The following is a 66,923-nucleotide window of genomic DNA, read 5'->3' as shown; positions in this document are numbered from 1 at the left end:
GGTGAGGGTGAGGTTGAGGGTTAGGGTTAGGATTAGGGTTAGGGTGAGTTTTAGGGTTAGGGCTAGGGTTCCAGTTATTGTTAGGGTTAAGGTTAGGATGAGGTTGAGGGTTATTGTTAGGGTTAGGGTTAGGGTGAGGGTGAGGGTGGGGTTGAGGGTTAGGGTTAGGCTTAGGGTTATGGTTAGGGTAAGGCTGATGGGGAAGAGGAGGTTGAGGGTGCGTTTTAGGGTTAAGTTTAGGGTTAAGGTGAGGGCTTGGGTGAGGGTGAGGGTTAGGCTGAGGGTGAGGGTGAGGGTTTTGGTTAGGTAAAGGTTAGGGTTAGGGTGAGGATTTGGGTGAGGATGAGGATTAAGCTGAGGTTAGGTTCAGGGTGAGGGTTAGTCTTAGGGTTAGGGTGAGGGTTGGGGTTAGGGAGATGTTTAGGCTGAGGTTGAGGGTTAGGGTGTGGGTTAGGGTGAGGGTGAGGGTTAGGGTTAGCATTAGGGTTAGGTTTAGGATTAGGTTGAGTGTTAAGGTTAGGGTTAGGGTTAGGGCTAGGGTGTAGGTTAGGGTTACGGTTAGAGTGAGGGTGAGGATCAGGGTTAGGGTTAGGATTAGGTTTAGGGTTAGGGTGAGGCTGAGGCTGAGGCTGAGGGTGAAGGTGAGGATGAGGGTGAGGATTAAGGTTAGGGTTAGGTTTAGGGTGAGGACTAATGTGAGGGTGATGTTTTTGTTTAGGAAAAGTTTAGGGTTAAGTTTAGGGTGAGGATTAGGGTGAGGGTGAGGTTTAAGGTGAGGGTTAGGGTTAGGGTCAGTGTTAGGGTTAGGGTTAGGTTGAGGGTGAGGGTTAGGTTGATGTTTAGGGTGACAGTGAACGTGAGACTGAGGGTTCGAATGAGGGTTAGGGTTAGGGTGAGGGTTAGGTTTAGGATTAGGTTTAGGTTTAGGGTGAGGGTAAGGCTTATGATGACAGTTAGAGTGAGGGTGAGGGTTAGGGTTAGGGTGAGGGTTAGGGTGAGGGATAGGGTTATGGTGAGGGTAAGGGTTAATCTAAAGGTTAGGTTGAGAGTGAGCATTTGTGTTAGCATCAGGGTTGGGTTGAGGGTTAGGGTTAGGGTTAGGCTGAGGGGTAGTTTTAGGGTTATGGTGAGGGTTAGGGTTAGGGTTAGGGTGAGGGTAAGAGTTAGGGTGACAGCTAGGGTGAGGGGCAGGGTTAGGGTTAGGTTTAGGGTGAGGGTGAGGGTTAGGGTGAGGGTTAGGGTTAGGGTTAGAGTGAGGGTTAGGGTGAAGTTTAGGGTTAGGGTTAGGGTTTGGGGTAGGATGAGGTTTAGGGGGAGGGGAAGGGGTAGGGTGAGGGTTAAGGAGAGGGTGAGGGATAGGGTTATGTTGAGGGTAAAGTTTAATCTAAGGGTTAGTTTGAGAATGAGCATTTGTGTTAGCATCATGGGTGGGTTGAGGGTTAGGGTTAGGGTTAGTTTGAGGTGTAGTTTTAGGGTTAGGGTGAGGGTTTTGGTTAGCGTTATGGTGAGGTAAAGGGTTTGGCTGAGGGTGAGGGTGAGGGATAGGGTTAGCCTTAGGGTGAGGGTGAATGTTAGGGTTAGGGATAGGGTGAGTGTGAGTGTGAGGATTAGGTTTAGGATTAGGGTTAGTGTTAGGGTTAGGGTTAGGCTGAGGTTTAGGCTGATGGGTAGGGTTACAGTTAGGGTGAAGGTTAGGTTTAGTGGGAGTGTTAGGGTTAGGTTTATGGTTAGGGTTAGGGTGAGGGTTCGGGTGAAGGTTTGGGTTAAAGTGTGGGTGAGGGTTAGGGTTCGTGTGAGGACTAGCTTTAGGGTTAGGGTTACTGTTAGGGTTAGGATTAGGGTTCGGGTAAGGGTTCGGGTTAGTTTTATGGTTAGGGTGAGGGTTCGGGTTAGTGTGCGGGTTAGGGTTAGGGTTAGGTGAAGGATCGGGTAAGGGTTAGTGTGAGGGTTGGATAAGGGTGAGTATTATGATTAGGTTAAGGACTAGGGTTAGGCTGAGGGTGAGGGTGAGTTTGAGGTTTATGATTAGGGTTAGGGTGAGGGTTAGGTTTAGGGTGATGTTTAGGGTGAGGGTGAGGGTTAGTGTGAGGGTGAGGGTTCGGGTGAGGGTGAGGATTAGGGTGTGGATGAGGGTTAGCATCAGGGTGAGGGTTACAGTTAGGTTTAGGGTGTTGGTTAGGGTTAGGGTTTGGATTAGGGTGAGGTTTAGGGTGAGGGGTAGGGTCAGGGTTGGGGTGAGGTTTAGGGTTAGTGTGAGGTTTAGGGTTAGGTTTAGGGTAAGTGTGAGGATAAGGGTTAGTGTGAGGGATAGGGTTATTGTTAGGGTTTGGGTGAGTGTTATGGTTAGGGTTAGGGTGAGGGTTAGGGTTAGGCTAAGGTTTAGGGTTGGGGATAGGGTAAGGGTGAGTGTGACGGTGATGTTTAGAGGTAGATTTAGGGTGAAGTTGAGGGTTCGGTTTAGGATTAGGGTTAGGTTTAGGGTTAGGGTGAGGGTGAGGGTTAGGTTTAGGATTAGGGTTAGGGTTAGGCTTAAGGTGAGGGTGAGGTTGAGTGTTAGGGAGAGGATTAGGGTTAGGTTTAAGTTTAGGGTAAGGGTGAGGGTTAGGTTGAGGTGAGGGTTCGTGTTTGGGTTAGGGTTAGGTTGATGGTGAGGGTTAGGGTGAGGGTGAGGTTTAGGTTTAGTGTTAGCTTTAGGGTGAGGGTTAGGATCAGGGTTAGGATTAGGGTGAGGGTTAAGGTGAGGGTTAGGGTTAGGGTGAGGGTGAGGGTGAGTGTGAGGGGTAAGGTTAGTTTTAGAGTTAGGGTGATGGTGAGGGTGAGGGTGAGGGTTAGGTTTTGGGTGAGGGTTAGTGTTAATGTTAGGGTTAGGGTTAGAGTGAGGGATAGGGTTAGGGTTAGGGTTACGATGAGGGTTAGGCTGTGGGGTAGGGTTAGGGTTAGGGTGAGGGTTAGGGTTAGTGTGAGTTTTAGGGTTAAGTTTAGGGTCAGGGTTAGGATTAGGTTAGGGGTGAGGGCTAGGTTGAGGGTGAGGGGTAGGGTGAGGGGTAGGGTTAATGTTAGGGTGAGGGTGAGGGTTAGGTTTAGTGTGAGGGTTAGGGTTAGTGTGAGTTTGAGGGTTAGGGTTAGGGTGAGGGTTAGGGTTAGGGTTAGGGATAGGGTGAGGGTGAGCGTTACGTTTAGGTTGAGGGTTAGGGTGAGAGTAGGGTTAGGGTAAGGGTGAGGGTGAGGCTTAGGTTTAGTGTGAGGGTTAGGGTTAGTGTAAGGTTAAGGGTTAGGGTGAGGTTTAGGGTAACAGTGAGGCTTAGGGTTAGGGTGAGTTTGAGGGTGAGGGTGAGGTTTAGGGTTAGGTTTAGGGTTAAGGTGAGGGTGAGCCGTAGGGTGAGTGTGAGGGTTCGGGTGAGGGTTTGGGTGAAGGGGGAGGTTTATGGTTAGGGTTCGGGTTAGAGTTAGGGTGAGGCTGTGGGTGAGAGTTAGGTTTAGGATTAGGGCTAGTGTTAGGATTAGGCTGAGGCTGAGTGTGAGGGTGAGGGTGAGGGTTAGGTTTTGGGTGAGGGTTCAGGTTAACGTTAGGGTTAGGCTTAGGTTGAGGGATAGGATTAGGGTTAGGGTTAGGATGAGGGATACGCTGTGGGGTAGGGTTAGGATTAGGGTGAGGGTTAGGGTTAGTGTGAGTTTTAGGGTTAAGGTTAGGGTCAGTGATAGGATTAGGTTAGGGGTAAGGGTTAGGGTGAGGGTTAGGATGAGGGTGAGGTTTAAGTTTAGGGATAGGGTTAGGATGAGGTTAGGGTGAGGGCTAGGGTGAGTGTGTGGGTTAGGGTTAGGGTTAGGGATAGGGTGAGGATTAGGTTTATGTTTAGGGTTAGGGTTAGGGTGAGTCTTAGGCTGAGGGGAAGGTTTAGTGATAGGGTGAAGGTTAGGTTTAGTGTGAGGGTTAGGGTTTGGGGTAGGGTTAGGGTGAGGGCTAGGATGAGTGTGAGGGTTAGGGTTTTATTTAGGGATAGGGTATGGATTAGCGTTAGGGTTAGTGTTAGGTTGAGGTTTAGGCTGATGTGTAGGGTTACAGTTAGGGTGAGGGTTAGGTTTAGTGGGAGTGTTAGGGTTAGGTTTAGGGTTAGGGTTAGGGTGAGGGTTCGGGTGAGCGTTCGGGTTAATGTGTGGGTGAGGGTTAGGGTTTGTGTGAGGACTAAGTTTAGGTTTAGGGTTACTGTTAGGGTTATGTTTAGGGTGAGGGTAAGGGTTAGGTTTAGTGGTATGGTTAGGGTGAGGGTTCGGGTTAGTATGAGGGTTAGGATTAGGTTTAGGAGAAGTTGAGGGTAAGAGTTAGGGTGAGGTTTAGGGTGAGGGTGAGGGTTAGGATTAGAGTTAGGGTTAGGATTAGGGTTAGGGTGAGGGTGAGGTTGAGGTTCAGTGTTAGGGTGAGGGTTAGGGTTATTGTTAGGGTTAGGTTGCGGGTGAGGGTGAGGGTGAGGGTGAGGGTCAGGTTTAGGGTAGGGTTAGGTTTGTCTGAGGGTGAGGGTGAGAGTGAGGGTGAGGGTTAAGTTTAGGGTTAGGTTTAGGGTGAGGGCTAGGGTGAGGGTGATATTTTTGGTTAGGAAAGGTTTATTGTTAGGTTTAGGGTGAGGATTTGGGTGAGGGTGACGTTTAAGGTGAGGGTTAGTGTTAGGGTGAGGGTTAGGGTTAGGGTTAGCGTGAGGTTTAGGGTTAGGGTGATGTTTACGGTGAGGGTGAAGGTGAGAGTGAGGGTTCAGGTGAGGGTTAGGGTTAGGGTGAGGGTTAGGTTTAGGGTTAAGGTTAGGTTTAGGGTGAGGATAAGGGTTAGGATGACAGGGTGAGGGTGAGGGGTAGGTTTAGGTTTGGGTTGGGGTGATGTTAATGGTGAGGGTGAGGGTAAGAGTGAGGATTCGTTTGAGGGTGTAGCTTAGGGTGTTGGTGAGGGTTAGGGTGAGAGTTAGGGTTCGATTGAGGGTGAGAGTTAGTGTGTTGGTGAGGGTTAGGGTGAGTGTGAGTGTTAGGGTTAAGTTTAGGATTAGGATGAGGGTTAGGGTTAGGGTTAGGGTGAGGGTTAGGGTGAGGGTTATGGTTAGGGATAGGGTCAGGATTAGGGTTAGTGTGAGGGTTAGGGTTAGGGTTGGTGTAAGGATAAGGGTTAGGTTGAGGATTAGGGTGAGAGTGAGGGTAAGGGTTAGATTAAGGGTTAGGGTGAGGGTTAGGCTAAGGGTTAGGTTTAGGGTTAGGGTGAGTGTGAGGGTTAAAGTTAGGGTTAGTGTGAGGGTTAGGGTTGGGGTGAGGGTTAGGGTTAGGGTTAGGGTGAGGGTTTAGGTGAGTGTGAGTTTTAGGGTGTGGGTGACGGTTAGGGTTAGGTTGAGGGATAAGGTGACGGTGAGGGTTAGGGTGAGGGTGAGGGTTAGGGTTAGGGTGAGTGATAGGGTAAGGGTTAGGGTTAGAGTGAGTGTGAGGATAAGGATTAGGGTTACCCTTAGAGTTATGGTCAGGGCATGGGTTAGGGTGAGGTTTAGGTTGAGGTTGAGGGTTAGGGTTAGCGTTAGGGTTAAGGTGAGAGTTAGGGTGAGGGTTAGGGTTAGGGTGAGGGTGAGGGTTAGGTTTAGGGTTAGGGTGATATTTATGGTTAGAGTGTGGGTTAGGGATAGGTTTATGATTAGGGGGAGGTTTAGGTTTATGGTTAGGGTTCCAGTTAGGGTGAGTGTGAGGCTGAGTATTAGGGTTAGGAGTAGGGTTAGGGTTAGTGTTAGGCTGAGGGTGAGGGTGAGGGTGAGGGTTAGGGTTAGGGTTAGGGTAATGTTTAGGGTTAGGTTTAGGTTGAGGGTTAGGGTTAGGGTTAGGATTAGGAGTAGGGTGAGGATTATGGTTAGGGTTAGGGTGTGGGTTAGGGAAAGGTTTATGGTTAGGGTTAGCATTAGGTTTACCATTAGGGTTAGAGTTAGGGTGAGGTTGAGGATTAGGGTTAGGATTAGGTTTAGGGTTAGGGTGAGGATGAGGTTGAGGATATGTTTGAGGGTGAGGGTGAGGGTTAGCTTTAGGCTTAGGGTGAGGGCTAGGGTGAGGGCGAGGGTTAGGTTGAGGGTTAGTGTGAGGGTGCAGCTTTCGGTTAGGAAAGGGTTAGGGTTAGGTTTAGGGTGAGGATTAGGCTGAGGGTGAGGTTGAAGGTGAGGTTTAGGGTTAAGGTGAGGGTTAGGGTTAGGGTTAGGGTTAGGGTGATGTTTAGGGTGAGGGTGAGGGTGAGGGTGAGGGTTGTGGTTAGGGTAATGTTTAGGGTTAGGGTTAGGTTGGGGGTTAGGTTTAGGGTTAGGATGAGGGTTAGGGTGAGGATTATGGCTAGGGTTAGTGTGTGGGTTAGGTTTAGTGTGACCGTTAGTGTTAGGGTGAGGGTAAGCGTTAGGGTGAGGGTTAGGATGAGGGTGCGGGATAGGGTTAGTATTAGGGTTAGGGTGAGCGTTTGGATGAGGGTTAGGTGTAGGGTAAAGGTGTGGGTTAGTGTTAGGGTTCAGTTCAGTGTTAGCGTTAGGGTGAGGTGTAGGGTTAGGGTTAGGGTTAGTGTGAGGTTAAGGGAATGTTGAGGGTTAGGGTGAGGGATAGGGTTAGTGTAAGGTTTAGGGTGAGTGTTTGTGTGAGGGTTAGGTTTAGTTTTAGGGTTACGTGAGGGTTAGGATGAGGGTAAGGTTTAGGGTGAGGTTTAGTGTGAGGTTGAGTATTAGGGTTAGCATTAGTGTTAGGGTGAGGGTTAGGGTTAGGTATAGCATTAGGGTTAGGGTGAGGTTTAGGATTACGGTAAAAGTGAGGGAGAGGTTTAGGGTTAGCATTAGGTTTACGGTTAGGTTTACAGTGAGGGTGAGGGTGAGGAATAGGGTTAGGATTAGGTTTAGTTTTAGGGTGAGGCTGAGGTTTAGGGTGAGGGTGAGTGTTAGGGTTAGGCTTAGGGTGAGGGCTACGGTGAGGGCTAGGGTGAGGGCGAGGGTTAGGGTGAGAGTTAGGGTTGGGGTGAATATTAGGATTACGGTTAGGGTGAGGGTGAGGGTGATGGTGAAGGTGAGGGTTAGGGTGTGGGTTAGGGTTAAGGTTATGGTGAGGGTAAGGGTTAGGGTGAGGTTTAGTTTGAGGGTTAGGGTTAGGGTGAGGATTATGGTGAAGTTGAGTGTTAAGGTGACAGTGAGGGTTAGGGTGAGGGTGAGTTTTAGGTTTAGTGTTAGCATTAGGGTGAGGGTTAGGGTCAGGGTTAGGATTAGGGTGAGGGTTAAAGTGAGGGTTAGTGTTCGGGTTAGGTTTAGGGTTAGTATGAGGATTAGGGTTAGTGTTAGGTTTATAGTGAAGGTAAGGGTTAATGTGAGGGTTAGGCTGAAAGGGTAGTTTTAAGGTAAGGGTGAGGGAGAGGGTGAGGGTAAGGGTTAGGGTGAGGGTTAGGGTGTGGGTGAGGCTTAGGGTTAGCATTAGTGTTAGGGTTAGGTTTAGAGTGAGTGTGAGGTTTAGGGTTAGGGTTAGGGTGAGGGTGAGGTTTAGGGTGAGGGTGAGGTTTAGGTTTAGGTTTAGGGTTATGGTTAGGATTAGTGTAAGGGTGTGGGCTAGTGTGAGGGTGAGGGTTAGGGTTTGGGTTAGGGTGAGGGTAAGGGTTAGGGTGAGGGGTAGGGTGAGGTGTAGTTTTAGGGTTAAGGTGAGGGTTAGGGTTAGCCTGAGGTTTATGGTGAGGGTTAGGGCTAGGGTTAGGGTGTGGGTTAAGGTTAGGGTGATGTTTAGGCTGAGGCTGAGGGTTAGGGTGATAGCTAGGGTGAGGTTTAGGGTTAGTGTTAGGATTAGGGTTAGGGTGAGGGTGAGAGTTAGGGTTAGAATTAGGGTTAGGAGAGTGTTAAATTGAGGGTCAGGTTTAGGGTTAACGTTAAGGTTAGGGTTAGAATGAGTGTTAGGTTGAGGTTTAGGGTTAGGGTTAGGGTTAGGTTTAGGATGAGCGTTAGGCTGAGGGTTAGGGTTAGGCTCAGGGTTAGGGTTAGGGTTAGTGTGAGGGTTAGGTTTAGGGTTAGGTTTAGGTTGTGGACTGTGGTGAGGGTGAGGGTTAGGGTGATGTTTAGGATTACGGTTAGGGTTAGGGTCAGGTATAGGTTGAGGGTTAGGATTAGAGTAAGGACTTGGGTTGGGCTGAGGGTGAGGGTGATGTTGAGGGTGAGGGTTAGGGTTAGAGTGAAGGTTAGAGTGAGTGTGAGGGGGAGGGGGAGAGCTTGGTTTGGGGTTAGAATTAGGTTGAGGGTGAGGGTTAGGGTTAGGGTTAGCAATAGCTTTAGGCTGAGGGTGAGGGTGAGTTTAGGGTTAGGGTGAAGGTTAGGGTTAGGATTAGGTTTAGGTTGAGGGTTAGGGTTAGGGTTAGGGTTAGGATGAGCATTAGGCTCAGGGTTAAGTTTAAGGTTAGTGTGAGGGTTAGGGTTAGGGTTAGGGTCAGGGTTTAGTTAGGGTGAAGGTTAGTTTTAGGTTTACTGTTAGGATAAGGTTTAGGCTGAGTGTTAGGTTTAGGGTTAGTGTGAGTGTTAGGTTTAGGGTTAGGGTTAGGGTGTGGGCTAGGGTGAGGGTGAGGGTTAGGGTGAGGGTGAGGGTGAGGGTTTAGCTTAGGTAAGGGTTAAGGCTAGGTTAGGGTGAGGATTAGGATGAGGTTGAGGGTTAACGTGAGGGTTAGGATGAGGGTTAGGGTTACTGTGAGGGTTAGGGTTAGGGTTAGGGTGAGAGTCAGGGTAAGGGTTAGGGTGAGGGTGAGGGTTAGAATTAGCGTTAGGGTTAGGATTAAGGTGAGGGTGAGGATGAGGGTTAGTGTTAGGGTGAGGGTTAGGGTTGGGGTTGGGGTGAGGGTTAGGGTTAGGGTTTGGGTTAGGGTGAGGGTGAGCGTTAGGGTTAGAGTTAGGTTTAGGCTGAGGGTGAGGGTGAGGGTGACATTGATGGTTAGGGTTATGGTTAGGGGGATGGTGAGGGTTAGGGTGAGGGTGAGGGTTAGAGTGAGGGTGAGGGTGAGGGTTTCCTTTACGTCAGGGTTAGGGTTACGCTGAGGTTAGGGTTAGGGTTAGGGTTAGGGTTAGGTTTAGTGTTAGGGCAAAGGTTAATTTGCGGGTTAGGGTTTGGGTGATGTTTAGTGTGAGCGAGATGTTGAGAGTTCAAGTGTGGGTGAGATGTAGGGTGTGGGTGAAGATTAGTGTTAGGTTGAGTGTTAGCCTTAGGTTTAGGTTTAGTGTGAGGGTGAGGGTTAGGGCTAGGTTTAGGGTTAGGTTGAAGGTTAGTATTAGGGTTAGGGTTAGTATGAGTGTTATGGTGAAGGGTAGGGTTAGGGTTAGGGTTAGGGTGAAGATTAGGGTGAGGTTGTAGGTGAGGGTTAGGGTTAGGTGCAGGGTTAGGGTGACTTTGAGGGTTAGGCTTAGGTTTAGGATTAGGGTTAGGGTTAGGAAGAGTGTTAGGGTGTCGGTGAGGGTTCGGGTCAGGTTCAGGTTTAGAATGTAGTTGAGGGTTATGTTTAGGGTGAGTATTAGGTTTAGATTTAGGTTTATGGTGAGGGTAAGGGTTAGGGTGAGGTTTAGTGTGAGGGATAGGCTTAGGGTTAGGTTTAGGTGAGGGTTAGAGATAGGTTTAGGGTTAGGTTGAGGGTAAGTGTGAGATTTCGGTTTGTTTAGGGTTAGAGTTAGGGTTAGAGTGAGGGTTAGTATTAGGGTTAGTATTAAAGTTAGCCTGATGGTGAGGGTGAGGGTTAGGTTTAGGGTGAGTGTTAGAGTTAGGGGTACGGTTAGGGTGAGTGTTAGAGTTAGGGTTAGGTTTAGGATGAGCGTTAGGCTTAGGGTTAGGGTTGGGTTAGTGTGAAGGTTAGGGTTAGGGTTAGTGTTAGTGTGAGGGTTAATTTTAGGTTTAGGATAACGGTTAGGTTGAGGGTTAGGTTTAGGGTTAGTGCGAGGGTTAGGTTTAGGGTTAGAGTTAGGGTTAGAGGCAGGGTAAAGGTTAGGGTGAAAGTTAGGGTGAGGGTGAGGGTAAAGGTTAGGGTGAGGGTTAGGGTTAGGGTGAGGGTTAGGGTGAGGGTGAGGGTGAGTGTGAGGGTTTGGTTTAGGGTTAGAGTTAGGGTGAGGGTTAGGATTAGGGTTAGCACTAGGTTTAGGCTGTTAGTGAGGTTGAGGATGAGGGTGAGGTTTACAGTTAGGTTGAGGGTTTGGGTTAGGATTAGGTTTAGGGTGAGGGTTAGGGTTAGGGTTAGGCTGAGGGTTAGTGTTAGGGTTAGTGTTAGGTTTAGTTTGCGGTTAGGTTTAGGGTTAGGGTTAGGTTTAGGGTTTGGTTAGGGTGAAGTTTTGTTTTATGTTTAGGGTTAGGATAAGGTTTTACTGAGGGTTATGGTAAGGGTTAGTGTGAAGATTAGGTTTAGGGTTAAGGTTAGGGTGTGGGCTAGTGTGAGGGTGAGTGTTAGGGTGAGAGTGAGGGTAAGGGTTTAGTTTAGGTAAGGGTTAAGTTAAGGTTAGTTTGAGGAGTAGGGTGAGGTTGAGGTTTAAAGTGAGGGTTAGGGTTAGGTTTAGGGTTAGAGTTAGGGTGAGGGTGAGGGTTAGGTTTAGTATTAGAGTTAGCCTGAGGGTGAGTGTGAGGGTTAGGATTAGCTCGAATTTTATGGGTAGGGTTACGGTTAGGGTGAGGGTTAGGGTTAGTGTTAGGGTTGGGATGAGCGTTAGGCTGAGGGTTAAGGTTAGGGTTAGTGTGAGGGTTAGGGTTAGGGTTAGGGTGAGGGTGAGGGTTAGGTTTAGGTTTAGGATAAGAGTTAGTTTGAGGGTTAGGTTTAGGGTTAGTGTTAGGGTTAGGGTCAGGGTAAAGGTTAGGGTGAGGGTTAGGGTGAGGGTGAGGGTAAAGGTTAGGGTGAGCGTTAGGGCGAGGGTGAGGGTGAGGGTTAGTGTGAGGGTTGGGTGAGGATTAGGGTGAGAGTTAGGGTGAGGGTAAGGGTTAGGGTGATGGTATGGTTGAGGGTGTGCGATAGGATTATGTTGTGGGTAAGGGTTAGGGTAAGGGTTAGGGTAAAGATTAGGGTTAGGATGGGGGTTAATGTTAGGGTTAGGTTGAGGGTTAGGGGTAGGGTGATGATTGTTGTGAGAGTATGGTTTAGGGTGAGGGTGAGTGTTCAGGTGAGCTTGAGGGTTAGGATGAGGGTGAGGGTTAGGGTTACATTTAGGGTTAGGGAGAGGGGTAGGGTGAGCATTAGGGTTAGGATTAGGGTTAGAGTGAGGATGAGGATGAGGGTTAGGTTGTCGGTAAGTGTTATGGTTAGGGTTAGGGTTAGGGCTAGGATGAAGGTGAGGGTTAGTGTGAGGGTGAGGGTTTCGTTTACCTTAGGATTAGGGTTAGGGTGAGGATTAGGTTGAGGGTGAGGGTTAAGCTGAGGTTAGGGTTAGGGTGAGGGTTAGGGTTAGGGTGATGACTGTTGTGAAAGTATGGTTTAGGGTGAGGGTAAGTGTTCAGGTGAGCTTGAGGGTTAGGATGAGGATGAGGGTTAGGGTTACATTTAGGGTTAGGGAGAGGTGTAGGGTGAGCATTATGGTTAGGATTAGGGTTAGAGTGAGGATGAGGATGAGGGTTAGGGTTAGGGTTAGGGTTTGGTTAGGGTGAAGTTTTGTTTTAGGTTTAGGGTTAGGATAAGTTTTATCCTGAGGGTTATGGTTAGGTTAGTGTGAAGGTTAGGTTTAGGGTTTGGGTTAGGTTGTGGGCTAGGGTGAGGGTGAGGGTTAGGGTGAGGGTGTGGGTAAGGGTTTAGTTTAGGTAAGGGTTAAGGTAAGGTTAGGTTGAGGATTTGGGTGAGGTTGAGGGTTAAGTTGAGGGTTAGGGTTAGGTTTAGGGTTAGAGTTAGGGTGAGGGTGAGGGTTAGGTTTAGTATTAGAGTTAGCCTGAGGGTGAGGGTGAGGAATAGGAATAGGGTTAGTGTGATGGTTAGGGTTAAGGTTAGGGTGAATGTTAGGGTCAGGTTTAGGGATAGGATAAGGTTTAGGTTGAGGGTTAGGTTTAGGGTTAGGGTGAGGGTTAGGTTTAGGGTTAGGGTTAGGTTTAGGGTCAGGGTAAAGGTTAGGGTGAAGGTTAGGGTGAGGGTGAGGGTAAAGTTTAGGGTGAGCGTTAGGGCGAGGGTGAGGGTTAGGGTTAGTGTGAGGGTTAGGTTGAGGGTTAGGGTGAGGGTTAGGGTGAGGGTAAAAGGGTTAGGGTGATGGTAAGGTTGAGGGTGAGTGTTAGGATTATGTTGTGGGTAAGGGTTAGGGTGAGCGTTAGGGTACTGGTTAGGGTTAGGATGGGGGTTAGGGTTAGGTTTAGGTTGAGGGTTAGAGTTAGGGTGATGACTGTTGTGAGAATATGGTTTAGGGTGAGGGTGAGTGTTCCGGTGAGCTTGAGGGTTAGGATGAGGTTGAGGGTTAGGGTTACATTTAGGGTTAGGGAGAGGGGTAGGGTGAACATTAGGGTTAGGATTAGGGTTAGAGTGAGGATGAGGGTGAGGGTTAGGGTGTGGGTAAGTGTTATGGTTAGGGTTAGGGTTAGGGCTAGGGTGAGGGTGAGGGTTAGTGTGAGGGTGAGGGTTTCGTTTATTTTAGGATTAGGGTTAGGGTGAGGATTAGGTTGAGGGTGAGGGTTAAGCTGAGGTTAGGGTTAGGGTGAGGGTTAGGGTTATGGTGGTGTTTAGGGTGAGGGTGACTGTTCGGTGAGGGTGAGGGTGAGGGTGAAGATTCAGGTTAGGTTTAGGTTTAGGTTGAGGGTGATTGTGAGGGTTAGGATTAGGAATAGGGTTAGGGTTAGGGTGAGGGTGAGGGTCAGTGTGAGGGTGATAGTTAGGGATAGGGTTAGGGTTAGGGTTAGGGTGAGGGTAAGGGATAGTGTGAAGGTTATGATTAGGGTTAGGGTTAGGTTGCGGGAAAGGGTTATGTTGAGGGTTAGGGTGAAGTTGAGGGTTAGGGTTCGGCTTAGGGTTAGGGTGAGGGCTAGGGTGAGGGTGAGGGTTAGTGTGAGGGTTAGGGTGAGGGTTTCATTTAGGTCAGGGTTAGGTTTATGGTGAGGATTAGCGTGAGAGTGAGGGTTAACGTTAGGGTGAGTGTTAGGGTTAGGGTCAGGGTTAGGGTTTGTGTGATGTTTAGGGTGAGGGAGAGGGTTAGGGTGAGGATGAGGATGAGGGTGAGGGTGACGGTTGGGGTGAGGGTGATGGTTAGGGTGTGGTTGAGGAGTAGGGTTAGGGTTAGGGTTAGGGTTATGTTGAGGGTAAGGTATAGGGTGAGGTTTATTGTGAGGATGAATGTTAGGGTTAGTGTTAGGGTTACGGTGAGGTTTAGGGTGAGGGTTAGGGTTTGGTTTAGGGTTAGTTTGAGTGTGAGGTATAGGATGAGTTTTAGTGTTAGGGTGAGGGTTAGGGATATGGTTTGGCTGAGGATCAGGGTGACTGTAAGTGTGAGGGTTAGGGTGAGGGTTAGGGTTAGGGTGAGGGTGAGGGTGAGGATTAGGGTGAGAGTATGGGTTAGGTTGAGGATTAGTGTGAGGGTGAGGGTTACGGTTAGCCTTAGGGTTAGGGTGAGGGTTAGGGTTAAGGTTAGGGATAGGATGAGGATTAGGGTTAGGGTTAGGTTTAGGGTGAGGGTTAGGCTGAGGGATAGGGTTAGGGATAGAGTGACTGTTATGTTTACTGTGAGGATTAGGGTTAGGGTGAGGTATAGGTTTAGTGTGAGGTTTAGGTTTAGGGTTAGGGTTAGGATGAGTGTTAGGGTTAGGTTGAGGGGGAGGGGGAGGGGGAGGGCTAGGGTTAGGGTTAGTGTGAGGGTTAGTGTTAGGATGAGGGTTAGGTTTAGGGTACAGGTTAGTGTTAACTAAGGGTTAGGGTGAGGGCTAGCGTTAGGGTTAAGGTGAGGGTCAGGGTGAGGATTAGGTTTAGGTTGAGGTTTAGGTTTAGGGTGAGGGTTAGGTTTAGGGTGAGCGTTAGGGTGATGGTGAGGATCAGGGTGAGGGTGAGGGTTAGGTTAGATTTAGGGTTAGGGTGAGTGTTAGGGTTAGGGTTAGGTTTAGGATGAGAGTTAGGATCAGGTGTCGTGATACGGTTAGAGTGAGGTTTAGGGTTAGTGTGAAGTTTAGGGTTAGGGTTAGTGTGAGGGTAATGTTTAGGGTGAGGGTTAGTTTGAGGGTGAGGGTTAGGGTGAGCGTTAGGGTTAGGTTCAGTGTAAGGGTTAGGGTTAAGGTGATGTTTAGGGTGAGGTTGAGGGTTAGTGTGACGGTGAGGGTGAGGTTGAGGGTGAGGGGTAGGATGAGGGTGAGGGTGAGGTTAGTTTAGGATTAAGGTTAGAGTTAGGATTAGGCTGAGGGTGAGGGGGAAAGTGAGGGTGAGGGTTAGGGTTAGGGCTAGGGTGAGGGTTAGGGTTTTTGTGAGGGTTAGTGTGATGGTGAGGGTCAGCGTGAGGGTGAGGGTTAGAAGGAGGGTGAGGGTATGGTTGAGGGTAAGTTTTAGGATTAGGGTTAGGGCGAGTTTTAGGGTTAGGGTTAGAGTTATTGTTAGGGTTAGGATTAGAATTAGGATGAGGGTGAGGGTTATTGTTAGAGTTAGGGTTAGTGTTAGGGTGAGGGTGGGGTTGATGGTTAGGGTTAGGATTAGGGTTATGGTTAGGTTAAGGCTGAGGAAGGGGAGGTTGAGGGTGAAGTTTAGAGTTAAAGTTAGGATTAGGTTGAGGGCTTGTGTGAGGGTGAGGGTTACGCTGAGGGTGAGGGTGAGGGTTTTGGTTAAGTAAAGTTAAGGGTTAGGGTGAGGATTAGGGTGAGGATGAGGATTAAGCTGAGGTTAGGTGCAGGGTCAGGGTTAGGGTTAGAGTGAGGCTTAGGGTTAGGGTGATGTTTAGGGTGAGGGTGAGGGTGACGGTTAGGGTGAGGGTGAGGGTGAGGGGGAGGGTTAGTGTTAGAGTTAGGTTTAGGGTGAGTGTGAAGTTTAGGATTAGGGTTAAGCTGAGGGTGAGGGTCAGATTGAGGTTGAAGGTTAGGTTCAGAGTTAGGGTTAGGATTAGAGTGAGGGTTACGGTTAGTGTGAGGGTTTTGGTTAGGGTTAGGTTGAGGGTTAGTGTTAGGGTGAGAATAAGGGTTTGGGTGTGGGTTAGGGTGAGTGTGAGTGTATGGATAGGGTTTGTGTTAGGGTTAGGGTGAGGGTTAGGGTTTGGGTGATGTTTAGAGTGAGGGTGAGGGTTAGGGTGAGGATGACGGTTCAGTTGAGGGTGAGAGTTCCTTTGAGAGTGAGGGTTAGGGTGTGGGTGAGGATTAGGGTTAGCGTGAGGTTTAGCATTAGGGGTAGGATTAGGGTTAGGTTGAGGGTTAGGGTTAGCGTTAGGGTTAGGATGAGGGGTAGGGAGAGGGTAGGGTTAGATTTAGGGTAGTTTTAGAGTGAGTGTGAGGGTTAGGTTGAGGCTGAGGGTGAGGGTTAGGGTTAGGTTTAGGATGAGGGTTAGGCTGACGGTTAGGTTTAGGCTTAGGGTTAGGGTAAGGTTTAGGGTGACGGTGAGGGTTAGCTTTAGGATTAGGGTTAGGGTTAGTGTGATCGTTAGGGTTAGGGTTAGGGTGAGGGTTAAGGTGAGGATTAGGGTTAGGGTTGGGGTGAGGGTTAGGGTGAGGGTTAGGTTTAGAGTTACGGTTAGTGTGAGGATAAGGGTTAGGCAGAGGGTAAGGGTGAGGGGGAGGATGATGGTGAGGGTTAGGGTGAGGGTGATGGTTACGGTTAGGTTTAGATTTAGGGTGAGAGTGAGGTTAAGGGTTAGGTTTTGGATTAGGGTTAGGCTTAGGCTGAGGGTGAGGCTGAGGGTCAGGGTGAGGGTTAAGGCTAGGGTGAGTGTTAGGGTTAGGGTTAGGGTTAAGGTTAGGGTGAGGGTTAGGGTTAGGGTTAGGATTAGGATGAGGGTTAAGCTGAGGGTTAGGTTTAGGTTTAGGGTGAGGGTAAGGTTTAGGGTGAGGTTTATGGTGAGGGTGAGGGTTAGGATTAGTCTTAGGTTTAGGTTTAGGGCTGAGTGAGGGTTAGGGTGAGGGAAAGGGTTAGGGTGAGAGTTAGGGTAAGGGTGCGGATAGGGTTATGGTGAGGGTAAGGTTTAGGGCAAGTTTTCGGGTGAGGTTGAGGGTTAATGTTAGCATTAGGGTTACGGTGAGCATGAGGGTTATGGTTAGGTTGAGGGCTAGTGTGAGGTGAGCGTTAGGGTGAGGCTGAGGGTTCTGTTGAGAATTAGAGTTAGGGTGAGGGTTAGGGATAGGGTTAGTGTGAGCGTAAGTGTTAGGGGCAGGGTTATGGTGAGGGTGAAGGTTAGGGTTAGGGTGAGGGTTAAGGTTAGGGTTTTGGTTTGGGGGAGGCTAGGGTGAGCCGTAGGTTTAGGGTTAGGTTTAGTTTGCAGGTTAGGGTGAGGGTAAGGGTTAGGGTGAGGTTTAGGGTGAGGGTGAGGTTTAGGGTTAGGGTGAGGTTAGGCTGAGGGTTAGGGTTAGGGTTAGGGATAGGGTGATGATAAGGGTTAGTGTGATGGTTAAGGTAAGGTTGAGGATTAGGGTTAGTGTGAGGATAAAGGTTAGGTTGAGGGTTAGGGTGAGAGTGAGGGTTAGGTTTAGGTTGAGGTTATGGGTTAGGGTTATTGTTAGGGTGAGGTTTACAGTGCGCCGTAGGTTTAGGGTTAGGGTTAGTTGGCAGGTTTGCGTGAGGGTAAGGTTTAGGGTGAGGTTTAGCGTGAGGGTAAAAGTTAAGGTTGGAGTGAGGTTAAGGATTAGGGTGAGGGTTAGGGTTAGGGTTAGTGATATGGTGAGGATTAGGGTTAGTGTGAGGGTTAGGGTGAGGTTTAGGATTAAGTTCATTGTGAGGAGAAGTGTTAGGGTGAGGGTTAGGGTGAGGGTGAGGTGTTGGGTTAGCATTAGGGATAGGGTGAGCGTTAGGGTGAGGGTTAGGTTTAGGGTGAGGGTAGGGTTAGGTTAAGGCTGAGGGTTAGTGTTAGGTTGATATTTATGGTGAAGGTGAATGTTAGGGTGAGGGTGGGGGTGAAGTTTAGGTTAAGGTTTAGGGTTAGGGTGAGGGTGAGGGTGAGGATGAGGGTTAGGTTTAGGATTAGGGTTAGGGTTTTGCTTAGTGTTAATGTTAGTGTGAGGATGTGGGTTCAGGTGATGGTGAGGGTTAGGGTGTGTGCGAGGGTTAGGGTTAGGCTGAGGATTAGGGTTAGGGTTAGGATTATGGTGAGGTTAAGAGTTAGGGTGAGGTTTACGGTGAAGGTGATGGTTAGGGTTAGCATTAGAGTTAGGATGATGGTTAGGGTGAGGGTGAGGTTTAGGGTTAGGGTTAGGGTGAGTTTGAAGGTGAGGGTGAGATTTAGTTTTAGCATTAGTGTTACGGTTATGGTTAGAGTGAGGTTGAGAGTTTTGGTTAGGGTGAGTGTTAGGGTGAGGGTTATGGTTAGGGTGAGGTTTAGGGTTATGTTGAGGGTTAGGGTTAGGGTGAAGTTTAGCGTTAGGTTGATGTTTATTGTGAGGATGACTGTTAGGGTGAGGGTGAGTTTCAGGGTCAGGGTGAGGGCTTGGTTGATCGTGAGGGTTAAGCTGTGGTTGAGAGTTAGGGTTAGAGTGAGGTAGGGTGACGGTGAGTGTTAGGGTACAGGTTAGATTTAGTGTTAGGGTTAATGTGATGTGAGGGTGAGCGTGAGGTTGAAGGTTAGGGTGAAGGTGATTGTGAGGGTTAAGTTTAGGATTAGGGTTAGGGTGAGTTTTAGGGTTAGGGTTAGGTTTAGTGTGAGGATAAGGGTTAGGGTGAGACTGAAGGTTAGGGTTAGCGTTACGGTTAAGGTGAGATTTAGGGTGAGGGTTAGGGTCAGGGTTAGGGTTAGGGTTCGGGTGAGGGTTCGGGTGAGGGTGTGTGTTACAGCGTGGGTGAAGTTTAGGGTTAGGGTGATCGTTAAGGTGATGTTGAGTGTTAGGGTGAGAGTGAGTGTTAGGGTTATGGAGAGCGTTAGGGTTAGGGTTAGGGTTAGGCGAAATGTGAGGATTAGGGTTAGAGTTAGGGTTATGGTGAGGGTACGGGTTAGGGTGAGGTTTGTGGTGAGGGTGAGGGTTAGGGTTAGCGTTAGGGTTAGGGTGAGGTTTAGGGTGGGGGTTAGGGTTAGGGTGAGGGTGCCTGTTAGGGTTAAGGTTAGGGTGAGGTTTAAGGTTAGGGTGAGGGCTAGGGATATGGTTAGGGTTTGGGTGAGGGTCAGAGTTAACGGTAGGGTTAGAGTTAGGGAGAGGGTGAGGGTTAGAGTTAGGGTTAGGATTAGGTATATGGTTAGGCTGAGGGTGAGGCTTAGGTTTAACGTGAGGGTTAGGGTTAGGTTTAGGGTTAGGGTTAGGTTGAGGTTTAGGGTTAGGTTTAGGATGAGGGTTTGGCTGAGGGTTAGGTTTAGGGTTAGGGTGAGGGTTAGTGTTAGTGTGATGGTTAGGGTTAGGGTTTTGTTTTCGGTGAGAGTGAGGGTTAGGGTTAGGTTTAGGGTGAGGTGAGCGATAGGTTGAGGGTTTGGGTTAGGTTTAGTATTAGGGTGATAGTTAGGTTGACGGTTAATGTTGGGTTTAGGGTTTGGGTGAGGGTTAGGGTTAGGGTTAGAGTTCGGATGAGGGTGAGGTTGAGGGTTAGCGTTTGAATTAGGGTTAGGTTTAGGGTTATGCTGAAGGTGAGGTTGAAGGTGAGGGTGAGTTTTAGGGTTTGGGTGAGGGTTAGGGTTATGGTTAGGGTTAATGTGAGGGTGCGGGTTAGGTTTAGGGTTAAGCTTAGGATGAGGTGTAGGCTGAGTGTTAGGATTAGGTTTAGGGTGAGGGTGAGGGTAAGGGTTAGGGTGATGGTGAGGGATAGGTTTAAGATTCAGGTTAGGGTTTGGGTGATGGTTAGGGTTAGGGTTAGGCTTAGGGTGAAGGTTAAGGTGAGGGGTAGGGTTAGGGTTAGTGTTAGGGTGAGGATTAGGGTTAGGGTGAGGGTAAGGGTGAGGGGTAGGTTTAGGTTTAGGGTTACTGGGAGGGTAAGGGTTAGGGAGAAGGTTAAGGTGAGGGTGAGGATGAGGGTGAGGGTTAGTGTGAGGGTGAAGATAGGGTTAGGATTAGAGTTAAGATGAGAGTGAGGGTGAGGATTAGGTTTTGGATTAGGGTTAGGTTTAGGTTTACTCTGAGGGTGAGGTTAAGGGTAAGGGTGAGTTTCAGGGTTAGGTTGAGAGTTAGGGTTAGGGTTAGGGTTAATGTTAGGGTGAGGGATAGGGTTAGGGTTAGGGTTTGGATCAGGATTAGGCTGAGGGTTAGGATTAGTGTTAGGGTGAGGATAAGGGTTAGGGTGAGGGTTATGGTGAGGGTGAGGGTTAGGGTTAGCTTAGGGTTAGGTTGAGGGTTAGGGTGAGTTTTAGGGTGAGGGTTAGGGTGAGGGTTAGTGTTAGGGTTAGGGATAGGGTTGGGTGAGGGAAAGTGTTAGGGTGAGGGTTAGTGTGGGGATGAAAGATATGGTTATGTTGAGGGTAAGGGTTAGGGCGAGGTTTAGGGTGAAGTTGAGGGTTAATTTTAGCATTAGGGTTATGGTGAGCATGAGGTTTAGCGTGAGGGTTATGGTTAGAGTTAGGGTTAGGGTGAGGGTTAGGCTGAGGGGTAGGGTTAGGGTTAGGGTTATGGTGAGGCTTACTGTGAAGGGTAGGGTTAGGGTGAGGGTGAGGGTTAGTGTTAGGGTTAAGGTGAGGTTGAGGGTGAGAGTAAGTGTTAGGTTGAGGGTTAGGTTGAGGTTGAGGTTTAGGTTTAGGATTAGGGTTAGGGTTAGGTTTAGGGTAAGGGTTAGGGTTAAGTTTAGTGTAAGGGTGAGGGTGAGGGTGATGGTTACGGTTAGGGTTAGGATTAATTGCTAGGGTTAGGGTTAGCCTGAGTGTGGGGGTGAGGGTTAGGGTTAGGGTTAGGTTTAGGGTTAGGGTTATGGTGAGGGTGAGGGTTAGAGTTAGGATGTTGGTTAAGGTGAGTGTTAGGGTGACTGTGAGGGTTAGGGTTAGGGTGAGGGTTAGGTTTAGAGTGAGTGATAGGGTTATGGTTAGGGTTAGGGTGAGGGTGAGGGTGTGGGATTGGGTGAAGTTTAAGTTTAGGGTTTGGCTTTAGGTTAGGTTGAGGGTTAGGCTGAGTGTTAGGTTTAGCGTTAGGGTGAGGATAAGGGTTAGGGTGAGGGTGAGGCTTAGGATTAGGTTTAGGGTTAGTTTTAGGGTGAGGGTAAGGGATAGGGCTAGGGTTAGGTTTAGAGTTAGGGTGAGGGAGAGAGTAAGGGTTAGGTTTTGTATTAGGGTTAGGTTTAGGGTTAAGCTGAGGGTGAGGTTGAGGGTGAGGGTGACGGTTAGAGTGAGGGTTAGGTTTAGGGTTAGGATGAGGGTTAGGCTGAGGTTTAGGGTTAGGGTTCGGTAAGGGTAACGGTTAGGGTGAGACTGAGGGTTAGGCTTTGGCTTAGGGTTAGGATGCCGGTTAGGGTGAGGTTTAGTGTTAGTGTTAGGGTTAGGGTTAGAGTGAGGGTTATTGTGAGGGTAAGGGTTAGGGTTAGGGTTAGGTTGATGTTGATGGATAATGTTAAAGTGAGGGTAAGGGTTAGGGCGAGGTTTAGGGTGAGGCTGAGGGTTAATGTTAGCATTAGGGGTATGGTGAGGGTGATTGTTAGGGTGAGGGTTAGAGATAGGGTTAGGGATAGGGTGAGGATTAAGGTTAGGGTTAGGTTTACAGTGAGGGTTAGGCTGAGGGGTAAGGTTAGGGTTAGTGTTAGGGTGAGAGTTAGGGAGTGGGTTAATGTTAGGGTTAGGGTTAGGGTGAGGTTGAGGGTGAGGGTTAGGGTTAAGGTGAGGGTTATGGAGAGGTTGAGGTTTAGTTGTTAGCCTTAGGGTTAGGCTTAGGTTTAGGGTTAGGGTGAGGGTGAGGTCTAGTGTTAGTATTAGGGTTAGGGTTAGGGTTAGGGTGAGGATGAGTTTTAGAGTGAGGGTAAGGGTTAGGGCGAGGTTTAGGGTGAGGTTGAAGATTAATGTTGGCATTAGGGTTACTGGGAGGGTGAGGGTTAGGGTGAGTGTTATGGTTATGCTTAGGGATACAGTGAGGATTAGGGTTAGGGTTAGGTTTAGGGTGAGGTTAAGGCTGAGGGCTAGGGTTAGGTTTAGCTTTACGGTGAGGGTTAGGGTTAGGGTGAGGGTTAGGATTAGGGTTAGGTTCAGGTTGAGGTTGATAGTGAGGGTAACGGTTATGTTGAGGGTTAGAGTGAGGTTGAGGTTTAGGGTTAGCATTAGGGTTAGGGTTAGGGTTAGGGTGAGGGTGAGGGTTAGGCTTACGGTTAGGGTAAGTGTTAGGGTTAGGGTGAGGGTTAGGGTTAGGGTGATTTTTAAGGTGACGGTGAGGGTTAGGGTTAGGGTGAGGTTGAGCGTGAGGGTTAGGTTGAGGGTGAGGGTGAGTGTGAGGGTGACGGTGAGGGTTACTATTAGGGTTAGGTTTAGGGTGAGGATAAGAGTTAGGGTTAGCGTAAAAACAAACATATTTTCAAGGTTAAAGGCTGGAACAAAATCTACCAAGCAAACGGCCCTCATAAACAGGCTGGAGTTGCAATCCTAATATCAGATAAAATAGACTTCAAACTAAAATTCGTGAGAAGAGATAAAGAAGGTCGCTACATACTAATTAAAGGATCTCTCCTTCAGGAGGATATTACAATTCTAAATATCTATTCTCCAAACAATGGAGCACCCAAATTTATCAAAGAAACACTACTTTCCCTCAAATCCCATATAGATCCAAAGACATTAATTGTTGGGGATTTTAACACACCACTCTCCCCACTAGATAGATCAACTCGGCAAAAACTCAACAGAGAAATCGCAGATCTAAACAGCTGCATAGATCAACTAGACTTAACAGACATTTACCGAACATTTCACCCAGCAGCAACAGAATACACGTTCTTCTCAGCAGCACATGGAACGTTTTCCTAAATAGACCACATTTTAGGCCACAAAGCAAACTTGTCTAAATTCAGAAACATAGAAGTTATACCTTGCATTCTCTCTGACCACAAGGGAATAAAATTAGATCTCAACACCAAAAGCCACCAAAGAAAGTCCGGTATCACATGGAGGCTGAACAACACACTGCTGAATCATGAGTGGGTCATGGAAGAGATTAGAAAGGAAATTCAAATGTTCATGCTATTCAACAAAAATGAACACACAAATTACCAGCTCCTCTGGGACACAGCAAAGGCAGTACTCAGAGGCAAGTTTATAGCTCTGAGCTCCTACATCAACAAATTGGAGAGATCGGAAACTAACAATTTAATGACACATCTAAACCTCCTTGAAAAAGAGCAGCAAGATAAACCCCAATCCAGTAGACAGAAAGAAATAATCAAAATTAAATCAGAATTAAATGAATTAGAATCCAAAAAAACTATAGAAAGAATCAAGAAAACAAAGAGTTGGTTCTTCGAAAAACTTAACAAAATTGACAGACCCTTAGCAAACCTTATCAGAAAAAGGAGAGAACACACCCAAATTAATAAACTCAGAGATGAGAATGGAAACATCACCACGGAAACAACCAAGATTCAGAACATTATAAGGGGATACTTCTCAAAACTTTATGCTAATAAGTTTGAGAACTTGACAGAAATGGACCTTTTCCTAGCAAATATTGACATGCCAAAACTAAACCAAGATGAGTTAAACCAGCTTAACAGGCCCATATCAAGCATTGAAATAGAAACAGCAATAAGAGACCTCCCAGCTAAGAAAAGTCCAGGACCAGATGGTTTTACAGCGGAATTTTACAAGGCCTTCAAAGCAGAGCTCACACCAATACTCCTCCAACTCTTCAATGAAATTGAAAGAGAAAGCTCACTACCGAACACATTCTATGAAGCCATCATAACCCTCATCCCAAAACCAGGCAGGGACTCATCAAAGAAAGAGAACTATAGACCCATTTCTTTGATGAACATCGATGCAAAACTTCTCAACAAAATTTTGGCCAATCGACTTCAACAATTCATCCAAAAAATCATACACCATGATCAAACAGGATTCATTTCAGGGATGCAAAGCTGGTTCAATATACGCAAATCAATTAATATTATTCATCACATCAACAGGAGCAAGAATAAGAACCACATGGTTATCTCAATAGATGCAGAAAAAGCATTTGACAAGATCCAACACCCCTTTATGATGAAGGTTCTGGAAAAATTAGGAATCCATGGAACATTCCTCAATACAATAAAGGCTGTATATGACAAACCTACAGCCAGCATTATACTCAATGGTGAAAAACTAAAGCCATTTCCTCTTAACTCAGGAACAAGACAAGGATGCCCACTCTCTCCACTTCTCTTCAATCTAGTATTAGAATGCCTAGCTACAGCAATAAGACAAGATGCAGACATAAAGGGGATCCAAATAGGGAAAGAAGAAATAAAACTCTCCCTCTTTGCAGATGACATGATCTTGTATTTAAAGAATCCCATAGACTCCACTCCAAAATTACTCAAGCTGATTCAAAACTTTGGCAAAGTAGCAGGTTATAAAATTAACCCCCCAAAATCAATGGCTTTTCTATATGCCAACAATGAGAAAAGTGTGGCTGAAATTAGGAAAGCAACTCCATTTGTAATAGCCCCACAAAAAATAAAATACCTAGGAATTAACTTAACCAAAGAAGTGAAGGACCTCTATGATGAAAACTTTAAAATCTTGAAAAAGGAAATCAACACAGAACTTAAAAAATGGCAAAACCTCCCATGCTCCTGGATTGGCAAGATTAACATCGTGAAAATGGCAATACTTCCCAAGGCTATCTACAAATTCAACGCGATACCTATCAAAATTCCACCCTCATTCTTCAAGGAAATAGAGGAGGCAATCCAAAAATTCATATGGAACAATAAAAGACCCCGAATAGCAAAAACGCTCCTCAACGGAAAGAACACTGCTGGAGGAATATCAATACCAAATTTCAAACTCTACTATAAAGCCATAGTAATCAAAACAGCTTGGTATTGGCATAAGAACAGACCTCAGGACCAATGGAATAGAATTGAAAACCCAGAAATGAACCTACAGACCTATAGCCATGTAATCTTCGATAAGGAAGCTAAAACAATAGAATGGAAGAAAGACAGCCTCTTCAGTAAATGGTGCTGGCAAAATTGGTTAACTACATGTAGAAAACTAAAGCTAGATCCTTATATATCACCCTGCACCAGAATCAACTCCAAATGGATCAAAGACCTTGAACTCAAAGCAGACACTCTGAAAACAATACAGGATGGAATAGGAGAAACCCTAGGTCTCCTTGGCTCAGGTCGAAATTTTCTGAATAGAGACCCGGAAGCACAACAAATCAAAGAAAGGTTGGACAAATGGGATTGCATAAGATTGCAGAGCTTCTGCAGGGCAAATGACATAGCTAGCAAGATCAATAGAAAGCCCACCGATTGGGAGAAGATCTTTACTAGCCATACAACGGACAAGGGTCTCATATCTAAAATATACTTGGAACTCAAAAAATTAAACCACCCAACAACAAATCCTCAAAGAAACAACTGCCCAATAAATAAATGGGCGAAAGACTTAAAGAGAAGCTTCTCTGAAGAAGAAAGAAGGATGGCCAATAGACACATGAAGAAATGTTCAACATCCCTAGCCATAAAAGAAATGCAAATCAACCGTTATATATTACAGACTGTGATAGACAATTTGCTCCAGGAAAGTTAGAATGAACTTATGACTTTAAATGAGCATCATTATTCCACAATACTGTGAATTTCCGGAAATTAAGTAATCACTTAATCACGATGAAAAAAAAAAAAAAAAGAACCTTGGGGAAGGGAGGGAGGGAGGGGATGGTAGGGGGAAAACAATGGAGGGGGTAACAATGTTCAAGAGGAAGTGGAAGTGTACTCATTACCTCACTCATGTAATTGTAACCCTCTGTATAGTATCTCTACAATAAAAAAATTTAAAAAAAAAAAAAAGAAATGCAAATCAAAACAACATTGAGATATCACCTCACTCCAGTTAGAACAGCAAAAATCAAGAACTCTAACAACAACAGATGCTGGAGGGGATGTGGACAGAAAGGAACCTTACTTCATTGTTGGTGGGAATGTAAACTTGTTCAACCACTTTGGAAAGCAGTATGGAGGTTCCTCAAAAGACTTCACATAGATCTCCCCTATGATCCAGCAATCCCACTTTTGGGCATTTACCCAAATGTTTACAAACAAGACCACACTAAAGCTACCAGCACAACTATGTTTATTGCAGCATTATTTACCATAGCTAAGATATGGAACCAACCCAGATGCCCCTCAGTAGATGAATGGATCAAGAAAATGTGGTATATATACACAATGGAATTCTATGCTTCCCTCAGAAAGAATGACATTTCCCCATTTGTTAGGAAATGGAAAGGTTTGGAAAAAATTATATTAAGTGAAGTAAGCCAGGCCCAAAGAAGCATAGGTCCCATGGTTTCCCTTATTTGCAATATCTAGTATAGGTATGAGCCAAGCGGAAAAGGTCAGATAATGTGATGTTAGGAAAATGAACCCTTAAATATGTATTTTAATGTTTTCGTTTCTTTCATGCATGTGTTTCTAACGCATTTATAAGATTATTTCTTTGTTGCTTTGTATGTCCCTCCCCCACAGTGTAACCCCTGCTTTCACTATATTTGATGTCAGTATAACATGTGGAGGAGATGGGGACAAACAAGTTGTTTAAGGATTCAGGTGGACCTGTTGCAACAATGAGAAGTACAAAATGTCATGTCAAAACCAGCTCTACAATGTCGGTGTGGGGGGGGAGGGGGGTATAATTGGGTGGGGGGAGGGGGGTAAAATTGGGTGGGGGGAGGGGGGAGGTGGGGAAGGGAAGTGAAGGGTAAACAAAGGAGGAGGCTGCAATGCTTGGTAAGAAATGTATGCATTATCCTGCCCATGTAATTGTAGCCCCCCTGTACAGTATGTTCTCAAATAAAATAAAATACAATTAAAAAAAAAAAGAGTTAGGGTTAGCTTAGGGTTAGTGTAAGTGTTAGGCTGAGGGTGAAGGTTAGGGTGAGGGTTAGGGTTAGGTTTAGGGTGAGGGTTAGGGGTAGTGTGAGGGTTATGGTTAGGGTGAGGTTGAGGGTCAGGGTGAGGTTGAGAGTGACGTTGAGGGTGAGGGTTAGGGTGACAATTATATTTAGGGTGAGGTGAGGGTGAGGGTTAGGTTTAGGGTGAGGGTTAGGGTGAGGTTTAGGGTTAATGTTTCGGTTAGGGTAAGGGTGAGGGTAAGGATTACATTGAGAGTTATTTTGCGGGTGATTGTTAGGGTTAGGGTGAGGGTAAGGGTTAGGGTGAGGGTTATTGTGAGGGTTTGGGTTTGGGATAGCATTAGGGTTAGTTTGAGGGTGAAGGTTTGGGTGAGGGTTAGGGTTAAGGTTAGGGATAGCGTGAGGATTAGGGTTAGTGTGAGGGTGAGGGTCTGGGTAAGGGTTAGGGTTAGATGTAGCGTGAGGGTGAGTGGGAGCATTAGAATTAAGATTAGGGTTAGGGTTAGAGTTAGGTGAGATTGAGGGTGAGGGTTAGGGTTTGGGATAGAATTAGCGTGAGGGTGAGCATGAGGTTTAGGTTTAAGATTAGGGTTAGGGTTATGGTGAGGGTTAGGGTGAGGGTGAGAGTGAGGCTTAGGCTTAGAGTTAGGGTGAAGTTTAGGTTTACGGTGAGGGCTATGGTGCGTGTGCGTTTTAGGGTGAGTGTGCGGGTGAGGTTGAGGTTTTCGGTTAGGTAAGGGTTATGTTTAGGGTTAGGGTGAGGATTAGGGTGAGGGTGAGGTTTAGGGTGAGGCTCAGGGTTAGGGTTATGGTGAGGGTTACGGTTAGGGTTAGGTTGAGGCTGAGGGTTAGGTATAGGGTAAGGGTAAGGTTTAGTTTGAGGCTGAGGGTGAGGTATAGGGTAAGGGTTAGGGTTATGGTGAGGGTTAGGGTTAGGTTAAGTGTTAGGGTGAGGGTGAGGTTTAGGGTTAGGGTTAGGGTGAGGTTTAGGGTTAATGTTAGGGTTAGTGTAAGGGTTAGTGTTAGGGTGAAGGTTAGATTTAGAGTTAGGATTAGGGTTAGGGTAAGGGTTAGGGTGAGGGTGAGGGTTAGGGTTAGGTTTAGGGAGAGGTTGAGGGTGAGGGTTAGGGTGAGAGTGAGTGTGAGGGTTTCAGTTATGTAATAGGGTTAGGGTTAGGGTGAGGATTAAGGTGAGGGAGAGGGTTAGGGTTAGGGTTAGGTTTAGGGTGAGGTTAAGTGTTAGGGTGAGGGTGAGGGTGAGTGTTAGGGTTAGGGTGAGTGTGAGTGTGAGTGTGAGGGTGAGGGTTTCATTTAGGTAAGGTTTAGGGTTAGGGTTAGGGTCAGGATTAGGGTGAAAGTGAGGTTTAGGTTGAGGGTTAGGTTTAGGGTGAGGGTTAGGTTTAGGTTTGAGGTGAGGTTTAGGGTGACGTTGAGAGTTAGGATGAGGTTGAGGGTTAGGATTATGGTTAGGGTGAGGGTTAGGTTTAGGGTGAGGGTTAGGGTGAGGGTTAGGGTTAAGGTTAGGGAGAGGGTTAGGTTTAGGGTGAGGGTTAGGGTTAGTTTGAGGGTTCGGGTGAAGTTGAGTTTGAGGTTGAGGCTTAGGGTGAGGGTGATGGTGACGGTGAGGGTTAGTGTTAGGATTCGGGTTAGGGTTAGGGTGATAGTTAAGGTTAGGTTTAGGGTTAGGGTGAGGTTGATGGTGAGGATGAGGGTTAGGTATAGGATTAGGGTGAGATTTAGGGGAAGGGTTAGGGTTAAGGTGAGGGTTAGATTTAGGGTTAGGGTGAGGGTTAGGGTTAGGGTTAGGTTTAGGGTGAGTTTAAGTGTTAGGGTGAGTGTGAGTGTGAGTGTGAGGGTTAGGTTTAGAATTAGGGTTAGGTTTAGGGTTAGGCTCAGGTTGAAAGTATGAGTGAGGCTCACCCTAGCACTCACGGCTAGGGTTAGGTTGAGGGTTAGGATGCTGGGTAGATTTAGGGTTAGAATTAGGGTGAGGGTTAGGTTTAGTGTGAGGGTTAGGGTTAGGGTTAGGGTTAGGGTTAGGGTTAGGGTGATGGTAAGTGTTAGAGTGTGGGTTAGGGTGAGAGTGAGGGTTAGGCTGATGTTTAAGGTGAAGGTCGAATTTAGAGAGAGTGAGAGGTTTCGGGTGAGGGTGAGGGTTAGGGTGTTGGTGAGCGTGAGGATTAGGGTGAGGGTAAGGGTTAGGGTGATGTTTAGGGTGAGTGTGAGGTTTAGGGTGAGAGTTAGGGTTCAGGGAAGGGGAATTGTTAGGGTGTAGGTGAGGGTTAGGCTAAGGGTGAGGCTTAGGGTGACCGGGATGGTTAAGGTTCAGGGGAGGATTAGGGTTCGTGTTAGTCTTTGGGTTCGGGTTCGGGTTAGGGTTAGGGTGAATGTTAGGGTGAGCGGTAGGATTAGTGTTAGGATGAGATTTAGACTTAGGGTGAGGGTTACGTTTAGGGATAGGGTTAGGGTTAGAGTGAGGATAAGGTTTAGGGTGAGGGTTAGTGTGAGACTGAGGGTTAGGGCTAGGCTTAGGATTAGGGTGAGGGTTAGGGTTAGGGTTAGGTTTTGGTGAGGGTTAGGGTGAGTGAAAGGGTTAGGGTGAGGGTTAGGTTGAGGTTGAGGGATAAGGTTATGGTGAGGGTAAGGGTTAGAGCGAAGGTTAGGGTGAGGTTGAGGGTTAGGGTTAGCATTAGTGTTAGGGTGAGGGTGAGCGTTAGGGTGACGGTGAGGGGTAGGCTGAGGGGTAGGCTTAAGGTTAGGGTTAGGGTGATGGTTACATTTAGGGTTAGGGTGAGGGTGAGTGTTAGGGTAATGGTTAAGGTCAGGGTTAGGGTGAGGGTGAGGGTTAGGGTTAGCATAAGTGTTAGGATCAGATTGAGTGTTAGGGTTTGGGTTAGGTTGAGGTTGAGGGTTAGGGTTAGCATTAGGTTTACGGTTAGGTTTAGGGTGCAGGTTAGGTTTAGGTTTAGAGTGAGTGTGAGGGTCAGGGTTAGGGTTAGGATTAGGTTTAGGGTTAGGGTGAAGCTGAGCGTGAGGTTGAGGGTGAGGGTGAGCGTGAAGGTGAGGGTTAAGTTTAGCGTTAAGTTTAGGGTGAGGTCTAGGGTGAGGGTGAGGGCTAGGGTGAGGGTTAGTGTGAGGGTTATGGTTAGTGTTAGGTGAGGGTTAGGGTTAGGGTTAATGTAAAGATAAGGGTTAGGTTGAGGATTAGGGTGAGAGTGAGTGTTAGGGTTGGATTAAGGGTTAAGGTAAGGGTTAGGGTTAGGAATAGAGTGAGGGTGAGAGTTAAAGTTAGGTTTAGTGTGAGGGTTAGGGTTGGGGTGAGGGTTAGAGTTAGGGTTAGAGGTAGAGTTAGGGTTAGGTTGAGCGGTAGGATGATGGTGAGGGTTAGGGTTAGCGTTAGTTTTAGGGTGAGGTTTAGGGTGAGAGTTGAGTGTTAGGGTTAGGGTTAGGGTGAGAGTGTGGGTTAGGGTTAGTTTGAGGGTGAGGGTCTGTGTTAGGGTTAGGATTAGGCTTAGATTTAGGATGAGGGTGATGGAGAGGGTTAGAATTAGGATTAGGGTTAGGGTTAGAGTTAGGTGAGAGTGAGGATGAGGGTTAGGGTTTGGGTTAGAATTAGGGTGAGGGTGAGCATGAGGGTTAAGGTTAGGATTAGGGTTAGAATTATGGTTAGGGTTAGGGTGAGAGTGAGGCTTAGGGTTAGGTTTAAGGTTAGGGTTAGTGTGAGGATCAGGGTTAGGGTGAGAATTAGGATGAGGGTGAGAAGGAGGGTGAGGGTTAGGGTGAGCTTTAAGGTTAGGGTTAGGGTGAGGGTTAGGGTGAATTTTAGGGTTACGGTGAGGGTTAGGGTTAGAGTTAGGTTGAGGCTAAGGTTTAGGCTGAGGGTTAGGCTAGATTTAGTGTGAGGTTTAGGTTTAGGGTGAGGGCTATGGTGAGGGTGAGTGTTAGGGTGAGTGTGAGGGTGAGATTGAGGGTTTTGGTTAGGTAAGGGTTAGGGTTAGGGTTAGGGTGAGGATCAGGTTTAGGTTGAGTGTTAGGTTGAGGGTGAGGGTTAGGATGAGGGTGAGGGTGAGGGAGAGCATGAGGGTTCGGGTGAGCGTGAGAGTTCGGGTGAGGTTGAGGGTTCGGGTGTGGGTCAGGTTAAGTTTAGGGTGAGGGTTAGGGTGAGGGTGAGGTTTAGGATTGGGGTTAGGGTGAGGGTTAGGTTTAGGGTGAGTGTTAGGATGAGGGGTAGGGTTAGGTTTAGGCAGAGTGTTAGGGTTAGGGTGAAGATTAGGGTTAGTTTCAGGGTTAGGGTGAAGGTGAGTTTGAGGTTGAGGGTTAGGGTGAGGGTTATGGTGACGGTGAGGGTTAGGGTTAGGATTCGGGTTAGGGTTAGGTTGAGAGTTAGGGTTAGGGTTAGGTTTAGGATGAGGGTGAGGGTGAGGGTGAGGGTTAGGGTTAGGGTTAGGTTTAGGATTAGGGTGAGGGTTAGGGTTAGGGTTATGTTTAGAGTGAGGGTTAGGGTTAGGATTAGGGAGAGGGTGAGGGTTAGGTTGAGGGGTAGGGTTAGGGATAGGGTAAGGGTTAGGGTTAGTGTGAGGGTTAGGTTTAGGGTTAGGATTAGGGTGAGGGTGAGGGTGAGGGTTAGGGTTAGGGTTAGGGTAAGGGTTAGGTTTAGGGTGAGGGTTAGTTTTAGGTTTAGGTTTAGGGTGAGGGTGATGCTGAGGGTTAGGTTTAGGGTTAGGATTAGGGTGAGAGTGAGGGTGAGGGTTAGGGTTAGGGTTAGGGTCAGGGTTAGGTTTAGGGTGAGGGTTAGTTTTAGGTTTAGATTTAGGGTGAGGGTGATGCTGAGGGTTAGGGTTAGGGTTAGTGTGAGGATAAAGTTTAGGGTGAGGATTAGGGTGAGGGTGAGGGTTAGGGTTAGCATAATTTTAGGGTGAGGGTTAGGGTTAGTGTTAGGGTTAGGGTAAGGGTTAGGGTTAGGGTAAGGGTTAGTGTTAGGCTTAGGGTTAGGGTCATGGTTAGGGTTAGGGGCAGGGTAAGGCTTAGGGTTAGGTTTAGGGTTAGGGTTAGGGTTAAGTTTAGGGTTAGTATAAGGTTAGGTTTGCGTTAGGGTTAGGGTTAGGGTGATGTTTAGGATGATGTTGAGCGTTAGGGTGTGGGTGAGTTTGAGCGTGAGAGTTTGGTGAGTGGGAGGGTGATGGTGAGGGTTAGGGTTAGGGTTAAGTTTAGGGTGAGAATAAGTGTTATTGTTAGGATTAGGATTAGGGGAAGGGTTAGGCTGAGGGTAGGGTGAGGGTGAGGTTTTCGGTTAGGGAAGGGTTAGGGTTAGGTTTAGGGTGAGGATTAGGGTGAGGGTGAGGGTTAGGGTTAGAGTTAAGGTTAGGGTGAGTGTTAAGCTTAGGGTTAGGATGAGGGTTAGGCTTAGTGTGAGAGTTACAGTTAGGGTTAGGGTTAGTGTGAGGATAAGTGTTATGGTGAGTGTTAGGTTGAGACTGAGGGTTAGGGTTAGAGTTCGGGTTAGGGTGACGTTTAAGTTGGGTGTTAGGGTTCTGGTTATGGTTGGGTGAGGGTGAGTGTGAGCCTAAGGGTTAGTATGAGGTTTAGGTTGAGGGTGACGGATAGGGTTATGGTGAGGGTAAGGGTTAGGGTTAGGGTGAGAGTGAACGTGAGGGTAAGGGAAGGGATAGGGTCAGGGTTAGGGTTAGGCTGAGGCTTAGGTTGAGAATGAGCATTTGTGTTAGCATCAGTGCTGGGTTGATGGTGAGGGTTAGGGTTAGGCTGAGGGGTAGTTTTTGGTTTGGGTGAGGGTTAGTGTTAGGGTTAGGGTTAGGGTGAGGGTTAGGATGTGGGTGAGGGTTAGGGTGACGGTTAGGGTTAGGTTTAGGATTAGGAATAGGGTTAGTGTTAGGGTGAGTGTTTGGGTTAGGCTTAGGGTTAGGGTTAGGCTTAGCGTTAAGCTGAGGGTGACGGTGAGGGTGAGGGTTAGGGTTAGTGTTTGGGTGAGAGTTAGGGTTACGGTGAGAGTTAGGGTTAGGTTTAGGGTGAGAGTTAGGATGAGGATTAGGATTAGGATTAGTGTTAGGGTTAGGTTTAGGGTGAGGGTTAGGATGAGGGTGATGTTTAAGGTTAGGGTTAGGGTGAGGGTGAGGGTGAGTTTAGGATTAGAGTTAGGGTTAGGGTGAGGGATAGGGTGAGGTTTAGGGTTAGTGTTAATGTTAGGGTTAGGGTTAGGGTGAGGGATAGTGTTAGGGTGAGGGTTAGGTTTAGGGTTAGGATTAGTATTAGGGTTAGTGTGAGGGTGAGTATGAGGGTTAGGGTTAGGGTTAGGTTTAGGCTAAGGGATAGGCTGAGGGTGAGGGTGAGGATTAGGGTTAGGGTGAGGGTGAGTTTTAGGGTTAGAGTTAGTGTTAAGTTGAGAATTACTGTGAGGGTTACTGTTAGGTTTAGTGTTAGGGTTTGGGTTAGGGTGAGGGTTAGGGTGAGGATTAGGGTTACAGATAGGGTTAGGTTTAGGATTAGGTTTTGGGTGAGGTTGAGTGTGAGGGTTATGGTTAGGGTTATGAATAGGCTTAGAGTTAGGCTCAGGGTGAGGGTGAGGTTTAGGTTTAGGGTGAGGTTTAGGTTTAGCGTTAGGGTGAGGGTTAGGATGATGGTTAGGTTTGGGATTAGGATTAGGGTGAGGGCTAGCATGAGGGTGAGGTTTAGGGTTAGGTTTAGGGTGAGGTTTAGGGTTAGGATTATTTTTAGGCATAGGGTGGGTGTTAAGGTTAAGGTTATGATGAAGGTGAGGGTTAGGGTAAGGTTGAGGGTTAGGATTAGGTCCAGGTTTAGGGTGAGGGTTAGGGTGAGGGCTAGGGTGAGGATGAGCTTTAGGGTTAGGGTGAGGTTTAGAGTTAGGGTGATGGTTAGTGTTAGTCTGAGGATTATTGTTAGGGTTAGGGTTATTGTTAGGGTGAGGGTAAGTGTTAGGGTGAGGGTTAGGGTTATGGTGACGGTTATGGTTACAATGAGGGTTAGGTTTAGGTTTAATGTTATTGTTAGGGTTAGGGTTAGGTTTACGGTTACTGTGAGGGTGAGGTTTAGGGTGAGGTTTAGGGTGAGGTTTATATTAAGGGTTAGGGTTAGGGTGAGGGTGAGGTTTAGGGTTAGAGTTAGCCTTAGTGTTAGTGTTAGAGTTAGGGTGAGGGTTAGCGTGAGGGTTAGGGTTAGGCTTAAGCTTAGGTTTTGGCTTAGGCTTAGGCCGAGAGTAAAGGTGAGTGTTAGGGTTAGGGTAAGGTTAAGGGTTAGGGTTAGCGTTCGGGTGAGTGTTAGGATGAGGTGTAGGTTTAGGATTAGGGTTGGGGTGAGCGCTAGGGTGATGGTTAATGTGAGGGTTAGGGTTAGGGATAGGGTTACGTTTAGGATTAAGTTTAGATTGTGGGTAAGTGTGAGGGTTAGGGTTAGGCTTAGGGTTAGAGTCAGTGTTAGGGTTAGGGTTTGGTTTAGGGTGAGGTTGAGGGTTAGGGTTAGGGTTAGGGTGAGGGTGAGGGTTAGGATTAGGGTTAGTGTGAAATTTAGGGTTATGGTGAGGGTTATGGTTAGGGTGAGGGTTAGGGTTATGGTTAGGGTTAGGGTGAGGGCTAGGGTGAGTGTGAGGTTTAGGGTTAGGGTTAGGGCAAGGTTTAGGGTGAGGTTGAGTTTTAGGGTTAGTGTGAGTGTCAGGGTTAGGGTGAGTGTTAGTGTTATTGATAGGGTTAGGGTTAGAGTTACTGCGAAGATTATGGTGACTCTGAAGGTTAGGGTTAGGGTGAGTTTTAGGGTTAGGGTTAGGTTTAGGGTGAGGGTGAGTGTGAGGTTTAGGGTTAGTTTTAGGGTTAGGGTGAGGGTTAGGGTGAGGTTTAGGATTAGGGTTAGAGTTAGGGTTTGGGTTAGTGTGAGGGTTAGGATGAGGGTGAGGGTTTAAGGTGAGGTTTAGGCTTAGGGTTAGGATTAGGATAAAGGTTAGTGTTAGGGTGAGTGTTTGGATTAGGTTTAGGTTAAGGTTAGGCTTAGCGTTAAGCTGAGGGTGAGGGTGAGGTTGAGGGTTAGGGTTAGGGTTTGGGTTAGGGTTAGCGTTTGGGTGAGAGTTAGGGTTAGGGTTAGGGTGAGAGTTAGAATGAGGATTAGGGTTAGGATTAGTGTTAAGGTTAGTGTTAGGGTGAGGGTTAGGATGAGGGTGATGTTTAGGGTTAGGGTTAGGATGAGGGTGAGGTTGAGGTTTAGGGTTAGAGTTATGGTTAGTGTAAGGGATAGGGTGAGGTTTATGTTCAGGGTTAGTGTTAGTGTTAGGGGTAGGGTGAGAGTTAGTGTTAGGGTGAGGGTTAGGTTTAGGGTTAGGATTAGGATTAGGGTTAGTGTGAGGGTGAGTATGAGGGTTAGGGTTAGGGTTAGGTTTAGGCTTAGGGATAGGCTGAGGGTGAGGGTGAGGGTTAGGGTTAGGGTGAGGGTGAGTTTTAGGGTTAGAGTTAGTGTTCAGTTGAGATTTACTGTGAGAGTTAGTGTTAGGTTTAGTGTTAGGGTTAGGGTGAGGGTGAGGGTTTGGGTTAGGGATAGGGTTAGGTTTAGGATTAGGTTTTGGGTGAGGTTGAGTGTGAGGGTTATGGTTAGGGGTATGATTAGGCTTAGGATTAGGCTGAGCGTGAGGGTGAGGTTTAGGTTTAGGGTGAGGTTTAGGTTTAGGGTTAGGGTGAGCGTTAGGATGAGGGTTAGGTTTATTTTTATGGTTAGGGTGTGGGTTATCATGAGGGTGAGGGTTAGGGTTACAGTTAGGGTGAGGTTTAGGGTTAGGATTAGCTTTAGGCATAGGGTGCGGATTACGGTTAAGGTTATGATGAGGGTGAGGGTTAGGGTAAGGTTGAGGGTTAGGATTAGGTCTAGGTTTAGGGTGAGGTTTAGGGTTAGGGTGATGGTTAGGGTTAGTGTGAGAATTAGTGTTAGGGTTAGGGTTAGTGTTAATGTGAGGAGAAGTATTTTGGTGAGGGTTAGGTTTATGGTGACGCTTAGGGTTACAATGAGGGTTAGGGTTAGATTTAGTGTTATTGTTAGAGTTAGCGTTAGGGTTACAGTTACTGTGAGGTTGAGGGTTAGGGTTCGGTTTAGGGTGAGGTTTATATTAAGGGTTAAGGTTAGAATTAGGGTGAGGGTGAGGTTTAGGGTTTGAGTTAGCGTTAGTGTTACTGTTAGTGTTAGGGTGAGGGTTAGTGTGAGGGTTAGTCTGAGGGTTAGGGTTAGGCTTAAGCTTAGGTTTAGGTTTAGGCTTAGGCCGAGATTGAGGGTTAGTGTTAGGGTTAGGGTGAGGGCTAGGGTGAGAGTGAGGTTTAGGGTTAGGTTTAGGGTGAGGTTTAGGGTGAGGGTGAGGTTTAGGGTTAGGGTTAGGGTTAGGGTGAGGTTTAGGGTTATGTTTAGGGTTACGGTTAAGGTGAGGGTGAGGGTTAGGGTTAGAACTAGTTTTAGGGTGAGGTTTAGTGTGAGGATTAGTGTTAGTGTTAGTGTTAGGGGTAGGGTTAGGCTGAGAGTTAGGGTGAGGGTGAGGGTTAGGGTAAGATTTAGAATTAGGATTAGGGTTAAGGTGAGGGTGAGTGTGAGGTTAGTGTTAGTGTTAGGGTTAGGGTTAGCATTAGGGTTAGGGTGAGGGTGAGGGTTAGCATTAGGGTTAGGTTTAGAGTGAGGGTAAGGTTGAGGCTTATGGTGAGGGTTAGGGATAGGATTAGTGTTAGGTTATGTGCTAGGATGAGCAATAGGGTTAGGGTTAGCTTTAGAGTGAGGGTTAGGGTGAGGGTTAGGTTTATGTTTAGTAATAGGTTTAGGGTTGGTGTTAGGGTTAGGAGTAGGGTTACGGTGACTGTGAGTGTGACAGTTAGGTTTAGGGTTAGAGTTAGGCTTAGGTTTAGGCTGAGGCTAAGGGTGAAGGTGAGGGTTAGATTTAGGGTGAGGGTTTGGTTTAGGGTTAGAGTGAGGGTTAGGGTGAGGGTTAGGTTTAGATTAGGGTTAGGGTATGTCCTAAGGTGAGGATTACGGTTAGTGTTAGGTTTAGGTTGAGGTTTAGCTTTAGGGTTAGGGTCAGGGTTAGGGTTAGGGTGAGGGTGAAGTTTAAGTTTAGGTTTAGGGTCATGGTTATTCTTAGGGTTAGGGTTAAGGTTATGATGAGGGTGAGGGTTAGGGTAAGGTAGGGGGTTAGGATTAGGTCTAGGTTTAGGGTGAGGGTTAGGGTTAGGGTGAGGACTAGGGTGACGGTGAGGTTTAGGGTTAGGGTGAGTTTTAGGGTTAGGGTGATGGTTAGTGTTAGTGTGAGGATTAGTGTTAGGTTTGGGGTTAGTGTTAAGGTGAGGGTAAGTGTTAGGGTGAGGGTGAGGGTTATGGTGACGGTTATCTTTACAATGAGGGTTAGGTTTAGGTTTAGTGTTATTGTTAGGGTTAGAGTTAGGGTTACCGTTACTATGAGGGTTCGGGTTAGGGTTCGGTTTAGGGTGAGGTTTATATTAAGGGTTAGGGTTAGAGTTAGGGTTAAGGTGAGGGTGAGGTTTAGGGTTAGAGCTAGCGTTAGTGTTACTGTTAGGGTTAGGGTGAGGGTTAGTGTGAGGGTTAGGGTTAGGCTTAAGCTTAGGGTTAGGCTTAGGCTTAGGCCGAGAGTGAGGGTGATTGTTAGGGTTAGGGTTAGGGTAAGGGTTAGGGTTAGGGTTAGGGTGAGTGTTAGGATGAGGTGAAGTGTTAGGATTAGGGTTAGGGTGAGCACTAGGGTGATGGTTAATGTGAGGGTTAGGCTTAGTTATAGGGTTAGGTTTAGGATTAGGTTTAGATTGAGGGTGAGTGTGAGGGTTAGGGTTAGTGTTAAGCTTAGAGTTAGAGTCAGTGTTAGGGTTAGGGTTTGGTTTAGGGTGAGGGTGAGGTTTAGGTTAGGGTTAGGGTGAGGGTGAGGGTGAGCGTTAGGGTTAGGGTTAGTGTGAAAGTTAGGGTTATGGTCAGGGTTATGGTTAGGGTGAGGGTTAGGGTTAGGTTTGGGTTAGGGTGAGGGCTAGGGTGAGAGTGAGGTTTAGGCTTAGGGTTAGGGTGAGGTTTAGGTTGAGGGTGAGGTTTAGGGTTAGTGTTAGCGTGAGGTTTAGGGTTATGTTTAGGGTTACGGTTAAGGCGAGGGTGAGGGTTAGGGTTAGAATTAGGTTTAGGGTGAGGGTTAGGTTGAGGGTTTGTGTTAGTGTCAATGTTAGGGGTTGGGTTAGGATGAAGGTTATGGTGCGGGTGAGGATTATGGTAAGGGTTAGTATTAGGATTAGGTTTAAGGTGAGGGTGAGTGTGAGCATTAGGGTTAGGGTTAGGGTTTGCATATGGGTTAGGGTGAGGGTGAGGTTTAGCTTTAGGTTTAGGTTTAGAGTGAGGGTCAGGGTGAGGGTTATGGTGAGGGTTAGGGATAGGATTAGCGTTAGGGTATGTTCTAGGATGAGCAATAGGCTTAGGGTTAGGATTAGAGTGAAGGTTAGGGTGAGGGTTAGGTTTAGGGTTAGTGCTAGGCTTAGGGTTAGGCTGAGTTTGAGTGTGAGGGTTAGAGTTAGGTTTTGGGTTAGGGTTAGGCTTAGTGTTAGGCAGAGGGTGAGGGTGAGGGTGAGGGTTAGGTTTAGGGTGAGGGTGAGGTTTAGGGTTAGGGTTAGTGTTAGGGTGCGGGTTAGTGTGAGGGTTAGGGTTAGGGTTACTGTTACGGTTACGGTGAGTGTGAGGGTGAGTGTGAGGGTTAGGGTTCGCCTTAGAGTCAGGCTTATGCTTAGGCCGAGCTTGAGGGTGAAGGTGAGGGTTAGGGTTAGGGTGATTGTTAGGGTTTTAGGGTTAGGGTGAGTGTTAGGGTTAGGCTTAGGGTGAGGTTTAGGTTTAAGATTAGGGCTTGGGTTAGTGCTAGGGTGAGGGTGAGTGTTAGGGTTAGAGTTAGGGTGAGGTTTAGTGTTAGGGTTAGGTTCACGGTTAGGGTGAGTGTTACGTTGAGGGTGAGGGTTAGGATTAGGGTGAGGTTTAGAGTTAGGGTGAGGTTTAGGTTATGGTTAGGGTAAAGGTTAGGGTGAGGGTTTGTGTTAGGGTTAGGGTTACGGTGAGGGTGAGTGTTAGGGTTAACGTGAGGGTTCGTGTTATTGTTAGGGTTAGGGTTAGAGTTACAATGAAGGTGAGGGTGAGTGTGAGGGTTAGGGTTAGGGTGAGTTTTAGGGTTAGGGTTAGGTTTAGGTTGAGGGTGAGGGTGAGGGTGAGGTTTAGGGTTAGATGTAGGGTTAGGGTTAGTGTTAAGGTGAGGTTTAGGGTTAGGGTTAGTGTTAGGGTTAGGGTGATGTTTAGAATGAGGGTTAGGGTTAGGGTTAGGGTTAGGGTTAGGATTAGGATCAGGGTTAGTGTTAGGGTGAGTGTTTGGGTTAGGCTTAGGGTTAGGGTTAGGCTTAACATTAAGCTGTAGGTGAGGGTGAGGGTGAGGGTTAGGGTTAGGGTTTGGGTTAGGGTTAGCGTTTGTGTGAGAGTTAGGGTTACGGTTAGGGTGAGAGTTAGGATGAGGAATAGGTTTAGGATTAGTTTTTGGTTTAGGGTGAGGGTTAGGATGAGGGTGATGTTTAGGGTTAGGTTTAGGGTGAGGGTGAGGGTGAGGTTTAGGGTTAGAGTTAGGGTTAGGGTGAGGGATAGGGTGAAGTTTAGGGTTAGGGTTAGTGTTAGAGTTAGGGTGAGGGTTAGTTTTAGGGTGAGGGTTAGATTAAGTTAGGATTAGGATTAGGGTTAGTGTGAGGTTAAGTATGAGGGTTAGGGTTAGGGTTGGGTTTAGGCTTAGGGATAGGCTGAGGGTGAGGGTGAGGGTGAGGGTTAGGATTAGAGTTAGTGTTAAGTTGAGGTTTAGTGTGAGGGTTAGTGTTAGGGTTAGTGTTAGGGTTAGGGTTAGTGTGAGGGTTAGGATGAGTGTTAGGGTTAGGGATAGGGTTACATTTAGGATTAGGTTTTGGGTGAGGTTGAGTGTGAGGGTTATGGTTAGGGTTAGGATTAGGCTTACGGTTGGGCGTAGGGTGAGGGTGAGGTTTAGGGTTAGGGTGAGTTTTAGGATGAGGGTAAGGCTTAGGATTAGGATTAGGGTGAGGGCTAACATGAGGGTTCGGGTTAGGGTTGGGATTAGGGTGAGGATTAGGGTTAGGATTAGGTTTAGGCATAGGGTGGGGCTTAGGGTTAAGGTTATGATGAAGTTGAGGGTTAGGGTAAGGTTGAGGGTTAGGATTAGGTCTAGGTTTAGGGTGAGGGTTAGGGTTAGGGTGAGGGCTAGGTTGACGGTGAGGTTTAGGGTTAGGTTAGGTTAGGTTAGGTTTATTGTTAGGGTGATTGTTAGGTGTTAGTGTCAGGATTAGTGTTAAGGTTAGGGTTAGTGTTAGGGTGAGGGTAATTGTTAGGGTGAGGGTTAGGTTTATGGTGACAGTTATGGTTACAATGAGGGATAGGGCTAGGTTTAGCGTTATTGTTAGGGTTAGGGTTAGGGTTACGGTTACTGTTAGGGTGAGGGTTAGGTTTCGGTTTAGGGTGAGGTTTATATTAGGGGTTAGGGTTAGATTTAGGGTTAGGGTGTGGGTGTGGTTTAGGGTTAGAGTTAGCGTTAGTGTTAGTGTTAGGGTTAGTGTGAGGGTTAGGGTTAGGCTTAAGCTTAGGGTTAGGCTTAGGCTTAGGCCGAGAGTGAGGGTAATGGTTAGGGTTAGGGTGAGGGTGAGGGTTCGGTTTTGGGTTAGGGTTAGTGTGAGTGTTAGGATGAGGTGTAGGTTTAGGATTAAGTTTAGGTTGAGCGCTAGAGTGATGGATAATGTGAGGGTTAGGGTTAGGGATAGGGTTATATTTAGGATTAGCTTTAGATTGAGGGTGAGTGTGAGTGTTAAAGTTAGGGTTTGTTTTAGGGTGAGGGTGAGGGTAAGGGTTAGGTTTCGTGTGAAAGTTAGGGCTATGTTGAGGGTTATATTTAGAGTGAGGGTTAGGGTTAGGGTTAGGCTTAGGCTTAGGTTTAGAGTGAGTGTTAAGGTTAGGGTTTGATTTAGGGTGAGGGTGAGGGTGAGGTTTAGGGTTAGGGTTAGTGTGAAAGTTAGGGTTATGGTGAGGGTTAGGGGTAGGGTGAGCGTTAGGGTTAGGGTTAGGCTTAGGGTGAGTGCTAGGGTGAGATTGAGGTTTAAGGTTAGGTTTAGGGTGAGTTTTAGGGTGAGGGTGAGGTTGAGGGTTAGGGTTAGGGTGAATTTTAGGGTTATGGTTATGGTTAGGGTTAAGGCGAGGGTGAGTGTTACAGTAAGGGTGAGGGTTAGGATGAAGGTTAGGATTAGGGCGAGGGTTAGGATGAGGGTGAAAGTAAGAGTAAAGGTGAGGGTTAGGCTGAGGGTTAGGGTTATGGTAAGGGTGACGGTGAGGGTTAGGGTTAGGGTGAGTGTGAGGGTTAGATTGAAGGTTAGTGTTAGGGTTTGTATGAGGTTTAGGGTGAGGATGATGGTTAGGGTTAGGGTGAGGGATAGGGTGAAGTTGAGGGTTAGGGTTAGGGTTTGGGTGAGGTTTAGGTTTAAGGTGATGGTTAGCGGTAGTGTGAGGGATAGTGTTAGGGTTAGTGTTAGTTGTAGGGTTATCGTAAGTGTTAGGGTAAGGTATAGTTTTAGGGTGAGGTTTAGGATTAGGGTTAGGGTTTGGGTTATGGTGAGGGTGAGGTTTAGGGTTAGAGTTAAGATTAGGGTGAGGGTTAGGGTTAGGGTTAGGGTTAGTTTACCGTTAGGTTAGGGATAAGGTGAGGTTTATTGTGGGGGTGAGGGTTAGTGTTAGGGTTAGGATTAGGATTAGGGTTAAGGTGAGGGTGAGTGTGAGTGTTAGGGTTAGGGTTAGGATTAGGATTAGAGTTAGGGTGAGGGTGAATGTTATGGTTAGGGTGAGTGTTGGGATTAGGTTTAGTGTGAGGGTTAGGGTGAGGGTTAATCTTAGACTTAGGATTTGGGTGTGGGCTAGGGTGAGGGTGAGGGTTAGGGTTAGGGTTGGGGTGAGAGTTAGGGTGAGGGTTAGTTTCGTGTTAGGTTTAGGGTTGGGATTAGGGTTAGGCGAAATGTTAGGCTGAGGGTGAGGTTGAGGGTGAGGGTTATGGTGAGGGTGAGGGTTAGGTTTAGGGTTAGGGTGAAATTTAGTGTTAGGGTTAGGGTTAGTGTTAATCTTAGGGTTAAGTTGAGAGTTACGGGGAGGTTTAGGGTTAGGGTGAGACTTAGGTTTAGCATTAGGGTTAGGGTGAGGTTGAGGTTTAGTGATAAATTAGGGTTAGGGTGAAGCTGAGGGTGAGGGTTAATGTTAGGGTTAGGGTTAGGGTTAGGGTTAGGGTGAGGGTTAGGGTGAGGGTGAGGATTAGGGTAGGGGTTAGGATTAGGATTAGTCTTAGGGTTAGTGTGAGAGTTAGGGTTAGGGTTAGCCTTACGTTTAGGCTGAATGTGAGGGTGAGGGTTAGGGTTAGGTTTAGGTTGAGGGTTAGGTTTAGGGTTAGGGTGAGATTTAGTGTTAGGGTTAGGGTTAGAATTAGGGTTAGGGTGAGGTTGAAGTTTAAAGGTAGAGTAAGGGATAGGGTGAGGGTTAGGGTGAAGTTTAGGGTTAGGGTGAGGTTTAGGGTGTGGGTGACGGTAAGGGTAAACATGAGGGTTAGGCTGAGGGTGAGAGTTACTGTAAGGGTGAGGGTTAGGTTTAGGATGAGGTTTAGGATGAGGATGAGTGTAAGGGTTAGGGTGAGTGCTAGGGTGAGGGTGAGGGTTAGGGTTAGGGTTAGGGTGAGGGTAAGTGTTAGGTTGAGGGTTGCGGTAAGGTTGAGGGTTATGGTTTGGGTGAGGGATAGGATTAGGGTTAGGGTTATTGTTATGTTTAGTGTTAGGGTTTTCGTTACGGTGAGGGTGAGTGTGAAGGTTAGGGTTAGGCTTAGGTTTAGGCTTAGGGTTAGGGTGAGGTTTAGGGTTACAGTTATGGGGAGGGTTAGGATGAAGGTTAGGGTTAGGATTAGGGTTAGAGTGAGGGCTAGAGTGAGGGTGAGGTTTAGGGTTAGGGTTATGGTGAGGTGTAGGGTTAGGTTTAGAGTTAGGGTTAGGGTGAGGTTGAGATTTTGGGGTTAGAGTTAGGGTTAGGTTGAGACTGAGGGTGAGGGTTAGGGTTAGGGTTAGTGTTAGGGTGAGGATTAGGTTGAGGGTTAGTGTGAGGGTGAAGGTTAGGGTTAGGTTTAGGATTAGGATTAGGGTTAGTGTCAGGGTTAGGGTTAGGATTAGGTTTAGGGTGAGTTTGAGTGTTACGACAATGGTTAGGTTTAGGGTTAGGGTTAGGTTTAGGGTTAGGATTAGTGTTATTGTTAGGGTTAGGTTTAGGGTTAGGCTGACCGTTAGGTTGAGTGTGAGGTTTAGGGTGAGGATGAGCGTTAGGGTTAGGGTGAGGGCTAGGTTGAGGGTGAGGGTTAGGGTTAGTGTTAGGATGAGTTTTAGGATTAGGGTGATGGTTAGGGTTAGTGTGAGGTTTAGTGTTAGGGTTGGGGTTAGTGTTAGGTTGAGGGTTAGGGTTAGGGTGAGTGTTATGGTTATGGTTAGTGTGAGTGTTAGGATTAAGGTTAGGGTTATTGTTAGTGTTAGGGTTAGGGTTATGTTTAAGGTGAGGGTAAGGGTGTGAGTTAGGTTTGGGGATAGGATGAGGTTTAGGTTTAAGCGTAGAGTTAGAATTAGGGTTAGGGTGAGGGTGAAGTTTAGGGTTAGAGTTAGGTTTAGTGTTAGGGTTAGGGTTAGGGTTAGGGTTAGGCTTAGACTTAAGCTTAGGCTTAGGCCGAGCATGAGGGTGAGGGTTAGAGTTAGGGTTAGGATGAGGGTTAGGGTTAGGGTTAGGATGAGGTTTACGTTTAGGATTAGGGTTGGGGTGAGGGCTAGGGTGAGGCTTAGCGTGAGGGTTAGGGTTAGGGATAGGGTTAGTTTTAGAATTAGGTTTAGGTTGAGGGTGAGTGTGAGCGTTAGGGTTAGGGTTAGGCTTAGGCTTAGGGTTAGGGCTTGGGTTAGGGTGAGGGTGCGGCTGAGGGTTATGGTTAGGTTTAGGGTTAGGTTTAGGGTTAGGGTTTGTGTTTGGTTGAGGGTTACAATGAGGATTAGGGTTATGCCTAGGGTTAGGCTTAGGGTTAGGCTGAGGGTGGGGGTGGGGGTTAGGATTAGGGTTAGGGTTCGGGTTAAAATTAGTGTTATTGTCAGTGTTATGGTTTTGGTTAAATTTGCGGTGAGGGTGAGGCTGAGGGTGAGGGTTATGTTTAAGTTTAGGCTTAGGCTTAGGGTTAGGCTGAGGGTGAGGTTGGGGGTGAGGAATAGGTTTTGGGTGATGGTTAGGGTTCGGTTTAGGGTGAGGGTTAGGATGAGGGTAAGGGTTAGGATTAGGTTTAGGGTGAGGGCTAGGGTGAGGTTGAGTGTTAGGGTTAGGGTTAGGCTTAGGCTTAGGTTTAGGCTGAGGGTGAGGGTGCGGGTGGGGTTTAGGGTTAGGTTGATGGATAGGGTTAGGGTTAGAGTGAGTGTTAGAATGAGGGTTAGGGTTAGGGTGACTGTTAGGGTGAGCGTGATGGTCAGAGTAAAGATGAGTGTTAGGCTGAGGGTGAATGTTCCCCTAAGGGTGAGGGTTAGGATTAGGGTGATTGTTAGGGTAAGGATTAGGGTGAGGGATAGCTTGAGGATTAGGGTTAGGGTTAGTGTGAGGTTTAGGGTGAGGATGAGGGTTAGTGTTAGGGTGAGGGTTAGGGTTAGAAAAAAGGTTAGGGTGGGGGCTAGGGTGACGCTGAGGTTTAGGGTTAGGTTGAGGTTTAGGGTTAGGGTGACAGTTAGGGTTACTGTGAGGGTTAGTGTGAGAGTTAGGGTTAGTGTTAGGGTGAAGGTAAGTGTTAGGGTGAGGGTTAAGGTTAGGTTAAGGCTTAGGTTTAGGGTGAGGGTTAGGGTTAGGTTTTGGGTTAGGGTGTGGGTGAGGCTGAGGATTAGGGTTAGGTTTAGGGTTAGGGTTAGGGTTGGGTTTAGGGTTAAGGTTAGGATTATGCTGAGGGTTAGGGTTAGGGTTAGGCTTAGGCGAAGGGTTAGGCTGAGGGTGAGGGTGAGGTTGGGGGTGTGGATTAGGTTTAGGGTTACGGTTAGGTTTAGGTTTATTGTTAGTGTTATGGTTCGGGTTAAGTTTGCGGTGAGGGTGAGGCTGAGGGTGAGGGTTATGGTTATGGTTAGGGTCAGGGTTAGGGTTAGGGTTAGGGTTAGTGTTATTGTTAGGGTTAGGGTTAGAGTTACGGTGAGGTTGAGGGTGAGAGTGAGGGTTTTGTTTAGGGTGAGGGTGAAGTTTAGGGTTAGAGTTAGGGTGAGGGGGAGGGTTAGGGTGAGGGTTAGGGTGAGGTTTAGTGTTAGGGTTAGGGGGAGGGGGAGGGTTAGGGTGATGTTTAGGGATAGGGTTAGGTTTAGGATTAGGGTTAGGGTGAGGGTGAGTATGAGGGTTAGTGTGAGGGTTATGCTTAGGCTTAGGGTTAGGCTGGGGGTGAGGTTGGGTGTGAGGATTAGGGTTAGGGTGATGGTTCAGGTTTGGGTTAGTGTTATTGTTAGGGTTAGGGTTACAGTTACGGTGAGGGTGTGGGTGCGGGTGAGGATTAGGGTTACGGTTTGGGTGAGGGTTAGGATGAGGATTAGGGTTAGGATTAGGGTTAGGGTGAGTGCTAGGGTTTGGTTGAGGGTTAGGGTTAGTGTTAGGGTGAAGTTTAGGGTTAGGATTAGGGTTAGGGTGAGGGTGAGTGTTAGGATTAGGGTTGGGTTTAGGGTTAGGTTTAGGTTTAGGGTTAGGATTAGTGTTATTGTTAGGGTTAGGGTTAGAGTTATGGTGATGATGATGGTACGGGTGAGGGATTGGGTTAGGGTTATGGTGGGGTTTAAGGTTAGGGTTAGGGTTAGCATTAAGGTGAGGGTGAAGTTTAGGGTTAGATAGAGTTTTAGTGGGAGGGTTAGGGTGAGGGTTAAGTTTAGGGTTAGTGTTAGGGTTATTTTGAGGGTGAGAGTTAGGTTGAGGTTTAGGGTTGGGATTAGGTTTAGTGTGAGGGTTAGTGTTAAGGTTAAGGTTAGTGTTAGGTTGAGGGTATTTGTTAGAGTGAGGGTTTGGTTTAGGGTGAGGGTTATGGTTCGGGTGAGGGTTCGGGTTAGGGTTAGGGTTATTGTTAGGGTTAGGGTTAGATTTACAGTTACGGTGATGGTGAGAGTGAGTGTTATATTTTGGGTTAAGATGAGGTTTAGGTTTAGGGTTAGGGTTAGGGTTAGGGTTAGAGTGAGAGTGAGGTTTAGGGTTAGAGTTAGCCTTAGTGTTACAGTTAGGGTTACGGTGAGGGTTAGGGTTAGGATTAGGTTTAGGCTTAGGCTTAGGCCGAGCATGAAGTTGAGGGTTAAGGTTAGGGTTAGGGTGAGGGTTAGGGTTAGGGTTAGGGTGAGGGTGAGGGAGAGGTTTAGGGTTAGAGTTAGGGTTAGGGGGAGGTTTAGGATGAGGGTTAGGGTTAGGATTAGGGTTAGGGTAAGGGCTAGGGTGAGGGTGAGATTTAGGGTTAGGGTTAGGTTGAGGTTTAGGTTAGGGTTAGGGTTAGGGTTAGCCTGAGGCTGAGTGTGATGATTAGGGTTAGGGTGAGTGTTAGGGTTAGGGTTAGTTTGAGGGTTTAGCTGAGGGTGAGGGTTAGGGTTAGGGTTAGGATAAGGATTAGGGTTAGGGTTTCAGTGAGTGTGAGGGTTAGGGATAGTATTAGGTTGAGGGTTAGGTTTAGGGTGAGGGTTATGTTTAGGGCTAAGATTACAGTTATGATGAGGGTGAGTGTGAGGTTTAGGGTTAGGGTGAGGTTTAGTGTTAGGGTTAGGGTTAGAGTTAGGCTTAGGATGAGGGTGAGGTTTTTGGGTAGAGTTAGGGTTAGGGAGGGGGGTTAGGGTGAGGGTTATGGTTAGCGTGCGGGTTAGGGTGGGGTGACGGTAAGGCTAAAAATGGGGGTTATGCTGAGTGTGAGGGTTATGGTAAGGGTGAGGGTTAAGTTTAGGGTGAGTGTTAGGGTTAGGGTTCAGGTGAAGGTGAGGGTTAGATTGAGGATTAGTGTTAAGGTTAGTGTGAGTTTTAGGGTGAGGATGAGAGTTAGTGTTTTGGTGAGGGCTAGGGTGAGGGTGAGGGTTAGGGTTAGTGTTAGGGTGAGGTTTAGGGTTAGGGTGATGGTTAGGGTTAGTGTGAGGGTTAGGGTTAGGGTTAGCGTTAGTGTTAGGTTGAGGGTTATGTTTAGGGTGAGGGTTATGGTTATGGTTATGGTTAGGGTGAGGGTTAGGGTTAGGGTTAGGGTTATTTTTAGTGTTAGGGTCAGGGTTATGTTTACCGTGAGGGTAAGGGTGTGGGTTAGGGTTGGGGTTAGAATGAGGTTAGGTTTAGGATTAGGTTTAGAGTTACTGTTAGGGTGAGGGTGAGGTTTAGGGTTAGAGTTAAGGTTAGTGTTAGGGTTAGGGTTAGGGTGAGGGTTAGTTTTAGGATTAGTGTGAGGGTTAGGGTTAAGTTTCGGCTTCGGCTTAGGCTTAAGCTTAGGCTTAGGCTTAGCATGAGTGTGAGAGTTAGGGTTAGGGTTAGGGTGATGGTTAGGGTTAGGGTTAGGATGAGGTTTTGGTTTAGACTTATGGTTAGGGTGAGGGCTAGGGTGAGGGTTAGTGTGAGGGTTAGGGTTAGTGATAGGTTTAGGTTTCAGATTAGGGTTAGGGTGAGGTTTAGTGTGAACGTTAGGGTTAGGGTAGGTTTAGGTTTAGGGTAAGGGTGAGGGTGAGGCTGAGGACTAGGGTTAGGTTTAGGGTTAGGTTTAGGGCTAGGGTTACGGTGAGGGTTAGGTTTAGGCCTAGGGTTATGCTTAGGTTTAGGCTGCGGGTGAGGGTGGGTGTGCGGATTAGGGTTAGATTTAGGGTTTAAATTAGGGTTATTGTTAGTGTTATGGTTTGCTATAAGTTTGCAGTGAGGGTAAGGTTGAGGGTGAGGGTTATGGCTAGGGTTAGGCTTAGGCTTAGGATTAGGCTGAGGGTGATCTTGGGTGTGAGGAATAGGTTTTGGGTGATGGTTAGGATTATGGTTATGGTGAGGTTTATGATGAGCGTTAGGGTTAGAATTAGGTTTAGGGTGAGGGCTAGGGTGAGTGTGAATGATAGGGTTAGGGTTAGGCTTAGGCTTAGGTTTAGGCTGAGGTGAAGGTGAGGGTGAGGTTTAGGGTTAGGGTGATGGATAGGGTTAGGGTTAGGGTGAGTGTTTGGATGACGGTTAGGGTTATGGTGAGTGTTAGAGTGAGGGTGAGGGATAGATTGAGGATTAGGGTTAGGCTTAGTGTGAGGTTTAGGGTGAGGATGAGGGTTAAGGTTAGGGTGAGGGTTAGGGTTAGAACTAAGTTTAGGGTGGGGGCTAGGGTGAGGCTGAGGGTTAGGTTTAGGGTTAGGGTGAGGTTTAGGGATAGGGTGAGAGTTAGGGTTACTGTGAGGGTTAGTGTTAGAGTTAGGGTTAGTGATAGGATGAGGGTAAGTTTTAGGGTGAGGTTTACGGTTAGTTTTAGGGTTATTGTGAGGTTTAGGGTTAGGGGTACGGTGAGGGTGAGGATGAGGGTTAGAGTTAGGGGATGTATAGGGTTAGGTTTAGGGTTAGAGTTAGGGTTAGGGTGAGTGTTAGGTTTAGGGTTAGAGTTAGGGTTCAGGTGAGGGTTAGGATGAGGTTTAGGGTTAGTGTTAGTTTTAGGTTTAGGGTTAGGGTGATGTTAAGTGTTAGGGTTATGGTTAAAATTAGGGTTAGGGAGAGGGTGAGTGTGTGGGTTAGGGTTAGGTTTAGTTTAGGCTTAGGGTTAGGCTGAGGGTTAGGTTGAGGTGGAGGTTTAGGGTTCGGGTCCGGGTTAGGGTTAGGGTTAGTGTGAGGGTTAGGATGAAGGTTAGGTTTAGGATTAGGGTTAGGGTGAGGGCTACGGTGAAGGTGAGGTTTAGGGTTAGGGTTAGGGTGAGGTTTAGTGTTTGGGTTAGGGTCAGTGTGAGTTTGAGGTTTAGGGTTAGAGATAGGGTTAGGGTGAGTGTTAGGGTGAGGGTTTGGCTTAGTGTTAGTCTTATAGTTAGCGTTAGGGTGAGGGTTATGGTGAGGGTGTGTGTTAGGGTTCGGGTTAGGATTAGGATTAGGGTTAGGGAGAGGGGGAGTGTGAGGGTTAGAGTTAGCCTTATGTTTAGGCTGAGGGTGAGGGTGAGGGTGAGTGTTAGTGTTAGTTTGAGGGTTAGGTTTAGGGTGTGGTTTAGTGTTATGGTTAGTCTTAGAGATAGGTTTTGCTGAGTTTTAGGTTGAGTGTTAGGGTTAGGGTGAGGTTTAGGGTGGGGGTGAAGGTAAGGGTAAACGTGAGGGTTAGGCTAAGGGTGAGGGTTAGGGTTAGGTTTATGGTTAGGGTGAGATTTAGGGTTCGGGTTAAGTTAGGGTTAGGGTGAGGGTTAGGGTGAGGGTGGGAGTTAGGGTTAGGTTGAGGGTTAGGGTTAGGATTAGGGTTAGGTTAAGGGTGAGGGTTAGGGTTAGTGTTAGGGTGAGGGTTAGAATGAGGGTTAGGGTTAGTATTAGGGTTAGGGTGAGGGCTAGGGTGAGGGTGAGAGTTAGGGTTAGTGTTAGGTTGAGGTTTAGGATTAGGGTGATGGTTAGGGTTAGTGTGAGGGTTAGTGTTAGGGTTAGGGATAGTGTTAGGTTGAGGGTTAGGGTTAGGGTGAGTGTTATGTTTATGGTTAGGGTAAGTGTTAGGGTTAGGGTTATTGTTAATATTAGGGTTAGGGTTATGTTTAAGGTGAGGGTAAGGGTGTGGTTTAGGGTTGGCGATAGGATGAGGTTTAGGTTTAAGATTAGGGTTAGAGTTAGGGTTAGGGCGAAGGTGAGGGTGAGGTTTAGGGTTAGAGTTAGCTTTAGTGTTAGGGTTAAGGTTAGGGTGAGGGTTAGGGTTAGGGTTAGGCTTAGGCTTAAGCTTAGGCTTAGGCCGAGCATGAGGGTGAGGTTTAGAGTTAGGGTTAGGGTGAGGGTTAGGGTTAGGGTTAGGATGAGGTTTAGGTTTAGGATTAGGGTTAGGGTGAGGACTAGGGTGAGGCTTAGGGTGAGGTTAAGGTTAGGGATAGGGTTAGGTTTAGGATTAGGTTTAGGGTGAGGGTGAGTGTGAGCGTTAGGGTTAGGGTTAGGGTTAGGCTTAGGGTTAGGGTGAGGGATAGGGTTAGGATTTCGGTTAGGGTGAGGGTGCGGCTGAGGATTAGGGTTAGGTTTAGGTTTAGGTTTAGAGTTAGGGTTAAGGTTAGATTTAGGGTTACAGTGAGGATTAGGGTTAGGCCTAGTTTTAGGCTTAGGCTGAGGGTGAGGGTGGGGTGAGGATTAGGGTTAGTGTTAGTGTTAAAATTAGGGTTATTGTCAGTGTTATGGTTTGGGTTAAGTTTGCGGTGAGGGTGAGGCTGAGGGTGAGGGTTAGGGTTAGGCTTAGGCTTAGGCTTAGGCTGAGGGTTAGGCTGAGGGTGAGGTTGGGGGTGTGGAATAGGTTTTGGGTGATGGCTAGGATTCGGGTTAGGATGAGGGTTAGGATGAGGATTAGGGTTAGGATTAGGTTTAGGGTGAGGCCTAGTGTGAGGATGAGTGATAGGGTTAGGGTTAAGCTTAGACTTAGGTTTAGGTTGAGGGTAAGGGTGAGGCTGAGGTTTAGGGTTAGGGTGATGGATAGGGATAGGGTTAGGGTGAGTGTGCGAATGATGGTTAGGTTTAGGGTGACTGTTAGGGGGGGCGTGACAATAAGAGTTAAGGAGAGGGTTAGGCTGAGGGTGAATGTTCCCCTAAGGGTGAGGGTTAGGATTAGGGTGATTGTTAGGGTAAGGGTTAGGGTGAGGTTTAGTGTGAGGGTGAGGGATAGATTGAGGATTAGGGTTAGGCTTAGTGTGAGGTTTAGGGTGAGGATGAGGGTTAAGGTTATTGTGAGGGTTAGGGTTAGAACTAAGTTTAGGGTGGGGGCTAGGGTGAGGCTGAGGGTTAGGTTTAGGGTTAGGGTGAGGTTTAGGGATAGGGTGAGAGTTAGGGTTACTGTGAGGGTTAGTGTGAGAGTTAGGGGTTGTGTTCGGGTGAGGGTAATTGTTAGGGTGAGGGTTAGGATTAGGTTAAGTCTTAGGGTTAGGGTTTGGTTTAGGGTGTGGTTGAGGCTGAGGATTAGGGTCAGGTTTAGGGTTAGTGTTAGGGTTAGGTTTAGGGTTAAGGTTAGGATTATGGTGAGGGTTAGGTTTAGGTTTAGGCTTAGGCTTAGGCTTAGGCTGAGGGTGAGGGTGACGGTGGGGGTGCGGATTAGGTTTAGCATTAGGGTTAGGTTTAGGTTTATTGTTAGTGTTATGATTAGGGTTAAGTTTGCAGTGAGGGTGAGCCTGAGGGTGAGGGTTATGGTTAGGGTCAGGGTTAGGGTTAGGGTTAAGGTTAGTGTTATTGTTAGGGTTAGGGATAGAGTTACGGTGAGGTTGAGGGTGAGGGTGAGGTTTAGGGTGAGGTTTAGAGTGAGTTTTAGGGTTAGGGTTAGTGTTAGGGTGAGGGTGAGGTTTAGCGTTGGAGTTAGGGTGAGGGTGAGGGTTAGGGTGAGCGTTAGGGTTAGGTTTAGTGTTAGGGTTAGGGGGAGGGTGAGGGTTAGGTTGAGGTTTATGGATAGGGTTAGGTTTAGGATTAGGGTTAGGGTGAGGGTGAGTATGAGGGTTAGTGTGAGGGTTATGCTTAGGCTTAGGGTTAGGCTGAGGTTGAGGTTGGGTGTGAGGATTAGGATTAGGGTGATGTTTCGGTTTGGGATAGTGTTATTGTTAGGGTTAGGGTTAGAGTTACGGTGAGGGTGAGGGTGGGGGTGAGGGTTAGGCTTAGGTTTAGGTTGAGGGTTAGAATGAGGATTAGGGTTAGGATTAGGGTTAGGGTGAGTGCTAGGGTTTGAGTGAGGGTTAGGGTTAGTGTTAGCTTGAGGTTTAGGGTTAGGATTAGGGTTAGGGTGAGGGTGAGTTTTAGAATTAGGGTTGGGCTTTCCATTAGGGTTAGGTTTAGGGTTAGGGGTAGTGTTATTGTTGGGGTTAGGGTTAGAGTTGTGGTGAGGGTGATGGTACTGGTGAGGGTTTGGGTTAGTGTTATGGTGTGGTTTAGGGTTAGGGTTAGGGTTAAGGTGAGGGTGAGGTTTAAGGTTATATAGAGTTTTAGTGGGAGGGTTAGGGTAAGGGTGAAGTTGAGGGTTAGTGTTAGGTTTAGTGTGAGGGTTAGTGTTAGGGTTAGGGTTAAGGTTAGGCTTAGTGTGAGGTTTAGGATGAGGATTTGGGTTAGGATTAGGGTTAGGGTGAGGGCTAGGGTGAGGGTGAGGGTGAGGGTGTGGGTTAGGGTGAGGGTTAGGGTGAGGTTTAGGGTTAGGGTTAGGATTAGTGTTAGGGTGAGGGTGAGGTTTAGGGTTAAATTTAGGGTTAGGGGGAGTGTTAGGTCGATGGTTAGGGTTAGGGTTAGTGTTAGGGTTAAGGTTAGGGTGAGGGTTAGGTTGAGGTTTAGGTTTAGGGTTATGGTCAGTGTTAGGATTAGGGTGTGGGTGAGGGTGAGTGTGAGGTTTAGGGTTAGGTTTCAGCTTAGGCTTAGGGTTAGGCTGAGGGTGAGGGTGGGGGTGAGGATTAGGGTTAGGGTGATGGTTAGGATTAGGGTAAGGGTGAGGGCTCGGGTGAGGGTGAGGGTTAGGGTAAGGCTTAGGCTTAGGGTTAGGCTGAGGGTGAGGTTGAGGGTGAGTGTTATGGTTAGCGTGATGGTTAGGTTTACGGTTACGGTGAGGTTTGGGATAAGGTTTAGGGTTAGGGTGAGGTTAGGGTGAGATTATGGTAAGGGTAAAGGTGAGGTTTACACTGAAGGTGAGGGTTAAGGTAAGGGTGAGGGTTAGGGTTAGTTTTAGGGTTAGTGTAAGGATTAGGGTTAGGGATAGGATGAGGGTTAGATTGAGGATTAGTGTTAGGTTTAGTGTGAGGTTTAGGGTGAGGATGAGGGTCAGGTTTAGGGTGAGGGTGAGGGTTAGAATTAGGGTTAGGGTGAGGGCTAGGGTGAGGGTGAGGGTTAGGGTTAGTGTGAGGGTTAGTGTTAGGGTTAGGGTTAGTGTTAGGGTGAGGGTTATGTTTAGCATGAGGGTTAGGGTTAGGGTGAGGGTTATGGTTAGGGTGAGGGTTAGGGTTTGGGTGAGGGTGAGTGTGAGTGTGAGGGTTGGGCTTAAGTTTAGGTTTAGGGTTAGGGTGAGGGTTAGGGTTAGGGTTTGGGTTAGGGTGAGGGTGAGGCTGAGGATTAGTTTTAGGTTTAGGGTTAGGGTTAGGATTATGGTGAGGTTTAGGGTAAGGGTTAGGCTTCGGCTTACGTTTAGGCTGAGTTTGAGGCTGAGGGTGAGGGTTATGTTTAGGGTTACCGTGAGGGTTAGGGTTAGGGTAAGTGTTATTGTTAGGGTTAGGGTTAGAGTTATGATGAGGTTGAGGATGAGGGTGAGGGTGAGGGTGAGGGTTAGGTTTAGTGTTAGGGTTAGGGTTAGGATTGGAATCAGAGTTAGGATTTGGGTTAAGTTTAGGGTTAGGTTGAGGGTTTGGTAAGGGTTACGGTGAGTGTGAGGTTTAGGGTTAGGTTGAGGGTTAGTGTTAGGATTAGAGTTAGGGTGAGGGTGAAGGTTAGTGTTAGTGTTAGGGTCAGGGTTAGGATGAATGTTAGGGTTAGGATTAGGGTTAGGGTGAGGGCTAGTTTGAGGTTGCGGTTTAGGGTTAGCATTAGGGTGAGGTTTAGGCTTTGGGTTAGGGTTAGAGTTAGGGTTACGGTGAGTGTGAGGTTTAGGTTTAGAGTTAGGGTTAGGGTGAGGGTTAGGTTGAGGTTGAGGGTTAGGGTTAGTGTTAGGGTTAGTGTTAGGGTGAAAGTTAGGGGGAGGATTAGGGTTAGGGTTAGGTTTAGCCTTCAGTTTAGGGTGAGGTTGAGGTTTAGGATTAGATTGAGGCTGAGGGAGAGGGTAGGTGTTAGGTTTAGGTTTGGGTTAGGGTGAGTTTGAGGGTGAGCGTGAGGGTTAGGGTGAGGGTGAAGTTGAGGGTGAGGGTGAGGGTTAGGGTGAGGGTGAATTTGAGGGTGAGGGTGAGGGTTAGCGTTAGTGTTAGGTTGAGGTTTAGGCTTAGTGTGAGGGTTGGGTTACTGTGAGGTTAAGGGATAGGGTGAGGGTTAAGGTGAGGGTGAGAGTTAGGTTTAGGGTTAGGGTTAGGGTGAGGGTTCGTGTGAAGGGTAGGGTTAGGTTTAGGGTTAGTGTGAGGATTAGGGTTAGGGTTAGGGTGACAGTTAGGGTTAGTGTTAGGGGTAGGGTGAATGTGAGGGTAAGGGTTAGGGTGAGGCTGAGGGTTAGGTTGATTGTTAGTGTTAGGGTCAGGTTTAGGTTTAGGTTTAGGTTTATGGTGTGGGTTAAGATTAGGGTTGGGTTTAGGGTTGGGTTTATGGTTAGGATGAGTTTTAGGGATAGGGTGAGGGTGAAGGTCAGGGTGAGGGTTAGGGATAGGTTTAGGGATAGGTTTAGGGATATGATGAGGGCTAGGGTGAGGGTGAGGATTAGGGTTAGGGTGAGGGTTCAGGTGAGGGGTAGGTTTAGGGTAAGGGTTAGGGTGAGGGTAAAGTTTCGGGTGAGGTTTAGGGTGTGGGTGAGGTTTAGGGAGAGGCTGCGGTTAGGGTGAGTGATAGCGTTCGGATTAGGGTGAGGGTATGTGTTAGAGTGAGGGTTAGGGTTAAGGTTAGGATGAGGGTTAGGTATAGGCTTAGGGTTATGGTTGGGATGATGATGAGGGTAGGGTTAGTTTTAGGGTTAGGTTCAGGGTGAGGGTGAGGTTCAGTGTTAGGATTAGTGTTATGTTTAGGGTTAGGCTGAGGGTGAGGGTAAGACTGAGGGTTAGGGTTAGGGTGAGGGTGAGGGTTAGGGTTAGGTTTAGGGTGAGGATTAGAGTTAGTGTGAGGATTAGGGATAGGTTTAGGGTGAGAGTAAGGGTTATGGTGAGGTTTAGGTTTAAGGTTAGCATTAGGGTTAGCATGAGGGTGAGGGAGAGGTTTAGGTTTAGAATTAGAGTTAGGTTTACGGTTAGGCTTAGGGTGAGGGTCATGGTGAGGGTGAGGGTTAGGGTGAGAGTCAGGGTTAGTGTGTGGGTTAGGGTTAGGTTGACGGTAAGGGTTAGGATGAGGGTGAGGGTGAGGGTGAGGGTTTGCATTAGTGTGAGGATTAGTGTTAGGGTCAGAGTGAGGGTGAGGTTTAGGATGAGGGTTAGGGTTAGGGTTAGGGTTAGTGTGAGGATTAAGGTTAGGATTAGGGTTAGTTTGAGGGTAAGGTTTAGGGTTAGGGTTACCGTAAGGTTTAGTGTGAGTGTTAGGGTGAGAGTGTGGGTTAGGTTTAGTGTGAGTGTTAGGGTGAGTGTTAGGGTGAGGGTTAGGTTTAGTGTTATGGTTAGGGTGAGGGTGAGGGTTAGGGTTAGGGTGAGGGTGAGGGTTAGGGATAGGTTTAGGGTTAGGGTTAGGGTTATTGTTAGGGTTAGGGTTAGGTTTAGGGTTAGGGTGAGGGTGAGTGTTAGGGTTAGGGATAGCATTAGGGTTAGCATGAGGGTGAAGGAGAGAGTTAGGTTTAGGCTTAGGGATAGGGTGATGGTTAGGGTGAGGCTTCAGGTCAGGGTTAGGGTTAGGGTTAGGGTGAGGGTTAGTGTTAGGGTGAGATTCAGGGAAAGTGTGAGGATTAAGGTGAGGGTGAGGGTTAGGGTAATTGTGAGCATTAGGGTTTGGGTGAGGGTTAGGTGATTGTGAGGGTTAGGGTGAGGGTGAGGGTTAGGGTTAGCATTAGGGTGAGCGTTAGGGTTAGGGTTATATTGAGGGTGAGTTTTAGGATTAGGGTTATGTTGAGGGTGAGGGTTAGGGTGAGGGTTAGGGTTAGGTTTAGCTTTAGGGTTAGCGTGAGGTTGAGGGAGAGGGTTAGGTTTAGGATTAGGGTTAGGTTTGGGATTACGCTTAGGGTGAGGGTGATGGTGAGGATGAGGCTAAGGGTCAGGGTTAGGTTTAGTGTTAGGGTGAGGGTTAGTGTAAGGGTGATATTTAGGGAAAGGGTGAGGGTTAGGGTGACGGTGAGGGTTAGAGTGAGGGTGAGGTTTAGGGTTATGGTTAACATTAGGATGAGTGTTAGGGTTAGGGTTAGTGTGAGGTTTAGGGTTAAGGTTATGGTTAGTGTGAGGGTAAGGTTTAGGGTGAGGTTTAGATTGAGAGTGAGGTTTAAGGAGAGGGTTAGGTTTAAGGTGAGGGTTAGTTTTAGGGTTAGTGTTAGGATTAGGTTGAGGGTCTGTGTTAGGGTGAGGTTAAAGTTAGGGTGAGGGTTAGGGATACGATTAAGGTTAGGGTTAGGGTGAAGGTGAGGGTGAGTGTTAGTTTTAATGTTAGGTTCAGCGTAAGGGTGAGGTTCATGGTTAGAATTAGGGTTAGGGTTAGGGTTAGGCTAGGGTGAGGGTGAGGGTGAGGGTTAGGGTTGGGGTGATCTGTAGGGTTAGGGAGAGGTTTAGGATTAGGTTTAGGATGAGGATTAGGCTGAGGGGTGGGGTAAGGATAAGGGTTAGGCTTAGGGTTAGGGTTATTGTTAGGGTTAGGCTTAGGTTAGAGTTAGGGATAGGGTGAGGGTGAGGATGAGTGTTAGGATTAGGCTTAGGAATAGGGTTTTTGTTAGGGTTAGGGTGAGCGTTAGGGTGAGGGTGAGGGTTAGGTTTAGGATTAGCGTTAGGATTATTGTTAGGGTTAGGGTGAGGGTGAGGGTTAGGTTTAGTGTGAGGATTAGGTTTAGGGTTAGGTTTAGGGTGAGGTTAAGTTTTAGGGTGAGGGTTAGGGTAAGGTTGAACTTTAGGGTTAGCATTAGGGTTAGGGTTAGGGTGAGGGTTAGGGTTGGGGTTAGGGTGAGCGTGAGGGTGAGGGTTAGGGTGAGGGTGAGGTTGAGGGTGTGGGTTAGATTTGGGTAAGGGAGAGGGTGAAGATAAGGTTTAGGGTTAGGATTAGGGTTAGGCTTAGGGTGAAGTTGAGGGTTAGGGTAACGGTTAGGTTGAGGTTTAGGGTTAGTTTGAGGGTTGGGTGAGCTTGAAGGTAAGCGTTAGGGAGAGGGTTATTGTGAGGGTGAGACTTAATGTTAAGGTTAATGTTAGGGTGAGGGTTAGTGTGAGGGTAAGGGTTAGTGTTTGGTTTAGGGTTAGTGTGAGGATGAGGGTTAGGTTTAGGGTTAGGGGGAGGGTTAGGGTTAGTGTGAGGGGTAGGGTGAAGGTGAGGGTAAGGGTTAGGGTGAGGCTGAGGGTTAGGTTTAGGGTTATGGTTGGGGTGAGGGTGAGGTTTGGGGTTAGGTTTAGGGTTATGTTTAGGATGAGGGTTATGGTGAGGGTGAGGGTTAAGGTGAGGGTGAGGGTTAGTGTGAGGGTGAGGATTAGGTTTAGGTGAGTTTTAGGGTTAGGATTAGGGTTAGGATGAGGACTATGGTGAGGGTGAGGGTTAGTGTTAGGGTTAGGGTTAGGTTGAGGGTTAGGGTTAGGGTGAGGGATCGGGTGAGGGGTACGTTTAGGGTTAGGTTTAGGGTGAGGGTAAAGGTTAGGATGAGTTTTAGGGTGAGGATGAGTTTTAGGGAGAGGAATAGGGTTAGGTTGACGGTTAGGGTTAGGATTAGGGTGAGGGTATGTTTTAGGGTGAGGGTTAGGGTGAGGGTTAGGGTTAGGGTGAGGGTTAGGGATATGGTTAGGATTATGGTTAGAGTGACAGTGAGAGTGAGGGTTAGTTTTAAGGTTAGGGTTAGGATTAGGGTTAGGGTTAAGGATACGGCTAGGTTTAGGGTTAGGGTGACAGTGAGAGTTAGGGTTAGGGTTAGGGTTATGGTGAGGGTAAGATCTAGGGTGAGGTTTAATGTGAGGGTGAGGTTTAGGGTGAAGGTTAGGTTGAGGGTTAAGGTGAGGGTGAGTTTATGTGTTAGATTGAGGGTTAGGTTGAGGGTTAGGGTTAGGGTGAGGTTTAGTGATAGATTTACGGTTAGGGTTAGGGTGAGGGTGAGTGTGAGGGTTAGGGTTAGGGTTAGGTTCAGGGTGAGGGTGAGGTTCAGGGTTAGGATTAGGGTTAGGTTTAGGGTTAGGCTGAAGGTGAGGGTGTGAGTGAGTGTTAGGGTTCGGGTGAGGGTGAGGATTAGGGTGAGTTTTAGTGTGTGGGTTAGTGTTAGGGTTAGTGTGAGGATTAGGGTTAGGGTTATGGTGAGGGTAAGGGTTAGGTTTAGGTTTAGGGTAAGGTTTAATGTTAGGGTTATGGTGAGAGTGAGGGTTATGTTTAGTGTGAGTGTTAGGGTGAGGGTTAGGTTTAGCGTTAGCTTTAGGGTCAGAGTGAGGGTTAGGTTGAGTATGAGGGTTAGGGTTTGGGTGAGGGTTAGGGTGAAGGTGAAGGTTAGGGTGAGGGTGAGACTTAGAGTTAGGGTTAGGGTTAGGGTGAGGGTTAGAGTGAGGATAAGTGTTAGGGTTAGGTTTAGGTTTAGTGTGAGGATTACGTTTAGGGTGAGAGTTAGAGTTATGGAGAGGGTGAGGGTTAAGTTTAAGGTTGTGTGAGGATTAGGGTAAGAGTCAGTGTTAGGGTTAGGTTTTGGGTTAGGGTGAGGGGGAGGGTGAGGGTGAAGTTGAGGGCGATGGTGAGGGTTAGGGTTAGGGTTAGGTTGAGGTTTAGGCTTAGTGTGAATGTTGGGTGAGGGTTAAGGTGAGGGTGAGAGTTAAGGTTAGGGTTAGGGTTAGGTTGAGGGTTCGTGTGAGGGTTAGGGTTAGGGTTAGGTTTAGGGTTAGTGTGAGGTTTAGGGTTATGGTGAGGGTAAGTGTTAGGGTGAGGGTTAAGATTAGGGTGAGGGTTATGGTTAGGGTGAGGGTTTGGGTTAGGGTTATTGTTAGGGTTAGGTTTAGGGTTACAGTTTAGGTGAGTGTGAGGGTGAGAGTTAGGGTTAGGTTTAGGGTGAAGTTTAGTGTTAGTGTTAAGATTAGAGTTAGGGTTAAGGTGAGGGTGAGGTTTAGGGGTAGAGTTAGGATTAGGGTGAGGATTAGGGTGAGGGTTAGTGTTAGGTTGCGAGTTAGGGTGGGGTTGAAGGTAAGGGTAAATTTGAGGGTTAGGCTGAGGGTGAGGGTTACAGTAAGGTTGAGGGTTAGGGTTAGGGTGAGAGTTAGTGTTAGCATTAGGATTTATGTTAGGGTGAGGGTAAGTGTTAGGGTGAGGGTTAGGGTTAGGGTGAGGGTTATGGTTAGGGTGAGTGTGAGGGTTACGGTTATATTATTGTTAGGGTTAGGGTTAGGGTTAGGGTTATGCTTAGGGTTAGGGTTAGGATGAAGTTTAGTTTTAGGGTTAGGATTAGAGTTAAGGTTAGAGTGAGGGTGAGATTTAGGGTTAGAGTTAGGGTTAGTGTTAGTGTTAGGGTGAGGGTTAGGTTTAAGCTTAGGCTTAGGCTTAGGCTTAGGCTGAGCATGAGGATGAGTTTTAGGGTTCGGGTTAAGGTTCGGTTTAGCCCGAAGGTTAGATTGAGGTTTAAGGTTAGGATTAGGGTAAGGGTGAGGGCTAGGATTAAGGTTAGGGTGAGGGCTAGGATTAGGGATAGCGTTAGGTTTAGGATTAGGGTGAGGGTGAGGGTAGTGTGAGGTTTAGTGTTAGGGTTAGGCTTAGAGTTAGGGTGAGGGTTAGGGTTAGGGTTTGGGTTCGTGTGAGGGTGAGGCTGAGGATTAGGGTTAGGTTTAGCGTTAGGGTTAGTGTTAGTGTTAGGGTTAGGTTTAGGGTTAGGATTAGGGTGAGGGTATGATTTAGGGTGAGGTTTAGGGTGAGGGTTAGGGATACGGTTAGGGTTATGTTTAGAGTGACGATGAGAGTGAGTGTTAGTTTTAAGTTTAGGGTTAGGGTTAGGGCTAGGGTTAAGGATACGTTTAGGGTTAGGGTTAGGGTGATGGTGAGGTTTAGGATGAGGTTCAGTGTGAGGGTGAGGTTTAGGGTGAGGTTTAAGGTGAGGGTTAGGGTATGTGTTAGATTGAGTTCTAGGTTGAGGGTTAGGGTTTGGGTGAGGTTAGTTATAGGTTTACGGTTAGGGTTAGGGTGAGGGTGTGGGTGAGGTTTAGGGTTAGGGTTAGGTTCACAGTGAGGGTGAGGTTCAGGGTTAGGATTAGGGTTAGAGTTATGGTTCGGCTGAAGGTGAGGGTGTGGGTGAGGGTTAGGGTTAGGGTGAGGGTGAGGGTTAGGGTGAGTTTTACTGTGTGGGTTAGTGTTAGGGTTAGTGTGAGGATTAGCGTTAGGGTTATGGTGAGGGTAAGGTTTAGGGTAAAGGTTAGGGTAAGGTTTAGTGTTAGGGTTATGGTGAGAGTGAGGTTTAGGTTTAGTGTGAGTGTTAGGGTGAGGTTTAGGTTTAGTGTTAGCTTTAGGGTGAGGGTGATGTTTAGGGTGAGTGTGAGGGTTAGGGTTTGGGTGAGGGTTAGGCTGAAGGTGAAGGCTAGGGTGAGGGTGAGACTTAGAGTTAGGGTTAGGGTTAGGGTGAGGGTTAGTGTGAGGATAAGTTTTAGGGTTAGGTTTAGGGTTAGTGTGAGGATTAGGGTTAGGGTGAGGGTTAGAGTTAGGGTGAGGGTGAGGGTTAAGTTTAAGGTTGTGTGAGGGTATGGGTTAGGCTGAGGGTTAGGGTTAGGCTTTGGTTTAGGGTGCGGGTGAGGGTGAGGTGGAGGGTTAGGGTGAGGGTGAAGTTGAGTGTGATGGTGAGGGTTAGGGTTAGGGTTAGGTTGAGTTTTAGGCTTAGTGTGAGTTTTGGGTGAGCATGAGGTTAAGGGATAGGGTGATGGTTAGGGTTAGGGTGAGGGTTATGGTTAGGGTGAGTGTGAGTTTTAGGGTTATTGTTAGGGTTAGGGTTAGTGTTTGGGTTATGGTTATGGTTAGGGTTACGGTTACGGTTAGAATGAAGTTTAGTTTTAGGGTTTGGGTTAGAGATAAGGTTAGGGTGAGGGTGAGATTTAGGGTTAGAGTTAGGGTTAGTGCTAGTGTTAGGGTTAGGGTTAGGCTTAGGCTTAGGCTTAGGCTTAGGCCGAGCATGAGGGTGAGTGGTAGGGTTCTGGTTAGGGTTCGGGTTAGGGTGAAGGTTAGATTGAGTTTTAGGGTTAGGGTTAGGGTGAGGGCTAGGGTTAGGGATAGGTTTAGGTTTAGGATTAGGGTTAGGATGAGGGTGAGTGTGAGGTTTAGGCTTAGAATTAGGGTGAGGGTTAGGGTTAGGTTTTGGGTTAGTCTGAGGGTGAGGCTGAGGATTAGGCTTATTTTTAGGGTTACGTTTATTGTTAGGGTTAGTGTGGGGTTAGGGTTAGGGTTATGGTGAGAGTTAGGGTTAGAGTTAGGATTAGGCTTAGAGTTAGGATGAGGGTGAGGGTGTGTTTGAGGATTAGAGTTAGGGTTAAGGTTAGGCATAGGGTTAGGCTTATTGTTTGTGTTATGCTTAGGGTTAAGTTTGCGGTGAGCATGACGCTGAAGGTGAGGGTTATGCTTATGGTTAGGGTTAGGGTTAGTGTTATTCTTAGGGTTAGGGTTAGAGATACGGTGAGCATGAGGTTGAGGGTGAGGGTTAGGGTTAGGGTGCGGTTTTGGGATAGGTTTAGAATAAGGGTTAGGTGAGGGTGAGGTTTAGAATTAGAGTTATTGTTAGGGGGAGGGTTAGGGTTAGGGTTTGGGTAAGCGTGAGGGTGGGGGTGAGGATTAGGGTTAGGTTTAGGGTTAGGGTTAGGGTTAGGTTTTTAAGATAGGGTTAGGGTTATGGTGAGGGTTAGGGTTAGGGTTAGGCTTAGGGTTAGGCTGAGGGTGAGAGTGGGTGTGAGGATTAGTGTTAGTGTTAGTGTTAGTGTTAGGGTTGTTGTTAGTGTTATGGTTAGGGTTAAGTTTGCTTTGAGGGTGAGTCTGAGGGCGAGGGTTTTGGGTATGGTTATGGTTAGGGTTAGGGTTAGATGTATTGTTAGGGTTAGGGTTAGAGTTACCGTGAGGGTGAGGGTGAGGGTGAGGTTTAGGGTTCAGATTAGGGTTCGGGTTAGAGTGAAGGTTAGATTGAGGTTTAGGGTTAGGATTAGGGTAAGTGTGAGGGCTAGGGTTAGGGTTAGGGTGAGGGCTAGGGTTAGGGATAGGGTTTTGTTTTGGATTAGGGTTAGGGTGAGGGTGAGTGTGAGGTTTAGGGTTAGGGTTAGGCTTAGAGTTAGGGTGAGGGTTAGGGTTAGGGTTTGGGTTAGTGTGAGGGTGAGGCTGAGGATTAGGGTTAGGTTTAGGGTTAGGTTTAGGGTTAGGGTTAGTGTTAGGTTTAGGGTTAGGATTAGGGTTATGGTGAGGTTTAGGGTTAGAGTTAGGTTTAGGCTTAGGGTTAGGATGAGGGTGAGGGTGGGTTTGAGGATTAGAGTTAGGGTTAGGGTTAGTCTTAGTGTTAGGCTTATTTTTAGTGTTATGCTTAGGGTTAAGTGAACATGAGGTGAGCATGAGGCTGAAGCTGAGGGTTATGGTAAGGGTTATGGTTAGGGTTAGGGTTAGTGTTATTCTTAGGGTTAGGGTTAGAGATATGGTGAGGATAAGGTTGAGGGTGAGGGTTAGGGTTAGGGTGCGGTTTAGGGTAAGGGTTAGGGTGAGGGTGAGGTTTAGAATTAGAGTTATTTTTAGGGGGCGGGTTAGGGTTAGGGTTTGGGTTAGGGTGAGGTTGGGCTGAGGATTAGGGTTAGGTTTAGGGTTAGGGTTAGGGTTAGGTTTTTAGTTTAGGGTTAGGGTTAGGGTTACGGTGAGGGTTAGGTTTAGGCTTAGGCTTAGGGTTAGGATGAGGGTGAGGGTGGGTGTGAGGATTAGGGTTAGCGTAAGGGTTAGTGTTAGGGTTATTGTTAGTGTTATGGTTAGGGTTAAGTTTGCTGTGAGGGTGAGTCTGAGGTTGAGGGTTATGGTTATGGTTAGGGTTATTGTTACAGTTATTGTTAGGGTTAGGGTTAGAGTTATGGTGAGGGTGAGGGTGAGGGTGAGGGTTAGGGTTCGGGTTACGGTGAAAGTTAACTTGCGGTTTAGGGTTAGGATTAGGGTAAGGGTGAGGGCTAGGGTTAGGGTTAGATTTAGGGTTATGGGGAGGGATAGGGTTAGGTTTATGGTTAGGTTTAGGGTTAGGGTTAGGATTACGGTGAGGGTTAGGGTTAGGATTAGACTTAGGCTTACAGTTAGGCTGAGGTTGAGGCTGAGGGTGTGGGTTATGGTTATGGTTAGGGTTAGGATTAGGGTTAGGGTAAGTGTTATTGTTAGGTTTAGGGTTAGAGTTATTGTGAGGTTCAGGGTTAGGGTTAGGTTGAGGTTTAGGGTTAGGTTTAGTGTTAGGGATAGTGTTAGGTTGAGGGTATCGGTAAGGTTAAAGTTGAGTGTTAGGCTGAGCATGAGGGTTACGGTAAGGGTGAGGGTTAGGCTTAGGGTGAGGGTTAGGATTAGGGTTGGGGTGAGAGTTAGGGTTCGGGTTCAATTTAGGGTTAGGTTGAGGGTTAGGGTAAGGGTTACGGTGACGGTGAGGGTTAAGGTTAGGTTGAGGGTTAGTGTTAGGATTAGGGTTAGTGTGAGGTGAAGGTTAAGGTTAGTGTTAGGGTGAGGGTTAGGATGAGGGTTAGGGATAGGATTAGGGTTAGGGTGAGGGGTAGTTTGAGGTTGAGGTTTAGGGTTAGCATTAGGGTGAGGTTTAGGTTTAGGGTTAGGGTTCGGGTTAGGGTGAGGGTGATGTTTACGGTTAGAGTTATGGTTAGGGTGAGACTGAAATTGAGGGTTAGTGTTAGAGTTAGGGTTAGGTTGAGGGTGAGGGTTAGGCTAAAGGTTAGGATTATGATTAGCATAAGGGTTAGGGTGAGTGTGAGGGTTAGGGTTAGGGTTAGGCTTAGGGTTAGGCTGAGGGTGAGGTTGAGAGTGAGGGTTTGGGTTAGGTTTACTGTGAGAGTTAGGGTTCGGGTAAATTTAGGGTTAGGGTGAGGGTTAGGGTTAGGTTTATGGTGAGCTTGAGTTTTAGGGTAAGGTTGAGGCTTAGGGTTAGGATTATGGTTATGGAAAGGGTTAAGGTTAGGGTTAGGGTGAGGTTAAGAATGAAGATTAGGAATAGGGTGAGGGCTAGGTTGAGGGTGAGCTTTAGGGTTAATGTTAGATTAAGGTTTAGGGTTAGAGTTAGGGTTAGGGTGAGGGTTAGGTTGAGGGTTAGATTTACGGTGAGGGTGAGGGTTAGGGTTAGGGTGAGGGTTAGGGTGAGGATGATGGTAAGGGTAAAGGTGAGGTTTAGGCTGAGTTTGAGTGTTAGGGTGAAGGTTAGGGTTAGGTTTAGGGTTAGGGTAAGGGATAGGGTTAGGTTCAGGGTGAGTGTTAGATTGAGGATTAGGGTTACTGTTAGTGTGAGGTTTAGGGTGAGGATGTGGGTTAGGGTTAGGGTGAAGGTGAGGGTTAAAATTAGGGTTATGTAGAGGGCTAGGGCGAGGGTGAGTGTTAGGGTTAGGGTTATGGTTATGGTGAGGTTTAGGATTAGGTTGAGGGTTAGCGTTAGTGTGAGGGTTACTGTTCGGGTTAGGGTCAGTGTTAGGGTGAGGGTAAGTGTTAGGGTGAGGGTTAGGTTTAGGGTGAGTGTTATGGTTATGTTGAGGGTTAGGGTTAGGGTTATTTTTAGGGTTAGGGTTAGGGATACGGTTAAGGTGAGTGTGAGGGTAAGAATTAGGGTTAGGTTTAAGGTGAAGTTTAGTGTTAGGGTTAGGGTTAAGGTGAGGGTGAGGTTTAGGGGTAGAGGGTTAGGGTCAAGATTAGGGTTATGGTGTGGATTAGGGTGGGGTTGAAGGTAAGGGTAAATTTGAGGGTTAGGCTGAGGGTGAGGGTTACAGTAATGGTGAGGGTTAGGGTTAGGGTGAGGGTTAGTGTTAGGGTTAGAATGAGGGTGAGGTTTAGATTGAGGATTAGTGTTATGGTTAGTGTGAGGTTTAGGGTGAGCTTGAGGGTTAGGGTTAGTGTTAGGATGAGGTTTATGGTTAGGGTGATGCTTAGGGTTAGTGTGAGCATTGGTGTTAGCGTTAGGGTTTATGTTACGGTGAGGGTAAGTGTTAGGGTGAGGGTTAGGTTTAGGGTGAGAGTTATGGTTAGGGTGAGTGTGAGGGTTAGGGTTAGGGTTATTGTTAGGGTTATGGTTATGGTTATGGTTAGTGTTAGGGTTAGGGTTAGGGTTAGGGTTAGGGTTAGGATGAGGTTTAGTTTTAGTCTTAGGATTAGATTTAAGTTTAGAGTGAGAGTGAGATTTAGGGTTAGAGATAGGTTTAGTGCTAGTGTTAGTTTTAGGGTGAGGGTTAGGGTTAGGTTTAGGCTTAGGCTTAGGCTTGGGCTTAGGCCGAGCCTGAGGGTGAGGGTTAGGGTTCGGGTTAGGCTTCGGGTTAGTGCGAAGTTTAGATTGATGTTTAGGGTTAAGATTAGGGTAAGGGTGAGGGCTAGGGTTAGGGTTAGGGTATGGGCTAGGGTTAGGGATAGGGTTAGGTTTAGTATTAGGGTTAGGGTGAGGGTGAGTGTGAAGTTTAGGGTTAGAGTTAGGCTTAGAATTAGGGTGAGGGTTAGGGTTAGGGTTTGGGTTAGTGTGAGGGTGAGGCTGAGGATTAGGGCTAGTTTTAGGGTTAGGTTTAGTGTTAGAGTTAGGGTTAGGCTTAGGCTTAGAATGAGGGTGAGGGTGGGGTTGAGGATTAGAGTTAGGGTTTGGGTTAGGCTTAGGGTTAGGTTTATTGTTAGTGTTATGATTAGTGTTAAGTTTGCGGTGAGCATGAGGCTGAAGGTGAGGGTTTTGGGTAGGGTTAGGGTTAGGGGGTGGGATAGGGTGAGGTTTAGGGTTAGGGTTAGTGTTAGGGTAAGTGTGAGGGTGAGGGTTAGGTTGAGCTTTAGGGATAGGGTTAGGTTTAGGATTAGGGTTAGGGTGAGACTGAGTGTGAGGTTTAGGGTGAGGATTAGGCTTAGGCTTATGGTTAGGCTAAGAGTGAGGGTGGGGGTGAGGATTAGGGTTAGGGCTAGGCTATGGCTTATGCTGAGGGTGAGGATGGATGTGAGGATTAGCGTTAGTGTGATCGTTAGGATTAGGGTAAGGGTGAGGGCTCGGGTGAGGGTAAATGTTAGGGTCAGGCTTTGGCATAGTCTTCCAGTTAGACTGAGGGTGAGTTTGAGGGTGAGGGTTAGGGTTAGCGTGATGGTTAGGTTTATTGTTAGGGTGAGGGTTAGAATGAGGTTTAGGGTTTGGTGAGGTTAGGGTGAGGATGATAGTAAGGGTAAAGGTGAGATTTACGCTGAGGGTAAGGGTTAAGATGAGGGTGAGGGTTAAGGTAAGGGTGAGGGTTAGGGTTAGGGTGAGGCTGAGTGTGAGGTTTAGGGTGATGATTAGGCTTAGGTTTACAATTAGGCTAAGGGTGAGGGTGGGGGTGAGGATTAGGGTTATGGTGATGGTTAGGTTTAGGGTTAGTGTTATTGTTATGGTTAGGGTTAGAGTTACGTTGAGTGTGAGGGTGCGGGTGAGGGTTAGGGTTAGGGTTAGGGTGGGGTTTAGGGTTGGGTTAGGATTATGGTTAGGGTGAGGGTGAGGTTTAGGTTTAGATATAGTGTTAGGGGTAGGGTTAGGGTGAGGGTCAGGGATAGGGTTATTGTTACTGTAAGTGTGAGTGTGAGGGTTAGGTTGAGGTTTAGGGTTATGGTTACGATTAGGGTTAGTGTGAGGGTTAATGTTATGGTTAGGGTTAGTTTTAGGGTGAGGGTTGTTGTTTAGGTTTGGGTTATTTTGAGGGTTATCGTTGGGATGAGGGTTAGGATAAGGGTTAGGTTTATTGTTAGGGTTAGGTTTAGTGTTTCGGTTATGGTGAGGGTGAGGGTTAGGGTTAGGTTTAGGGCGAGGTTTAGGGTTTGGTTTAGTGTTAGAGTGAGGGTTAGGGTAAGTGTGAGGATTAGGGTTAGAGTTAGGTTTAGGGTGAAGGTTAAGTTGACATTTAGGGTTAGGGTTAGTGTTAGGGTTAGGGTTAGGCTGAGAGTTAGGGGGAGGGTTAGGATTACAGTTAGGTTAAGGTTTATGGTTAGGGTTATCCTTAGTGATAGGGTGAGGGTGAGTTTTAGAGTTAGAATTAGGGTTAGGGTGAGGCTGAGGCTGAGGGTGAGGGTTAGGATTAGGGTTAGCATTAGGATTAGGGTTTGGGTTAGGGTGAGTGTGAGGGTTGGGGTTAGGGTTAGGGTTAGCCTTAGGTTTTGGCTGAGGGTGAGGGTGAGGGTGAGGGTTAGGGTTAGTTTAAGGGTTAGGGTTAGGTTGAGGTTTAGTGTTAGAGTTAGGGTTAGAGTGAGGGTGAGGTTTAGGGGTAAAGTTAGGGTTAGGGTGAAGGTTAGGTTGAGAGTTAGGGTTAGGGTGAGGGTTAGGATGGGGGTGACGGTAAGGGTAAACGTGACAGTTAGGCTGAGTGTGAGGGTTATGGCAAGGGTGAGGATTAGGGTTAGGGTGAGAGTTAGGGTTAGGGTTAGTGTGAGAGTTAGGGTTCGGGTTAAGTTTAGGGTTAGGGTTAGGGTTAGGCTAAGAGTTTCGGTGAGGGTGAGGGTTAGTGTCAGTTTGAGAGTTAAGGTTAGGATTAGGGATAGGGTGAGGGTTAGTGTTAGGGTTAGTGTTACGGTGAGGGTTAGGATGAGGGTTAGGGTTAGGATTAGGTTTAGGGTGAGGGCTAGTGGCAGGTGAGGTTTACGGTTAGTGTTAGGGTGAGGTTTAGGTTAGGGTTAGGGTTAAGGTTAGGGTGAAGTTGAGTTTCGGGTTAGAGTTAGAGTTAGGGTGAAACTGAGGTTGAGGGTTAGGGTTAGGGTGAGGTTTAGTGTTAGGATTA

This window comes from Dipodomys merriami, unplaced genomic scaffold (assembly GCF_024711535.1).
Source record: "Dipodomys merriami isolate MVZ:Mamm:240054 unplaced genomic scaffold, mDipMer1.0.p SCAF_76, whole genome shotgun sequence".
NCBI lineage: Eukaryota > Metazoa > Chordata > Mammalia > Rodentia > Heteromyidae > Dipodomys > Dipodomys merriami.
Note: the sequence above shows the minus strand (reverse complement) of the source record.